The sequence below is a fragment of the Diuraphis noxia genome, unplaced genomic scaffold (assembly GCF_037042655.1).
Source record: "Diuraphis noxia isolate RWA-SAM2 unplaced genomic scaffold, SU_Dnox_SAM2 contig0006, whole genome shotgun sequence".
In the NCBI taxonomy this organism is placed as follows: domain Eukaryota; kingdom Metazoa; phylum Arthropoda; class Insecta; order Hemiptera; family Aphididae; genus Diuraphis; species Diuraphis noxia.
In genome coordinates, this window is record NW_028301716.1 from 5,946,330 (window position 1) to 6,018,418 (window position 72,089).

At 27.1% G+C, this 72,089-nt stretch overlaps 4 protein-coding genes across 4 annotated transcripts; 2 read left to right on the top strand and 2 right to left on the bottom strand.

Moving 5' to 3' along the window:
- Positions 1–40,113: 40,113 nt before the first annotated feature.
- On the bottom strand, positions 40,114–43,569 carry LOC149054688 (uncharacterized). The gene is made up of 3 exons (XM_089230183.1): positions 43,392–43,569; positions 40,778–40,940; positions 40,114–40,675 (listed from the first exon to the last, which is right to left on the bottom strand). Exons 1-3 carry the CDS (start codon positions 43,564–43,566, stop codon positions 40,114–40,116), a joined length of 900 nt encoding a protein of 299 aa, XP_089086309.1. The 5' UTR covers positions 43,567–43,569.
- A 3,246-nt stretch (positions 43,570–46,815) lies between these two features.
- On the top strand, positions 46,816–48,056 carry LOC149054689 (uncharacterized). Its single transcript, XM_089229953.1, has 4 exons — positions 46,816–46,868; positions 46,954–47,059; positions 47,449–47,674; positions 47,827–48,056. The coding sequence occupies exons 1-4, from the start codon at positions 46,816–46,818 to the stop codon at positions 48,054–48,056; spliced, it is 615 nt and encodes a 204-aa protein (XP_089086079.1).
- A 168-nt stretch (positions 48,057–48,224) lies between these two features.
- On the top strand, positions 48,225–49,741 carry LOC149054690 (uncharacterized). The gene is made up of 4 exons (XM_089229980.1): positions 48,225–48,270; positions 48,371–48,589; positions 49,330–49,377; positions 49,593–49,741. Exons 1-4 carry the CDS (start codon positions 48,225–48,227, stop codon positions 49,739–49,741), a joined length of 462 nt encoding a protein of 153 aa, XP_089086106.1.
- Positions 49,742–65,792: 16,051 nt separating this feature from the next.
- On the bottom strand, positions 65,793–67,661 carry LOC149054691 (uncharacterized). Its single transcript, XM_089230078.1, has one exon. The coding sequence runs from the start codon at positions 67,659–67,661 to the stop codon at positions 65,793–65,795; it is 1,869 nt and encodes a 622-aa protein (XP_089086204.1).
- Between the last annotated feature and the right edge of the window lie 4,428 nt (positions 67,662–72,089).

Sequence of the window (72,089 nt, forward strand, 5' to 3'; positions counted from 1 at the left end):
TGAACTTAACGTTAAAAATATAAAAAGTATGATTAGTTTAATAGAAATGACTTTAGACGATATTTAGCGGAATTATCACCATTTTTTACCAAATTTTTTCCCAAATTTTTTTTCTATTTTTTTTATTCACCCAAATGTATTGTAAATACGTGTTTTAGATGTAAAATAATATGAACTTAACGTTAAAAATATAAAAAGTATGATTAGTTTAATAGAAATGACTGAAGACGATATTTAGCGGATTCATCACCTGTTTTTCAAAATTTTTTTACGACCTTTTATATTCACCCAAATGTATTGTAAAGACGTGTTTTAGATGTAAAATTATGTGAACTTAACGATGAAACTATAAAAAGTATGATTAGTTCAATACAAATGACTTTAAACGATATTTAGCGGAATTATCACTATTTTTTACCAAATTTTTTCCCAAATTTTTTTTCTATTTTTTTTATTCACCCAAATGTATTGTAAATACGTGTTTTAGATGTAAAATAATATGAACTTAACGTTAAAAATATAAAAAGTATGATTAGTTTAATAGAAATGACTTAAGACGATATTTAGCGGATTCATCACCTGTTTTTCAAAATTTTTTTACGACCTTTTATATTCACCCAAATGTATTGTAAAGACGTGTTTTAGATGTAAAATTATGTGAACTTAACGATAAAAATATAAAAAGTATGATTAGTTCAATACAAATGACTTTAGACGATATTTAGCGGAATTATCACCATTTTTTACCAAATTTTTTCCCAAATTTTTTTTCTATTTTTTTTATTCACCCAAATGTATTGTAAATACGTGTTTTAGATGTAAAATAATATGAACTTAACGTTAAAAATATAAAAAGTATGATTAGTTTAATAGAAATGACTTAAGACGATATTTAGCGGATTCATCACCTGTTTTTCAAAATTTTTTTACGACCTTTTATATCCACCCAAATGTATTGTAAAGACGTGTTTTAGATGTAAAATTATGTGAACTTAACGATAAAAATATAAAAAGTATGATTAGTTCAATACAAATGACTTTAAACGATATTTAGCGGAATTATCACTATTTTTTACCAAATTTTTTCCCAAATTTTTTTTCTATTTTTTTTATTCACCCAAATGTATTGTAAATACGTGTTTTAGATGTAAAATAATATGAAATTAACGTTAAAAATATAAAAAGTATGATTAGTTTAATAGAAATGACTTAAGACGATATTTAGCGGATTCATCACCTGTTTTTCAAAATTTTTTTACGACCTTTTATATCCACCCAAATGTATTGTAAAGACGTGTTTTAGATGTAAAATTATGTGAACTTAACGATAAAAATATAAAAAGTATGATTAGTTCAATACAAATGACTTTAAACGATATTTAGCGGAATTATCACTATTTTTTACCAAATTTTTTCCCAAATTTTTTTTCTATTTTTTTTATTCACCCAAATGTATTGTAAATACGTGTTTTAGATGTAAAATAATATGAACTTAACGTTAAAAATATAAAAAGTATGATTAGTTTAATAGAAATGACTTTAGACGATATTTAGCGGAATTATCACCATTTTTTACCAAATTTTTTCCCAAATTTTTTTTCTATTTTTTTTATTCACCCAAATGTATTGTAAATACGTGTTTTAGATGTAAAATAATATGAACTTAACGTTAAAAATATAAAAAGTATGATTAGTTTAATAGAAATGACTGAAGACGATATTTAGCGGATTCATCACCTGTTTTTCAAAATTTTTTTACGACCTTTTATATTCACCCAAATGTATTGTAAAGACGTGTTTTAGATGTAAAATTATGTGAACTTAACGATGAAACTATAAAAAGTATGATTAGTTCAATACAAATGACTTTAAACGATATTTAGCGGAATTATCACTATTTTTTACCAAATTTTTTCCCAAATTTTTTTTCTATTTTTTTTATTCACCCAAATGTATTGTAAATACGTGTTTTAGATGTAAAATAATATGAACTTAACGTTAAAAATATAAAAAGTATGATTAGTTTAATAGAAATGACTTAAGACGATATTTAGCGGATTCATCACCTGTTTTTCAAAATTTTTTTACGACCTTTTATATTCACCCAAATGTATTGTAAAGACGTGTTTTAGATGTAAAATTATGTGAACTTAACGATAAAAATATAAAAAGTATGATTAGTTCAATACAAATGACTTTAGACGATATTTAGCGGAATTATCACCATTTTTTACCAAATTTTTTCCCAAATTTTTTTTCTATTTTTTTTATTCACCCAAATGTATTGTAAATACGTGTTTTAGATGTAAAATAATATGAACTTAACGTTAAAAATATAAAAAGTATGATTAGTTTAATAGAAATGACTTAAGACGATATTTAGCGGATTCATCACCTGTTTTTCAAAATTTTTTTACGACCTTTTATATCCACCCAAATGTATTGTAAAGACGTGTTTTAGATGTAAAATTATGTGAACTTAACGATAAAAATATAAAAAGTATGATTAGTTCAATACAAATGACTTTAAACGATATTTAGCGGAATTATCACTATTTTTTACCAAATTTTTTCCCAAATTTTTTTTCTATTTTTTTTATTCACCCAAATGTATTGTAAATACGTGTTTTAGATGTAAAATAATATGAAATTAACGTTAAAAATATAAAAAGTATGATTAGTTTAATAGAAATGACTTAAGACGATATTTAGCGGATTCATCACCTGTTTTTCAAAATTTTTTTACGACCTTTTATATTCACCCAAATGTATTGTAAAGACGTGTTTTAGATGTAAAATTATGTGAACTTAACGATGAAACTATAAAAAGTATGATTAGTTCAATACAAATGACTTTAAACGATATTTAGCGGAATTATCACTATTTTTTACCAAATTTTTTCCCAAATTTTTTTTCTATTTTTTTTATTCACCCAAATGTATTGTAAATACGTGTTTTAGATGTAAAATAATATGAACTTAACGTTAAAAATATAAAAAGTATGATTAGTTTAATAGAAATGACTTAAGACGATATTTAGCGGATTCATCACCTGTTTTTCAAAATTTTTTTACGACCTTTTATATTCACCCAAATGTATTGTAAAAACGTGTTTTAGATGTAAAATTATGTGAACTTAACGATAAAAATATAAAAAGTATGATTAGTTCAATACAAATGACTTTAGACGATATTTAGCGGAATTATCACCATTTTTTACCAAATTTTTTCCCAAATTTTTTTTCTATTATTTTTATTCACCCAAATGTATTGTAAATACGTGTTTTAGATGTAAAATAATATGAACTTAACGTTAAAAATATAAAAAGTATGATTAGTTTAATAGAAATGACTTAAGACGATATTTAGCGGATTCATCACCTGTTTTTCAAAATTTTTTTACGACCTTTTATATCCACCCAAATGTATTGTAAAGACGTGTTTTAGATGTAAAATTATGTGAACTTAACGATAAAAATATAAAAAGTATGATTAGTTCAATACAAATGACTTTAAACGATATTTATCGGAATTATCACTATTTTTTACCAAATTTTTTCCCAAATTTTTTTTCTATTTTTTTTATTCACCCAAATGTATTGTAAATACGTGTTTTAGATGTAAAATAATATGAACTTAACGTTAAAAATATAAAAAGTATGATTAGTTTAATAGAAATGACTTAAGACGATATTTAGCGGATTCATCACCTGTTTTTCAAAATTTTTTTACGACCTTTTATATTCACCCAAATGTATTGTAAAGACGTGTTTTAGATGTAAAATTATGTGAACTTAACGATAAAAATATAAAAAGTATGATTAGTTCAATACAAATGACTTTAAACGATATTTAGCGGAATTATCACTATTTTTTACCAAATTTTTTCCCAAATTTTTTTTCTATTTTTTTTATTCACCCAAATGTATTGTAAATACGTGTTTTAGATGTAAAATAATATGAACTTAACGTTAAAAATATAAAAAATATGATTAGTTTAATAGAAATGACTTAAGACGATATTTAGCGGATTCATCACCTGTTTTTCAAAATTTTTTTACGACCTTTTATATCCACCCAAATGTATTGTAAAGACGTGTTTTAGATGTAAAATTATGTGAACTTAACGATAAAAATATAAAAAGTATGATTAGTTCAATACAAATGACTTTAAACGATATTTAGCGGAATTATCACTATTTTTTACCAAATTTTTTCACAAATTTTTTTTCTATTTTTTGTATTCATCCAAATGTATTGTAAATACGTGTTTTAGATTTAAATTAATGTTAAGTTAACGATAAAAATATAAAAAGTATGATTAGTTCAATACAAATGACTTTAATCGATATTTAGCGGAATTATCACCATTTTTTCCCAAATTTTTTTTCTATTTTTTGTATTCACCCAAATGTATTGTAAATACGTTTTTTAGATGTAAAATAATGTGAACTTAACGTTAAAAATATAAAAAGTATGATTAGTTTAATAGAAATGACTGAAGACGATATTTAGCGGATTCATCACCTGTTTTTCAAAATTTTTTTACGACCTTTTATATTCACCCAAATGTATTGTAAAGACGTGTTTTAGATGTAAAATTATGTGAACTTAACGATGAAACTATAAAAAGTATGATTAGTTCAATACAAATGACTTTAAACGATATTTAGCGGAATTATCACTATTTTTTACCAAATTTTTTCCCAAATTTTTTTTCTATTTTTTGTATTCATCCAAATGTATTGTAAATACGTGTTTTAGATTTAAAATAATGTTAAGTTAACGATAAAAATATAAAAAGTATGATTAGTTCAATACAAATGACTTTAATCGATATTTAGCGGAATTATCACCATTTTTTCCCAAATTTTTTTTCTATTTTTTGTATTCACCCAAATGTATTGTAAATACGTTTTTTAGATGTAAAATAATGTGAACTTAACGTTAAAAATATAAAAAGTATGATTAGTTTAATAGAAATGACTGAAGACGATATTTAGCGGATTCATCACCTGTTTTTCAAAATTTTTTTACGACCTTTTATATTCACCCAAATGTATTGTAAAGACGTGTTTTAGATGTAAAATTATGTGAACTTAACGATGAAACTATAAAAAGTATGATTAGTTCAATACAAATGACTTTAAACGATATTTAGCGGAATTATCACTATTTTTTACCAAATTTTTTCCCAAATTTTTTTTCTATTTTTTTTATTCACCCAAATGTATTGTAAATACGTGTTTTAGATGTAAAATAATATGAAATTAACGTTAAAAATATAAAAAGTATGATTAGTTTAATAGAAATGACTTAAGACGATATTTAGCGGATTCATCACCTGTTTTTCAAAATTTTTTTACGACCTTTTATATTCACCCAAATGTATTGTAAAGACGTGTTTTAGATGTAAAATTATGTGAACTTAACGATGAAACTATAAAAAGTATGATTAGTTCAATACAAATGACTTTAAACGATATTTAGCGGAATTATCACTATTTTTTACCAAATTTTTTCCCAAATTTTTTTTCTATTTTTTTTATTCACCCAAATGTATTGTAAATACGTGTTTTAGATGTAAAATAATATGAACTTAACGTTAAAAATATAAAAAGTATGATTAGTTTAATAGAAATGACTTAAGACGATATTTAGCGGATTCATCACCTGTTTTTCAAAATTTTTTTACGACCTTTTATATTCACCCAAATGTATTGTAAAAACGTGTTTTAGATGTAAAATTATGTGAACTTAACGATAAAAATATAAAAAGTATGATTAGTTCAATACAAATGACTTTAGACGATATTTAGCGGAATTATCACCATTTTTTACCAAATTTTTTCCCAAATTTTTTTTCTATTATTTTTATTCACCCAAATGTATTGTAAATACGTGTTTTAGATGTAAAATAATATGAACTTAACGTTAAAAATATAAAAAGTATGATTAGTTTAATAGAAATGACTTAAGACGATATTTAGCGGATTCATCACCTGTTTTTCAAAATTTTTTTACGACCTTTTATATCCACCCAAATGTATTGTAAAGACGTGTTTTAGATGTAAAATTATGTGAACTTAACGATAAAAATATAAAAAGTATGATTAGTTCAATACAAATGACTTTAAACGATATTTATCGGAATTATCACTATTTTTTACCAAATTTTTTCCCAAATTTTTTTTCTATTTTTTTTATTCACCCAAATGTATTGTAAATACGTGTTTTAGATGTAAAATAATATGAACTTAACGTTAAAAATATAAAAAGTATGATTAGTTTAATAGAAATGACTTAAGACGATATTTAGCGGATTCATCACCTGTTTTTCAAAATTTTTTTACGACCTTTTATATTCACCCAAATGTATTGTAAAGACGTGTTTTAGATGTAAAATTATGTGAACTTAACGATAAAAATATAAAAAGTATGATTAGTTCAATACAAATGACTTTAAACGATATTTAGCGGAATTATCACTATTTTTTACCAAATTTTTTCCCAAATTTTTTTTCTATTTTTTTTATTCACCCAAATGTATTGTAAATACGTGTTTTAGATGTAAAATAATATGAACTTAACGTTAAAAATATAAAAAGTATGATTAGTTTAATAGAAATGACTTAAGACGATATTTAGCGGATTCATCACCTGTTTTTCAAAATTTTTTTACGACCTTTTATATCCACCCAAATGTATTGTAAAGACGTGTTTTAGATGTAAAATTATGTGAACTTAACGATAAAAATATAAAAAGTATGATTAGTTCAATACAAATGACTTTAAACGATATTTAGCGGAATTATCACTATTTTTTACCAAATTTTTTCACAAATTTTTTTTCTATTTTTTGTATTCATCCAAATGTATTGTAAATACGTGTTTTAGATTTAAATTAATGTTAAGTTAACGATAAAAATATAAAAAGTATGATTAGTTCAATACAAATGACTTTAATCGATATTTAGCGGAATTATCACCATTTTTTCCCAAATTTTTTTTCTATTTTTTGTATTCACCCAAATGTATTGTAAATACGTTTTTTAGATGTAAAATAATGTGAACTTAACGTTAAAAATATAAAAAGTATGATTAGTTTAATAGAAATGACTGAAGACGATATTTAGCGGATTCATCACCTGTTTTTCAAAATTTTTTTACGACCTTTTATATTCACCCAAATGTATTGTAAAGACGTGTTTTAGATGTAAAATTATGTGAACTTAACGATGAAACTATAAAAAGTATGATTAGTTCAATACAAATGACTTTAAACGATATTTAGCGGAATTATCACTATTTTTTACCAAATTTTTTCCCAAATTTTTTTTCTATTTTTTGTATTCATCCAAATGTATTGTAAATACGTGTTTTAGATTTAAAATAATGTTAAGTTAACGATAAAAATATAAAAAGTATGATTAGTTCAATACAAATGACTTTAATCGATATTTAGCGGAATTATCACCATTTTTTCCCAAATTTTTTTTCTATTTTTTGTATTCACCCAAATGTATTGTAAATACGTTTTTTAGATGTAAAATAATGTGAACTTAACGTTAAAAATATAAAAAGTATGATTAGTTTAATAGAAATGACTGAAGACGATATTTAGCGGATTCATCACCTGTTTTTCAAAATTTTTTTACGACCTTTTATATTCACCCAAATGTATTGTAAAGACGTGTTTTAGATGTAAAATTATGTGAACTTAACGATGAAACTATAAAAAGTATGATTAGTTCAATACAAATGACTTTAAACGATATTTAGCGGAATTATCACTATTTTTTACCAAATTTTTTCCCAAATTTTTTTTCTATTTTTTGTATTCATCCAAATGTATTGTAAATACGTGTTTTAGATTTAAAATAATGTTAAGTTAACGATAAAAATATAAAAAGTATGATTAGTTCAATACAAATGACTTTAATCGATATTTAGCGGAATTATCACAATTTTTTACCAAATTTTTTCCCAAATTTTTTTTCTATTTTTTGTATTCACCCAAATGCAGTGGTGTATTGGGGGGTATACGGGGGTATACGGCGTATACCCAATACGCTATTTGTATCCATGGCGTATAGCTTATGACAAATTAATGATACGCGGGTATACGGCCGTACCTACCGTATATCCTATATGGCAATTTTAAATAATTTATAAATTATTGTAAAATACCTACATTTTGACGAGCGCGAATTGTAATATAGCCTATAGGCTATAGGACGTAAGTGGTAAGTCGTAACAAAGATTTTATATTTTTATATTACGAACAATTTAAAAATCAAGGTTATCACTTATCGCATTCATAATCAAAATATTACCCCGCCTACGTGAATGTAAACGTTTTCTGAATACGGTAAACAAGGATCTAACATCATGTTAGTTTATGGGCTCGTTTCCTGATAATATTATACTCACACAGTGACAGACAGTCTATGACAATAATTGACTACAGATTGTCATGCGCCGTGTATGAAGTACCTTATAAGTTATAACTTATAGACTATTTTTTAATTCATGATCCAACAGTTTTACCAAAAGAAATTATGCCAGAGTTTGATAATTTTTATAAAACATTTCCTGTTTCAACAGCGGAATGTGAAAGAGGGTTCAGCTTAATGAACAACATATGTACTAAACTAAGAGCAAGGCTTACCATAAAGAATATTTCCAACTTAATGTTTATTAATATTAATGGTCCTCCATTAGAAAAATGGGACCCCAAAGACTATGTGAAATCGTGGATGGTTAGTCATAGATCTGCAGAAGACACTAGAACCAAATTATGTCGACCAGCTATTGTTGCAAATAGTGAAAACAAATCAAACCTTAGGAAAATACTTTAAACAAATTAAAAAAAAAATAAAAAAGATAAATCGTATTATATTATAAATTGTTAAAAAAATTTATTGTTTTTAATTTAGTATATTGTAACACATAAATAAAAGTTGTAGTTCGAGCGAAGCGAGAAAATTTTTTTTAGTTCCTACCTGGTCGATTTCTTCATTATATATATCTACGTGAATAAGGCGTATACCCATGGTTTATTTTAGCAATACATCACTGCCCAAATGTATTGTAAAGACTTGTTCTAGATGTAAAATAATGTGAACTTAACGATAAAAATATAAAAAGTATGATTAGTTTAATAGAAATGACTTAAGACGATATTTAGCGGATTCATCACCTGTAATTCAAAATTTTTTTACGACCTTTTATGTTCACCCAAATGTATTGTAAAAACTTGTTTTAGATGTAAAATTATGTGAACTTAACGATAAAAATATAAAAAGTATGATTAGGTCAATACAATTGACTTTAAACGATATTTAGCAGAATTATCACCATTTTTTACCAAATTTATTTTCTATTTTTTTTATTCACCCAAATGTATTGTAAAGACGTGTTTTAGATGTAAAATTATGTGAACTTAACGATAAAAATATAAAAAGTATGATTAGGTCAATACAAATGACTTTAAACGATATTTAGCGGAATTATCACCATTTTTTACCAAATTTTTTCTCAAATTTTTTTTCTATTTTTTGTATTCACCCAAATGTATTGTAAATACGTTTTTTAGATGTAAAATAATGTGAACTTAACGTTAAATATATAAAAAGTATGATTAGTTTAATAGAAATGACTTAAGACGATATTTAGCGGATTCATCACCTGTATTTCAAAATTTTTTTACGACCTTTTATATTCACCCAAATGTATTGTAAAGACGTGTTTTAGATGTAAAATTATGTGAACTTAACGATAAAAATATAAAAAGTATGATTAGTTCAATACAAATGACTTTAAACGATATTTAGCGGAATTATCACTATTTTTTACCAAATTTTTTCCCAAATTTTTTTTCTATTTTTTTTATTCACCCAAATGTATTGTAAATACGTGTTTTAGATGTAAAATAATATGAACTTAACGTTAAAAATATAAAAAGTATGATTAGTTTAATAGAAATGACTTAAGACGATATTTAGCGGATTCATCACCTGTTTTTCAAAATTTTTTTACGACCTTTTATATCCACCCAAATGTATTGTAAAGACGTGTTTTAGATGTAAAATTATGTGAACTTAACGATAAAAATATAAAAAGTATGATTAGTTCAATACAAATGACTTTAAACGATATTTAGCGGAATTATCACTATTTTTTACCAAATTTTTTCACAAATTTTTTTTCTATTTTTTGTATTCATCCAAATGTATTGTAAATACGTGTTTTAGATTTAAATTAATGTTAAGTTAACGATAAAAATATAAAAAGTATGATTAGTTCAATACAAATGACTTTAATCGATATTTAGCGGAATTATCACCATTTTTTCCCAAATTTTTTTTCTATTTTTTGTATTCACCCAAATGTATTGTAAATACGTTTTTTAGATGTAAAATAATGTGAACTTAACGTTAAAAATATAAAAAGTATGATTAGTTTAATAGAAATGACTGAAGACGATATTTAGCGGATTCATCACCTGTTTTTCAAAATTTTTTTACGACCTTTTATATTCACCCAAATGTATTGTAAAGACGTGTTTTAGATGTAAAATTATGTGAACTTAACGATGAAACTATAAAAAGTATGATTAGTTCAATACAAATGACTTTAAACGATATTTAGCGGAATTATCACTATTTTTTACCAAATTTTTTCCCAAATTTTTTTTCTATTTTTTGTATTCATCCAAATGTATTGTAAATACGTGTTTTAGATTTAAAATAATGTTAAGTTAACGATAAAAATATAAAAAGTATGATTAGTTCAATACAAATGACTTTAATCGATATTTAGCGGAATTATCACCATTTTTTCCCAAATTTTTTTTCTATTTTTTGTATTCACCCAAATGTATTGTAAATACGTGTTTTAGATTTAAAATAATGTTAAGTTAACGATAAAAATATAAAAAGTATGATTAGTTCAATACAAATGACTTTAATCGATATTTAGCGGAATTATCACAATTTTTTACCAAATTTTTTCCCAAATTTTTTTTCTATTTTTTGTATTCACCCAAATGCAGTGGTGTATTGGGGGGTATACGGGGGTATACGGCGTATACCCAATACGCTATTTGTATCCATGGCGTATAGCTTATGACAAATTAATGATACGCGGGTATACGGCCGTACCTACCGTATATCCTATATGGCAATTTTAAATAATTTATAAATTATTGTAAAATACCTACATTTTGACGAGCGCGAATTGTAATATAGCCTATAGGCTATAGGACGTAAGTGGTAAGTCGTAACAAAGATTTTATATTTTTATATTACGAACAATTTAAAAATCAAGGTTATCACTTATCGCATTCATAATCAAAATATTACCCCGCCTACGTGAATGTAAACGTTTTCTGAATACGGTAAACAAGGATCTAACATCATGTTAGTTTATGGGCTCGTTTCCTGATAATATTATACTCACACAGTGACAGACAGTCTATGACAATAATTGACTACAGATTGTCATGCGCCGTGTATGAAGTACCTTATAAGTTATAACTTATAGACTATTTTTTAATTCATGATCCAACAGTTTTACCAAAAGAAATTATGCCAGAGTTTGATAATTTTTATAAAACATTTCCTGTTTCAACAGCGGAATGTGAAAGAGGGTTCAGCTTAATGAACAACATATGTACTAAACTAAGAGCAAGGCTTACCATAAAGAATATTTCCAACTTAATGTTTATTAATATTAATGGTCCTCCATTAGAAAAATGGGACCCCAAAGACTATGTGAAATCGTGGATGGTTAGTCATAGATCTGCAGAAGACACTAGAACCAAATTATGTCGACCAGCTATTGTTGCAAATAGTGAAAACAAATCAAACCTTAGGAAAATACTTTAAACAAATTAAAAAAAAAATAAAAAAGATAAATCGTATTATATTATAAATTGTTAAAAAAATTTATTGTTTTTAATTTAGTATATTGTAACACATAAATAAAAGTTGTAGTTCGAGCGAAGCGAGAAAATTTTTTTTAGTTCCTACCTGGTCGATTTCTTCATTATATATATCTACGTGAATAAGGCGTATACCCATGGTTTATTTTAGCAATACATCACTGCCCAAATGTATTGTAAAGACTTGTTCTAGATGTAAAATAATGTGAACTTAACGATAAAAATATAAAAAGTATGATTAGTTTAATAGAAATGACTTAAGACGATATTTAGCGGATTCATCACCTGTAATTCAAAATTTTTTTACGACCTTTTATGTTCACCCAAATGTATTGTAAAAACTTGTTTTAGATGTAAAATTATGTGAACTTAACGATAAAAATATAAAAAGTATGATTAGGTCAATACAATTGACTTTAAACGATATTTAGCAGAATTATCACCATTTTTTACCAAATTTATTTTCTATTTTTTTTATTCACCCAAATGTATTGTAAAGACGTGTTTTAGATGTAAAATTATGTGAACTTAACGATAAAAATATAAAAAGTATGATTAGGTCAATACAAATGACTTTAAACGATATTTAGCGGAATTATCACCATTTTTTACCAAATTTTTTCTCAAATTTTTTTTCTATTTTTTGTATTCACCCAAATGTATTGTAAATACGTTTTTTAGATGTAAAATAATGTGAACTTAACGTTAAATATATAAAAAGTATGATTAGTTTAATAGAAATGACTTAAGACGATATTTAGCGGATTCATCACCTGTATTTCAAAATTTTTTTACGACCTTTTATATTCACCCAAATGTATTGTAAAGACGTGTTTTAGATGTAAAATTATGTGAACTTAACGATAAAAATATAAAAAGTATGATTAGTTCAATACAAATGACTTTAAACGATATTTAGCGGAATTATCACTATTTTTTACCAAATTTTTTCCCAAATTTTTTTTCTATTTTTTTTATTCACCCAAATGTATTGTAAATACGTGTTTTAGATGTAAAATAATATGAACTTAACGTTAAAAATATAAAAAGTATGATTAGTTTAATAGAAATGACTTAAGACGATATTTAGCGGATTCATCACCTGTTTTTCAAAATTTTTTTACGACCTTTTATATCCACCCAAATGTATTGTAAAGACGTGTTTTAGATGTAAAATTATGTGAACTTAACGATAAAAATATAAAAAGTATGATTAGTTCAATACAAATGACTTTAAACGATATTTAGCGGAATTATCACTATTTTTTACCAAATTTTTTCACAAATTTTTTTTCTATTTTTTGTATTCATCCAAATGTATTGTAAATACGTGTTTTAGATTTAAATTAATGTTAAGTTAACGATAAAAATATAAAAAGTATGATTAGTTCAATACAAATGACTTTAATCGATATTTAGCGGAATTATCACCATTTTTTCCCAAATTTTTTTTCTATTTTTTGTATTCACCCAAATGTATTGTAAATACGTTTTTTAGATGTAAAATAATGTGAACTTAACGTTAAAAATATAAAAAGTATGATTAGTTTAATAGAAATGACTGAAGACGATATTTAGCGGATTCATCACCTGTTTTTCAAAATTTTTTTACGACCTTTTATATTCACCCAAATGTATTGTAAAGACGTGTTTTAGATGTAAAATTATGTGAACTTAACGATGAAACTATAAAAAGTATGATTAGTTCAATACAAATGACTTTAAACGATATTTAGCGGAATTATCACTATTTTTTACCAAATTTTTTCCCAAATTTTTTTTCTATTTTTTGTATTCATCCAAATGTATTGTAAATACGTGTTTTAGATTTAAAATAATGTTAAGTTAACGATAAAAATATAAAAAGTATGATTAGTTCAATACAAATGACTTTAATCGATATTTAGCGGAATTATCACCATTTTTTCCCAAATTTTTTTTCTATTTTTTGTATTCACCCAAATGTATTGTAAATACGTTTTTTAGATGTAAAATAATGTGAACTTAACGTTAAAAATATAAAAAGTATGATTAGTTTAATAGAAATGACTGAAGACGATATTTAGCGGATTCATCACCTGTTTTTCAAAATTTTTTTACGACCTTTTATATTCACCCAAATGTATTGTAAAGACGTGTTTTAGATGTAAAATTATGTGAACTTAACGATGAAACTATAAAAAGTATGATTAGTTCAATACAAATGACTTTAAACGATATTTAGCGGAATTATCACTATTTTTTACCAAATTTTTTCCCAAATTTTTTTTCTATTTTTTGTATTCATCCAAATGTATTGTAAATACGTGTTTTAGATTTAAAATAATGTTAAGTTAACGATAAAAATATAAAAAGTATGATTAGTTCAATACAAATGACTTTAATCGATATTTAGCGGAATTATCACAATTTTTTACCAAATTTTTTCCCAAATTTTTTTTCTATTTTTTGTATTCACCCAAATGCAGTGGTGTATTGGGGGGTATACGGGGGTATACGGCGTATACCCAATACGCTATTTGTATCCATGGCGTATAGCTTATGACAAATTAATGATACGCGGGTATACGGCCGTACCTACCGTATATCCTATATGGCAATTTTAAATAATTTATAAATTATTGTAAAATACCTACATTTTGACGAGCGCGAATTGTAATATAGCCTATAGGCTATAGGACGTAAGTGGTAAGTCGTAACAAAGATTTTATATTTTTATATTACGAACAATTTAAAAATCAAGGTTATCACTTATCGCATTCATAATCAAAATATTACCCCGCCTACGTGAATGTAAACGTTTTCTGAATACGGTAAACAAGGATCTAACATCATGTTAGTTTATGGGCTCGTTTCCTGATAATATTATACTCACACAGTGACAGACAGTCTATGACAATAATTGACTACAGATTGTCATGCGCCGTGTATGAAGTACCTTATAAGTTATAACTTATAGACTATTTTTTAATTCATGATCCAACAGTTTTACCAAAAGAAATTATGCCAGAGTTTGATAATTTTTATAAAACATTTCCTGTTTCAACAGCGGAATGTGAAAGAGGGTTCAGCTTAATGAACAACATATGTACTAAACTAAGAGCAAGGCTTACCATAAAGAATATTTCCAACTTAATGTTTATTAATATTAATGGTCCTCCATTAGAAAAATGGGACCCCAAAGACTATGTGAAATCGTGGATGGTTAGTCATAGATCTGCAGAAGACACTAGAACCAAATTATGTCGACCAGCTATTGTTGCAAATAGTGAAAACAAATCAAACCTTAGGAAAATACTTTAAACAAATTAAAAAAAAAATAAAAAAGATAAATCGTATTATATTATAAATTGTTAAAAAAATTTATTGTTTTTAATTTAGTATATTGTAACACATAAATAAAAGTTGTAGTTCGAGCGAAGCGAGAAAATTTTTTTTAGTTCCTACCTGGTCGATTTCTTCATTATATATATCTACGTGAATAAGGCGTATACCCATGGTTTATTTTAGCAATACATCACTGCCCAAATGTATTGTAAAGACTTGTTCTAGATGTAAAATAATGTGAACTTAACGATAAAAATATAAAAAGTATGATTAGTTTAATAGAAATGACTTAAGACGATATTTAGCGGATTCATCACCTGTAATTCAAAATTTTTTTACGACCTTTTATGTTCACCCAAATGTATTGTAAAAACTTGTTTTAGATGTAAAATTATGTGAACTTAACGATAAAAATATAAAAAGTATGATTAGGTCAATACAATTGACTTTAAACGATATTTAGCAGAATTATCACCATTTTTTACCAAATTTATTTTCTATTTTTTTTATTCACCCAAATGTATTGTAAAGACGTGTTTTAGATGTAAAATTATGTGAACTTAACGATAAAAATATAAAAAGTATGATTAGGTCAATACAAATGACTTTAAACGATATTTAGCGGAATTATCACCATTTTTTACCAAATTTTTTCTCAAATTTTTTTTCTATTTTTTGTATTCACCCAAATGTATTGTAAATACGTTTTTTAGATGTAAAATAATGTGAACTTAACGTTAAATATATAAAAAGTATGATTAGTTTAATAGAAATGACTTAAGACGATATTTAGCGGATTCATCACCTGTATTTCAAAATTTTTTTACGACCTTTTATATTCACCCAAATGTATTGTAAAGACGTGTTTTAGATGTAAAATTATGTGAACTTAACGATAAAAATATAAAAAGTATGATTAGTTCAATACAAATGACTTTAAACGATATTTAGCGGAATTATCACTATTTTTTACCAAATTTTTTCCCAAATTTTTTTTCTATTTTTTTTATTCACCCAAATGTATTGTAAATACGTGTTTTAGATGTAAAATAATATGAACTTAACGTTAAAAATATAAAAAGTATGATTAGTTTAATAGAAATGACTTAAGACGATATTTAGCGGATTCATCACCTGTTTTTCAAAATTTTTTTACGACCTTTTATATCCACCCAAATGTATTGTAAAGACGTGTTTTAGATGTAAAATTATGTGAACTTAACGATAAAAATATAAAAAGTATGATTAGTTCAATACAAATGACTTTAAACGATATTTAGCGGAATTATCACTATTTTTTACCAAATTTTTTCACAAATTTTTTTTCTATTTTTTGTATTCATCCAAATGTATTGTAAATACGTGTTTTAGATTTAAATTAATGTTAAGTTAACGATAAAAATATAAAAAGTATGATTAGTTCAATACAAATGACTTTAATCGATATTTAGCGGAATTATCACCATTTTTTCCCAAATTTTTTTTCTATTTTTTGTATTCACCCAAATGTATTGTAAATACGTTTTTTAGATGTAAAATAATGTGAACTTAACGTTAAAAATATAAAAAGTATGATTAGTTTAATAGAAATGACTGAAGACGATATTTAGCGGATTCATCACCTGTTTTTCAAAATTTTTTTACGACCTTTTATATTCACCCAAATGTATTGTAAAGACGTGTTTTAGATGTAAAATTATGTGAACTTAACGATGAAACTATAAAAAGTATGATTAGTTCAATACAAATGACTTTAAACGATATTTAGCGGAATTATCACTATTTTTTACCAAATTTTTTCCCAAATTTTTTTTCTATTTTTTGTATTCATCCAAATGTATTGTAAATACGTGTTTTAGATTTAAAATAATGTTAAGTTAACGATAAAAATATAAAAAGTATGATTAGTTCAATACAAATGACTTTAATCGATATTTAGCGGAATTATCACCATTTTTTCCCAAATTTTTTTTCTATTTTTTGTATTCACCCAAATGTATTGTAAATACGTTTTTTAGATGTAAAATAATGTGAACTTAACGTTAAAAATATAAAAAGTATGATTAGTTTAATAGAAATGACTGAAGACGATATTTAGCGGATTCATCACCTGTTTTTCAAAATTTTTTTACGACCTTTTATATTCACCCAAATGTATTGTAAAGACGTGTTTTAGATGTAAAATTATGTGAACTTAACGATGAAACTATAAAAAGTATGATTAGTTCAATACAAATGACTTTAAACGATATTTAGCGGAATTATCACTATTTTTTACCAAATTTTTTCCCAAATTTTTTTTCTATTTTTTGTATTCATCCAAATGTATTGTAAATACGTGTTTTAGATTTAAAATAATGTTAAGTTAACGATAAAAATATAAAAAGTATGATTAGTTCAATACAAATGACTTTAATCGATATTTAGCGGAATTATCACAATTTTTTACCAAATTTTTTCCCAAATTTTTTTTCTATTTTTTGTATTCACCCAAATGCAGTGGTGTATTGGGGGGTATACGGGGGTATACGGCGTATACCCAATACGCTATTTGTATCCATGGCGTATAGCTTATGACAAATTAATGATACGCGGGTATACGGCCGTACCTACCGTATATCCTATATGGCAATTTTAAATAATTTATAAATTATTGTAAAATACCTACATTTTGACGAGCGCGAATTGTAATATAGCCTATAGGCTATAGGACGTAAGTGGTAAGTCGTAACAAAGATTTTATATTTTTATATTACGAACAATTTAAAAATCAAGGTTATCACTTATCGCATTCATAATCAAAATATTACCCCGCCTACGTGAATGTAAACGTTTTCTGAATACGGTAAACAAGGATCTAACATCATGTTAGTTTATGGGCTCGTTTCCTGATAATATTATACTCACACAGTGACAGACAGTCTATGACAATAATTGACTACAGATTGTCATGCGCCGTGTATGAAGTACCTTATAAGTTATAACTTATAGACTATTTTTTAATTCATGATCCAACAGTTTTACCAAAAGAAATTATGCCAGAGTTTGATAATTTTTATAAAACATTTCCTGTTTCAACAGCGGAATGTGAAAGAGGGTTCAGCTTAATGAACAACATATGTACTAAACTAAGAGCAAGGCTTACCATAAAGAATATTTCCAACTTAATGTTTATTAATATTAATGGTCCTCCATTAGAAAAATGGGACCCCAAAGACTATGTGAAATCGTGGATGGTTAGTCATAGATCTGCAGAAGACACTAGAACCAAATTATGTCGACCAGCTATTGTTGCAAATAGTGAAAACAAATCAAACCTTAGGAAAATACTTTAAACAAATTAAAAAAAAAATAAAAAAGATAAATCGTATTATATTATAAATTGTTAAAAAAATTTATTGTTTTTAATTTAGTATATTGTAACACATAAATAAAAGTTGTAGTTCGAGCGAAGCGAGAAAATTTTTTTTAGTTCCTACCTGGTCGATTTCTTCATTATATATATCTACGTGAATAAGGCGTATACCCATGGTTTATTTTAGCAATACATCACTGCCCAAATGTATTGTAAAGACTTGTTCTAGATGTAAAATAATGTGAACTTAACGATAAAAATATAAAAAGTATGATTAGTTTAATAGAAATGACTTAAGACGATATTTAGCGGATTCATCACCTGTAATTCAAAATTTTTTTACGACCTTTTATGTTCACCCAAATGTATTGTAAAAACTTGTTTTAGATGTAAAATTATGTGAACTTAACGATAAAAATATAAAAAGTATGATTAGGTCAATACAATTGACTTTAAACGATATTTAGCAGAATTATCACCATTTTTTACCAAATTTATTTTCTATTTTTTTTATTCACCCAAATGTATTGTAAAGACGTGTTTTAGATGTAAAATTATGTGAACTTAACGATAAAAATATAAAAAGTATGATTAGGTCAATACAAATGACTTTAAACGATATTTAGCGGAATTATCACCATTTTTTACCAAATTTTTTCTCAAATTTTTTTTCTATTTTTTGTATTCACCCAAATGTATTGTAAATACGTTTTTTAGATGTAAAATAATGTGAACTTAACGTTAAATATATAAAAAGTATGATTAGTTTAATAGAAATGACTTAAGACGATATTTAGCGGATTCATCACCTGTATTTCAAAATTTTTTTACGACCTTTTATATTCACCCAAATGTATTGTAAAGACGTGTTTTAGATGTAAAATTATGTGAACTTAACGATAAAAATATAAAAAGTATGATTAGTTCAATACAAATGACTTTAAACGATATTTAGCGGAATTATCACTATTTTTTACCAAATTTTTTCCCAAATTTTTTTTCTATTTTTTTTATTCACCCAAATGTATTGTAAATACGTGTTTTAGATGTAAAATAATATGAACTTAACGTTAAAAATATAAAAAGTATGATTAGTTTAATAGAAATGACTTAAGACGATATTTAGCGGATTCATCACCTGTTTTTCAAAATTTTTTTACGACCTTTTATATCCACCCAAATGTATTGTAAAGACGTGTTTTAGATGTAAAATTATGTGAACTTAACGATAAAAATATAAAAAGTATGATTAGTTCAATACAAATGACTTTAAACGATATTTAGCGGAATTATCACTATTTTTTACCAAATTTTTTCACAAATTTTTTTTCTATTTTTTGTATTCATCCAAATGTATTGTAAATACGTGTTTTAGATTTAAATTAATGTTAAGTTAACGATAAAAATATAAAAAGTATGATTAGTTCAATACAAATGACTTTAATCGATATTTAGCGGAATTATCACCATTTTTTCCCAAATTTTTTTTCTATTTTTTGTATTCACCCAAATGTATTGTAAATACGTTTTTTAGATGTAAAATAATGTGAACTTAACGTTAAAAATATAAAAAGTATGATTAGTTTAATAGAAATGACTGAAGACGATATTTAGCGGATTCATCACCTGTTTTTCAAAATTTTTTTACGACCTTTTATATTCACCCAAATGTATTGTAAAGACGTGTTTTAGATGTAAAATTATGTGAACTTAACGATGAAACTATAAAAAGTATGATTAGTTCAATACAAATGACTTTAAACGATATTTAGCGGAATTATCACTATTTTTTACCAAATTTTTTCCCAAATTTTTTTTCTATTTTTTGTATTCATCCAAATGTATTGTAAATACGTGTTTTAGATTTAAAATAATGTTAAGTTAACGATAAAAATATAAAAAGTATGATTAGTTCAATACAAATGACTTTAATCGATATTTAGCGGAATTATCACCATTTTTTCCCAAATTTTTTTTCTATTTTTTGTATTCACCCAAATGTATTGTAAATACGTTTTTTAGATGTAAAATAATGTGAACTTAACGTTAAAAATATAAAAAGTATGATTAGTTTAATAGAAATGACTGAAGACGATATTTAGCGGATTCATCACCTGTTTTTCAAAATTTTTTTACGACCTTTTATATTCACCCAAATGTATTGTAAAGACGTGTTTTAGATGTAAAATTATGTGAACTTAACGATGAAACTATAAAAAGTATGATTAGTTCAATACAAATGACTTTAAACGATATTTAGCGGAATTATCACTATTTTTTACCAAATTTTTTCCCAAATTTTTTTTCTATTTTTTGTATTCATCCAAATGTATTGTAAATACGTGTTTTAGATTTAAAATAATGTTAAGTTAACGATAAAAATATAAAAAGTATGATTAGTTCAATACAAATGACTTTAATCGATATTTAGCGGAATTATCACAATTTTTTACCAAATTTTTTCCCAAATTTTTTTTCTATTTTTTGTATTCACCCAAATGCAGTGGTGTATTGGGGGGTATACGGGGGTATACGGCGTATACCCAATACGCTATTTGTATCCATGGCGTATAGCTTATGACAAATTAATGATACGCGGGTATACGGCCGTACCTACCGTATATCCTATATGGCAATTTTAAATAATTTATAAATTATTGTAAAATACCTACATTTTGACGAGCGCGAATTGTAATATAGCCTATAGGCTATAGGACGTAAGTGGTAAGTCGTAACAAAGATTTTATATTTTTATATTACGAACAATTTAAAAATCAAGGTTATCACTTATCGCATTCATAATCAAAATATTACCCCGCCTACGTGAATGTAAACGTTTTCTGAATACGGTAAACAAGGATCTAACATCATGTTAGTTTATGGGCTCGTTTCCTGATAATATTATACTCACACAGTGACAGACAGTCTATGACAATAATTGACTACAGATTGTCATGCGCCGTGTATGAAGTACCTTATAAGTTATAACTTATAGACTATTTTTTAATTCATGATCCAACAGTTTTACCAAAAGAAATTATGCCAGAGTTTGATAATTTTTATAAAACATTTCCTGTTTCAACAGCGGAATGTGAAAGAGGGTTCAGCTTAATGAACAACATATGTACTAAACTAAGAGCAAGGCTTACCATAAAGAATATTTCCAACTTAATGTTTATTAATATTAATGGTCCTCCATTAGAAAAATGGGACCCCAAAGACTATGTGAAATCGTGGATGGTTAGTCATAGATCTGCAGAAGACACTAGAACCAAATTATGTCGACCAGCTATTGTTGCAAATAGTGAAAACAAATCAAACCTTAGGAAAATACTTTAAACAAATTAAAAAAAAAATAAAAAAGATAAATCGTATTATATTATAAATTGTTAAAAAAATTTATTGTTTTTAATTTAGTATATTGTAACACATAAATAAAAGTTGTAGTTCGAGCGAAGCGAGAAAATTTTTTTTAGTTCCTACCTGGTCGATTTCTTCATTATATATATCTACGTGAATAAGGCGTATACCCATGGTTTATTTTAGCAATACATCACTGCCCAAATGTATTGTAAAGACTTGTTCTAGATGTAAAATAATGTGAACTTAACGATAAAAATATAAAAAGTATGATTAGTTTAATAGAAATGACTTAAGACGATATTTAGCGGATTCATCACCTGTAATTCAAAATTTTTTTACGACCTTTTATGTTCACCCAAATGTATTGTAAAAACTTGTTTTAGATGTAAAATTATGTGAACTTAACGATAAAAATATAAAAAGTATGATTAGGTCAATACAATTGACTTTAAACGATATTTAGCAGAATTATCACCATTTTTTACCAAATTTATTTTCTATTTTTTTTATTCACCCAAATGTATTGTAAAGACGTGTTTTAGATGTAAAATTATGTGAACTTAACGATAAAAATATAAAAAGTATGATTAGGTCAATACAAATGACTTTAAACGATATTTAGCGGAATTATCACCATTTTTTACCAAATTTTTTCTCAAATTTTTTTTCTATTTTTTGTATTCACCCAAATGTATTGTAAATACGTTTTTTAGATGTAAAATAATGTGAACTTAACGTTAAATATATAAAAAGTATGATTAGTTTAATAGAAATGACTTAAGACGATATTTAGCGGATTCATCACCTGTATTTCAAAATTTTTTTACGACCTTTTATATTCACCCAAATGTATTGTAAAGACGTGTTTTAGATGTAAAATTATGTGAACTTAACGATAAAAATATAAAAAGTATGATTAGTTCAATACAAATGACTTTAAACGATATTTAGCGGAATTATCACCATTTTTTACCAAATTTTTTCCCAAATTTTTTTTCTATTTTTTGTATTCATCCAGATGTATTGTAAATACGTGTTTTAGATTTAAAATAATGTGAACTTAACGTTAAAAATATAAAAAGTATGATTAATTCAATACAAATGACTTTAAACGATATTTAGCGGAATTATCACCATTTTTTACCAAATTTTTTCCCAAATTTTTTTGCTATTTTTTGTATTCATCCAGATGTATTGTAAATACGTGTTTTAGATGTAAAATAATGTGAACTTAACGATAAAAATATAAAAAGTATGATTAGTTTAATAGAAATGACTTAAAACGATATTTTGCGGATTCATCACCTGTAATTCAAAATTTTTTTACGACCTTTTATGTTCACCCAAACGTATTGTAAAGACTTGTTTTAGATGTAAAATTATGTGAACTTAACGATAAAAATATAAAAAGTATGATTAGTTCAATACAAATGACTTTAAACGATATTTAGCGGAATTATCACCATTTTTTACCAAATTTTTTTTCTATTTTTTGTATTCATCCAGATGTATTGTAAAAACGTGTTTTAGATTTAAAATAATGTGAACTTAACGTTAAAAATATAAAAAGTATGATTAGTTCAATACAAATGACATTAAACGATATTTAGCGGAATTATCACCATTTTTTACCAAATTTTTTTCAAATTTATTTTCTATTTTTTGTATTCATCCAAATGTATTGTAAATACGTGTTTTAGATTTAAAATAATGTGAACTTAACGTTAAAAATATAAAAAGTATGATTAGTTCAATACAAATGTTTTAATCGATATTTAGCGGAATTATCACCATTTTTTACCAAATTTTTTCCCAAATTTTTTTGCTATTTTTTGTATTCATCCAAATGTATTGAAAATACGTGTTTTAGATGTAAAATAATGTGAACTTAACGATAAAAATTTAAAAATTATGATTAGTTTAATAGAAATGACTTAAGACGAAATTTAGCGGATTCATCACCTGTTTTTCAAAATTTATTTTCTATTTTTTGTATTCATCCAAATGTATTGTAAATACGTGTTTTAGATGTAAAATAATGTGAAGTTAACGATAAAAATATAAAAAGTATGATTAGTTCAATACAAATGACTTTAATCGATATTTAGCGGAATTATCACCATTTTTTACCAAATTTTTTCCCAAATTTTTTTGCTATTTTTTGTATTCATCCAGATGTATTGTAAATACGTGTTTTAGATGTAAAATAATGTGAACTTAACGATAAAAATATAAAAAGTATGATTAGTTTAATAGAAATGACTTAAAACGATATTTTGCGGATTCATCACCTGTAATTCAAAATTTTTTTACGACCTTTTATGTTCACCCAAACGTATTGTAAAGACTTGTTTTAGATGTAAAATTATGTGAACTTAACGATAAAAATATAAAAAGTATGATTAGTCCAATACAAATGACTTTAAACGATATTTAGCGGAATTATCACCATTTTTTACCAAATTTTTTCCCAAATTTTTTTTCTATTTTTTGTATTCATCCAGATGTATTGTAAATACGTGTTTTAGATTTAAAATAATGTGAACTTAACGTTAAAAATATAAAAAGTATGATTAGTTCAATACAAATGACTTTAAACGATATTTAGCGGAATTATCACCATTTTTTACCAAATTTTTTTCAAATTTATTTTCTATTTTTTGTATTCATCCAAATGTATTGTAAATACGTGTTTTAGATTTAAAATAATGTGAACTTAACGTTAAAAATATAAAAAGTATGATTAGTTCAATACAAATGTTTTAATCGATATTTAGCGGAATTATCACCATTTTTTACCAAATTTTTTCCCAAATTTTTTTGCTATTTTTTGTATTCATCCAAATGTATTGTAAATACGTGTTTTAGATGTAAAATAATGTGAACTTAACGATAAAAATTTAAAAATTATGATTAGTTTAATAGAAATGACTTAAGACGAAATTTAGCGGATTCATCACCTGTTTTTCAAAATTTTTTTACGACCTTTTATGTTCACCCAAATGTATTGTAAAGACTTGTTTTAGATGTAAAATTATGTGAAATTAACGATAAAAATATAAAAAGTATGATTAGTTCAATACAATTGACTTTAAACGATATTTAGCGGAATTATCACCATTTTTTACCAAATTTTTTCCCAAATTTATTTTCCATTTTTTGTATTCATCCAAATGTATTGTAAATACGTGTTTTAGATGTAAAATAATGTGAAGTTAACGATAAAAATATAAAAAGTATGATTAGTTCAATACAAATGACTTTAATCGATATTTAGCGGAATTATCACCATTTTTTACCAAATTTTTCCCCAAATTTTTTTTCTATTTTTTGTATTCACCCAAATGTATTGTAAATACGTTTTTTAGATGTAAAATAATGTGAACTTAACGTTAAATATATAAAAAGTATGATTAGTTTAATAGAAATGACTTAAGACGATATTTAGCGGATTCATCACCTGTATTTCAAAATTTTTTTACGACCTTTTATATTCACCCAAATGTATTGTAAAGACGTGTTTTAGATGTAAAATTATGTGAACTTAACGATAAAAATATAAAAACTATGATTAGTTCAATACAAATGACTTTAAACGATATTTAGCGTAATTATCACCATTTTTTACCAAATTTTTTCCCAAATTTTTTTTCTATTTTTTGTATTCATCCAGATGTATTGTAAATACGTGTTTTAGATTTAAAATAATGTGAACTTAACGTTAAAAATATAAAAAGTATGATTAGTTCAATACAAATGACTTTAAACGATATTTAGCGGAATTATCACCATTTTTTACCAAATTTTTTTCAAATTTATTTTCTATTTTTTGTATTCATCCAAATGTATTGTAAATACGTGTTTTAGATTTAAAATAATGTGAACTTAACGTTAAAAATATAAAAAGTTTGATTAGTTCAATACAAATGTTTTAATCGATATTTAGCGGAATTATCACCATTTTTTACCAAATTTTTTCCCAAATTTTTTTGCTATTTTTTGTATTCATCCAAATGTATTGTAAATACGTGTTTTAGATGTAAAATAATGTGAACTTAACGATAAAAATTTAAAAATTATGATTAGTTTAATAGAAATGACTTAAGACGAAATTTAGCGGATTCATCACCTGTTTTTCAAAATTTTTTATCACCTTTTATGTTCACCCAAATGTATTGTAAAGACTTGTTTTAGATGTAAAATTATGTGAAATTAACGATAAAAATATAAAAAGTATGATTAGTTCAATACAATTGACTTTAAACGATATTTAGCGGAATTATCACCATTTTTTACCAAATTTTTTCCCAAATTTATTTTCTATTTTTTGTATTCATCCAAATGTATTGTAAATACGTGTTTTAGATGTAAAATAATGTGAAGTTAACGATAAAAATATAAAAAGTATGATTAGTTCAATACAAATGACTTTAATCGATATTTAGCGGAATTATCACCATTTTTTACCAAATTTTTTCTCAAATTTTTTTTCTATTTTTCGTATTCACCCAAATGTATTGTAAAGACGTGTTTTAGATGTAAAATTATGTGAACTTAACGATAAAAATATAAAAAGTATGATTAGTTCAATACAAATGACATTAAACGATATTTAGCGGAATTATCACCATTTTTTACCAAATTTTTTCCCAAATTTTTTTTCTATTTTTTGTATTCTCCCAAATGTACTGTAAATACGTGTTTTAGATGTAAAATAATGTGAACTTAACGATAAAAATATAAAAAGTATGATTAGTTCAATACAAATGACTTTAATCGATATTTAGCGGAATTATCACCATTTTTTACCAAATTTTTCCCCAAATTTTTTTTCTATTTTTTGTATTCACCCAAATGTATTGTAAATACGTTTTTTAGATGTAAAATAATGTGAACTTAACCTTAAATATATAAAAAGTATAATTAGTTTAATAGAAATGACTTAAGACGATATTTAGCGGATTCATCACCTGTATTTCAAAATTTTTTTACGACCTTTTATATTCACCCAAATGTATTGTAAAGACGTGTTTTAGATGTAAAATAATGTGAACTTAACGATAAAAATATAAAAAGTATGATTAGTTTAATAGAAATGACTTAAAACGATATTTTGCGGATTCATCACCTGTAATTCAAAATTTTTTTACGACCTTTTATGTTCACCCAAACGTATTGTAAAGACTTGTTTTAGATGTAAAATTATGTGAAATTAACGATAAAAATATAAAAAGTATGATTAGTTCAATACAATTGACTTTTAACGATATTTAGCGGAATTATCACCATTTTTTACCAAATTTTTTTTCTATTTTTTGTATTCACCCAAATGTATTATAAATACGTTTTTTAGATGTAAAATAATGTGAACTTAACGTTAAATATATAAAAAGTATGATTAGTTCAATACAAATGACTTTAAACGATATTTAGCGGAATTATCACCATTTTTTACCAAATTTTTTCCCAAATTTTTTTTCTATTTTTTGTATTCATCCAGATGTATTGTAAATACGTGTCTTAGATTTAAAGTAATGTGAACTTAACGTTAAAAATATAAAAAGTATGATTAGTTCAATACAAATGACTTTAAACGATATTTAGCGGAATTATCACCATTCTTTACCAAATTTTTTTCCAAATTTTTTTTCTATTTTTGTATTCATCCAAATGTATTGTAAATACGTGTTTTAGATTTAAAATAATGTGAACTTAACGTTAAAAATATAAAAAGTATGATTAGTTCAATACAAATGACATTAAACGATATTTAGCGGAATTATCACCATTTTTTACCAAATTTTTTCCCAAATTTTTTTTCCATTTTTTGTATTCTCCCAAATGTATTGTAAATACGTGTTTTAGATGTAAAATAATGTGAACTTAACGATAAAAATATAAAAAGTATGATTAGTTTAATAGAAATGACTTAAAACGATATTTTGCGGATTCATCACCTGTAATTCAAAATTTTTTTACGACCTTTTATGTTCACCCAAACGTATTGTAAAGACTTGTTTTAGATGTAAAATTATGTGAACTTAACGATAATAATATAAAAAGTATGATTAGTTCAATACAATTGACTTTAAACGATATTTAGCGGAATTATCACCATTTTTTACCAAATTTTTTCCCAAATTTTTTTTCTATTTTTTGTATTCTCCCAAATGTATTGTAAATACGTGTTTTAGATGTAAAATAATGTGAACTTAACGATAAAAATATAAAAAGTATGATTAGTTTAATAGAAATGACTTAAAACGATATTTAGCGGATTCATCACCTGTAATTCAAAATTTTTTTACGACCTTTTATATTCACCCAAATGTATTGTAAAGACGTGTTTTAGATGTAAAATTATGTGAACTTAACGATAAAAATATAAAAATTATGATTAGTTTAATAGAAATGACTTAAAACGATATTTTGCGGATTCATCACCTGTAATTCAAAATTTTTTTACGACCTTTTATGTTCACCCAAACGTATTGTAAAGACTTGTTTTAGATGTAAAATTATGTGAACTTAACGATAAAAATATAAAAAGTATGATTAGTTCAATACAAATGACTTTAAACGATATTTAGCGGAATTATCACCATTTTTTACCAAATTTTTTTTCTATTTTTTGTATTCATCCAGAGGTATTGTAAATACGTGTTTTAGATTTAAAATAATGTGAACTTAACGTTAAAAATATAAAAAGTATGATTAGTTCAATACAAATGACATTAAACGATATTTAGCGGAATTATCACCATTTTTTACCAAATTTTTTTCAAATTTATTTTCTATTTTTTGTATTCATCCAAATGTATTGTAAATACGTGTTTTAGATTTAAAATAATGTGAACTTAACGTTAAAAATATAAAAAGTATGATTAGTTCAATACAAATGTTTTAATCGATATTTAGCGGAATTATCACCATTTTTTACCAAATTTTTCCCCAAATTTTTTTTCTATTTTTTGTATTCACCCAAATGTATTGTAAATACGTTTTTTAGATGTAAAATAATGTGAACTTAACGTTAAATATATAAAAAGTATGATTAGTTTAATAGAAATGACTTAAGACGATATTTAGCGGATTCATCACCTGTATTTCAAAATTTTTTTACGACCTTTTATATTCACCCAAATGTATTGTAAAGACGTGTTTTAGATGTAAAATTATGTGAACTTAACGATAAAAATATAAAAACTATGATTAGTTCAATACAAATGACTTTAAACGATATTTAGCGGAATTATCACCATTTTTTACCAAATTTTTTCCCAAATTTTTTTTCTATTTTTTGTATTCATCCAGATGTATTGTAAATACGTGTTTTAGATTTAAAATAATGTGAACTTAACGTTAAAAATATAAAAAGTATGATTAGTTCAATACAAATGACTTTAAACGATATTTAGCGGAATTATCACCATTTTTTACCAAATTTTTTTCAAATTTATTTTCTATTTTTTGTATTCATCCAAATGTATTGTAAATACGTGTTTTAGATTTAAAATAATGTGAACTTAACGTTAAAAATATAAAAAGTTTGATTAGTTCAATACAAATGTTTTAATCGATATTTAGCGGAATTATCACCATTTTTTACCAAATTTTTTCCCAAATTTTTTTGCTATTTTTTGTATTCATCCAAATGTATTGTAAATACGTGTTTTAGATGTAAAATAATGTGAACTTAACGATAAAAATTTAAAAATTATGATTAGTTTAATAGAAATGACTTAAGACGAAATTTAGCGGATTCATCACCTGTTTTTCAAAATTTTTTATCACCTTTTATGTTCACCCAAATGTATTGTAAAGACTTGTTTTAGATGTAAAATTATGTGAAATTAACGATAAAAATATAAAAAGTATGATTAGTTCAATACAATTGACTTTAAACGATATTTAGCGGAATTATCACCATTTTTTACCAAATTTTTTCCCAAATTTATTTTCTATTTTTTGTATTCATCCAAATGTATTGTAAAGACGTGTTTTAGATGTAAAATTATGTGAACTTAACGATAAAAATATAAAAAGTATGATTAGTTCAATACAAATGACATTAAACGATATTTAGCGGAATTATCACCATTTTTTACCAAATTTTTTCCCAAATTTTTTTTCTATTTTTTGTATTCTCCCAAATGTATTGTAAATACGTGTTTTAGATGTAAAATAATGTGAACTTAACGATAAAAATATAAAAAGTATGATTAGTTCAATACAAATGACTTTAATCGATATTTAGCGGAATTATCACCATTTTTTACCAAATTTTTCCCCAAATTTTTTTTCTATTTTTTGTATTCACCCAAATGTATTGTAAATACGTTTTTTAGATGTAAAATAATGTGAACTTAACCTTAAATATATAAAAAGTATGATTAGTTTAATAGAAATGACTTAAGACGATATTTAGCGGATTCATCACCTGTATTTCAAAATTTTTTTACGACCTTTTATATTCACCCAAATGTATTGTAAAGACGTGTTTTAGATGTAAAATAATGTGAACTTAACGATAAAAATATAAAAAGTATGATTAGTTTAATAGAAATGACTTAAAACGATATTTTGCGGATTCATCACCTGTAATTCAAAATTTTTTTACGACCTTTTATGTTCACCCAAACGTATTGTAAAGACTTGTTTTAGATGTAAAATTATGTGAAATTAACGATAAAAATATAAAAAGTATGATTAGTTCAATACAATTGACTTTAAACGATATTTAGCGGAATTATCACCATTTTTTACCAAATTTTTTTTCTATTTTTTGTATTCACCCAAATGTATTATAAATACGTTTTTTAGATGTAAAATAATGTGAACTTAACGTTAAATATATAAAAAGTATGATTAGTTCAATACAAATGACTTTAAACGATATTTAGCGGAATTATCACCATTTTTTACCAAATTTTTTCCCAAATTTTTTTTCTATTTTTTGTATTCATCCAGATGTATTGTAAATACGTGTTTTAGATTTAAAGTAATGTGAACTTAACGTTAAAAATATAAAAAGTATGATTAGTTCAATACAAATGACTTTAAACGATATTTAGCGGAATTATCACCATTCTTTACCAAATTTTTTTCCAAATTTTTTTTCTATTTTTGTATTCATCCAAATGTATTGTAAATACGTGTTTTAGATTTAAAATAATGTGAACTTAACGTTAAAAATATAAAAAGTATGATTAGTTCAATACAAATGACATTAAACGATATTTAGCGGAATTATCACCATTTTTTACCAAATTTTTTCCCAAATTTTTTTTCCATTTTTTGTATTCTCCCAAATGTATTGTAAATACGTGTTTTAGATGTAAAATAATGTGAACTTAACGATAAAAATATAAAAAGTATGATTAGTTTAATAGAAATGACTTAAAACGATATTTTGCGGATTCATCACCTGTAATTCAAAATTTTTTTACGACCTTTTATGTTCACCCAAACGTATTGTAAAGACTTGTTTTAGATGTAAAATTATGTGAACTTAACGATAATAATATAAAAAGTATGATTAGTTCAATACAATTGACTTTAAACGATATTTAGCGGAATTATCACCATTTTTTACCAAATTTTTTCCCAAATTTTTTTTCTATTTTTTGTATTCTCCCAAATGTATTGTAAATACGTGTTTTAGATGTAAAATAATGTGAACTTAACGATAAAAATATAAAAAGTATGATTAGTTTAATAGAAATGACTTAAAACGATATTTAGCGGATTCATCACCTGTAATTCAAAATTTTTTTACGACCTTTTATATTCACCCAAATGTATTGTAAAGACGTGTTTTAGATGTAAAATTATGTGAACTTAACGATAAAAATATAAAAATTATGATTAGTTTAATAGAAATGACTTAAAACGATATTTTGCGGATTCATCACCTGTAATTCAAAATTTTTTTACGACCTTTTATGTTCACCCAAACGTATTGTAAAGACTTGTTTTAGATGTAAAATTATGTGAACTTAACGATAAAAATATAAAAAGTATGATTAGTTCAATACAAATGACTTTAAACGATATTTAGCGGAATTATCACCATTTTTTACCAAATTTTTTTTCTATTTTTTGTATTCATCCAGATGTATTGTAAATACGTGTTTTAGATTTAAAATAATGTGAACTTAACGTTAAAAATATAAAAAGTATGATTAGTTCAATACAAATGACATTAAACGATATTTAGCGGAATTATCACCATTTTTTACCAAATTTTTTTCAAATTTATTTTCTATTTTTTGTATTCATCCAAATGTATTGTAAATACGTGTTTTAGATTTAAAATAATGTGAACTTAACGTTAAAAATATAAAAAGTATGATTAGTTCAATACAAATGTTTTAATCGATATTTAGCGGAATTATCACCATTTTTTACCAAATTTTTTCCCAAATTTTTTTGCTATTTTTTGTATTCATCCAAATGTATTGAAAATACGTGTTTTAGATGTAAAATAATGTGAACTTAACGATAAAAATTTAAAAATTATGATTAGTTTAATAGAAATGACTTAAGACGAAATTTAGCGGATTCATCACCTGTTTTTCAAAATTTATTTTCTATTTTTTGTATTCATCCAAATGTATTGTAAATACGTGTTTTAGATGTAAAATAATGTGAAGTTAACGATAAAAATATAAAAAGTATGATTAGTTCAATACAAATGACTTTAATCGATATTTAGCGGAATTATCACCATTTTTTACCAAATTTTTTCCCAAATTTTTTTGCTATTTTTTGTATTCATCCAGATGTATTGTAAATACGTGTTTTAGATGTAAAATAATGTGAACTTAACGATAAAAATATAAAAAGTATGATTAGTTTAATAGAAATGACTTAAAACGATATTTTGCGGATTCATCACCTGTAATTCAAAATTTTTTTACGACCTTTTATGTTCACCCAAACGTATTGTAAAGACTTGTTTTAGATGTAAAATTATGTGAACTTAACGATAAAAATATAAAAAGTATGATTAGTCCAATACAAATGACTTTAAACGATATTTAGCGGAATTATCACCATTTTTTACCAAATTTTTTCCCAAATTTTTTTTCTATTTTTTGTATTCATCCAGATGTATTGTAAATACGTGTTTTAGATTTAAAATAATGTGAACTTAACGTTAAAAATATAAAAAGTATGATTAGTTCAATACAAATGACTTTAACCGATATTTAGCGGAATTATCACCATTTTTTACCAAATTTTTTTCAAATTTATTTTCTATTTTTTGTATTCATCCAAATGTATTGTAAATACGTGTTTTAGATTTAAAATAATGTGAACTTAACGTTAAAAATATAAAAAGTATGATTAGTTCAATACAAATGTTTTAATCGATATTTAGCGGAATTATCACCATTTTTTACCAAATTTTTTCCCAAATTTTTTTGCTATTTTTTGTATTCATCCAAATGTATTGTAAATACGTGTTTTAGATGTAAAATAATGTGAACTTAACGATAAAAATTTAAAAATTATGATTAGTTTAATAGAAATGACTTAAGACGAAATTTAGCGGATTCATCACCTGTTTTTCAAAATTTTTTTACGACCTTTTATGTTCACCCAAATGTATTGTAAAGACTTGTTTTAGATGTAAAATTATGTGAAATTAACGATAAAAATATAAAAAGTATGATTAGTTCAATACAATTGACTTTAAACGATATTTAGCGGAATTATCACCATTTTTTACCAAATTTTTTCCCAAATTTATTTTCCATTTTTTGTATTCATCCAAATGTATTGTAAATACGTGTTTTAGATGTAAAATAATGTGAAGTTAACGATAAAAATATAAAAAGTATGATTAGTTCAATACAAATGACTTTAATCGATATTTAGCGGAATTATCACCATTTTTTACCAAATTTTTCCCCAAATTTTTTTTCTATTTTTTGTATTCACCCAAATGTATTGTAAATACGTTTTTTAGATGTAAAATAATGTGAACTTAACGTTAAATATATAAAAAGTATGATTAGTTTAATAGAAATGACTTAAGACGATATTTAGCGGATTCATCACCTGTATTTCAAAATTTTTTTACGACCTTTTATATTCACCCAAATGTATTGTAAAGACGTGTTTTAGATGTAAAATTATGTGAACTTAACGATAAAAATATAAAAACTATGATTACTTCAATACAAATGACTTTAAACGATATTTAGCGGAATTATCACCATTTTTTACCAAATTTTTTCCCAAATTTTTTTTCTATTTTTTGTATTCATCCAGATGTATTGTAAATACGTGTTTTAGATTTAAAATAATGTGAACTTAACGTTAAAAATATAAAAAGTATGATTAGTTCAATACAAATGACTTTAAACGATATTTAGCGGAATTATCACCATTTTTTACCAAATTTTTTTCAAATTTATTTTCTATTTTTTGTATTCATCCAAATGTATTGTAAATACGTGTTTTAGATTTAAAATAATGTGAACTTAACGATAAAAATTTAAAAATTATGATTAGTTTAATAGAAATGACTTAAGACGAAATTTAGCGGATTCATCACCTGTTTTTCAAAATTTTTTATCACCTTTTATGTTCACCCAAATGTATTGTAAAGACTTGTTTTAGATGTAAAATTATGTGAAATTAACGATAAAAATATAAAAAGTATGATTAGTTCAATACAATTGACTTTAAACGATATTTAGCGGAATTATCACCATTTTTTACCAAATTTTTTCCCAAATTTATTTTCTATTTTTTGTATTCATCCAAATGTATTGTAAATACGTGTTTTAGATGTAAAATAATGTGAAGTTAACGATAAAAATATAAAAAGTATGATTAGTTCAATACAAATGACTTTAATCGATATTTAGCGGAATTATCACCATTTTTTACCAAATTTTTTCTCAAATTTTTTTTCTATTTTTCGTATTCACCCAAATGTATTGTAAAGACGTGTTTTAGATGTAAAATTATGTGAACTTAACGATAAAAATATAAAAAGTATGATTAGTTCAATACAAATGACATTAAACGATATTTAGCGGAATTATCACCATTTTTTACCAAATTTTTTCCCAAATTTTTTTTCTATTTTTTGTATTCTCCCAAATGTATTGTAAATACGTGTTTTAGATGTAAAATAATGTGAACTTAACGATAAAAATATAAAAAGTATGATTAGTTCAATACAAATGACTTTAATCGATATTTAGCGGAATTATCACCATTTTTTACCAAATTTTTCCCCAAATTTTTTTTCTATTTTTTGTATTCACCCAAATGTATTGTAAATACGTTTTTTAGATGTAAAATAATGTGAACTTAACCTTAAATATATAAAAAGTATGATTAGTTTAATAGAAATGACTTAAGACGATATTTAGCGGATTCATCACCTGTATTTCAAAATTTTTTTACGACCTTTTATATTCACCCAAATGTATTGTAAAGACGTGTTTTAGATGTAAAATAATGTGAACTTAACGATAAAAATATAAAAAGTATGATTAGTTTAATAGAAATGACTTAAAACGATATTTTGCGGATTCATCACCTGTAATTCAAAATTTTTTTACGACCTTTTATGTTCACCCAAACGTATTGTAAAGACTTGTTTTAGATGTAAAATTATGTGAAATTAACGATAAAAATATAAAAAGTATGATTAGTTCAATACAATTGACTTTAAACGATATTTAGCGGAATTATCACCATTTTTTACCAAATTTTTTCCCAAATTTTTTTTCTATTTTTTGTATTCATCCAGATGTATTGTAAATACGTGTTTTAGATTTAAAGTAATGTGAACTTAACGTTAAAAATATAAAAAGTATGATTAGTTCAATACAAATGACTTTAAACGATATTTAGCGGAATTATCACCATTTTTTACCAAATTTTTTTCCAAATTTTTTTTCTATTTTTGTATTCATCCAAATGTATTGTAAATACGTGTTTTAGATTTAAAATAATGTGAACTTAACGTTAAAAATATAAAAAGTATGATTAGTTCAATACAAATGACATTAAACGATATTTAGCGGAATTATCTCCATTTTTTACCAAATTTTTTCCCAAATTTTTTTTCCATTTTTTGTATTCTCCCAAATGTATTGTAAATACGTGTTTTAGATGTAAAATAATGTGAACTTAACGATAAAAATATAAAAAGTATGATTAGTTTAATAGAAATGACTTAAAACGATATTTTGCGGATTCATCACCTGTAATTCAAAATTTTTTTACGACCTTTTATGTTCACCCAAACGTATTGTAAAGACTTGTTTTAGATGTAAAATTATGTGAACTTAACGATAATAATATAAAAAGTATGATTAGTTCAATACAATTGACTTTAAACGATATTTAGCGGAATTATCACCATTTTTTACCAAATTTTTTCCCAAATTTATTTTCTATTTTTTGTATTCATCCAAATGTATTGTAAATACGTGTTTTAGATGTAAAATTATGTGAACTTAACGTTAAAAATATAAAAAGTATGATTAGTTTAATAGAAATGACTTAAGACGATATTTAGCGGATTCATCACCTGTATTTCAAAATTTTTTTACGACCTTTTATATTCACCCAAATGTATTGTAAAGACGTGTTTTAGATGTAAAATTATGTGAACTTAACGATAAAAATATAAAAAGTATGATTAGTTCAATACAAATGACTTTAAACGATATTTAGCGGAATTATCACCATTTTTTACCAAATTTTTTCCCAAATTTTTTTTTTTTTTTTGTATTCACCCAAATGTATTGTAAAGACGTGTTTTAGATGTAAAATTATGTGAACTTAACGATAAAAATATAAAAAGTATGATTAGTTCAATACAAATGACATTAAACGATATTTAGCGGAATTATCACCATTTTTTACCAAATTTTTTCCCGAATTTTTTTTCTATTTTTTGTATTCTCCCAAATGTATTGTAAATACGTGTTTTAGATGTAAAATAATGTGAACTTAACGATAAAAATATCAAAAGTATGATTAGTTTAATAGAAATGACTTAAGACGATATTTAGCGGATTCATCACCTGTATTTCAAAATTTTTTTACGACCTTTTATATTCACCCAAATGTATTGTAAAGACGTGTTTTAGATGTAAAATTATGTGAACTTAACGATAAAAATATAAAAAGTATGATTAGTTCAATACAAATGACTTTAAACGATATTTAGCTGAATTATCACCATTTTTTACCAAATTTTTTCCCAAATTTTTTTTCTATTTTTTGTATTCATCCAGATGTATTGTAAATACGTGTTTTAGATTTAAAATAATGTGAACTTAACGTTAAAAATATAAAAAGTATGATTAGTTCAATACAAATGACTTTAAACGATATTTAGCGGAATTATCACCATTTTTTACCAAATTTTTTCTCAAATTTTTTTTCTATTTTTTGTATTCACCCAAAACTCCACCCCACCACCTAATGTACAGCAGAGCGACATCCACTTACCCGCTTTTTTTGTTTGGTAGGTATACTCGTACTTATTTAGCAGGTCACAATATTATGACCACTTTTAATTGACATTATAATGAGATTCAAGTGTCTCAGTCACTAGACCAGATTAGTCCTACTGCTTAGACACTGCACTGCTCAAATTTAATTATATCGTAAACCGTAATAAATTATCAAACAAAATTTATAACAAATACTGTACACTGTTTTTTAGATATTCATTTAAAATACAGACAAATTCACACACATTTCTTTAATGTTGTTGGATCCAAAAATTGTAAACTTTCTTGGTAATTAAGTACTTTATTACTTTCCTACCTAATTTGAAATTTATATTTATCTAAAATTAAATAATTAAGAGAAATATATATAATTGAATTAATTTTCCATTTTATGGCTGGTATTGGTGTTTTTTAAAAAAAACTATTACGATCAGTGGCGTAGCCGAGGGGGGGGGCCATGGGTGTATGGCCCCTCCCTTGGAATTTTTATTGGTGATGTTTTAATCACGGTTATATCCTGTATATATATAGGTAATAAAATAATATAGTATTTATAAAAGTGATATTTATTATTTATTTTGTACTTTAAATTTTTATCAACGTTACCAAAATTATTGATAATGTTTTTGCCAATTCTTGTCTAAATTAATATACCACGGTTGTAGTAATACACTGATATCACACTACCACGGAATACCATCTACGTCTGTAATATTATCAAAATTATTGTGGAGGTAGCCGCGTTATGAATGTTATGATTGCGGTTGCCTCCAACTATGCACATTATCGTAGTATTATTATTAAGTCACTAAAATGATAACTAAAGACGCCGAATTCTGATAAATATTTATATTATATTTAAATAGCCCCCCCCCCCTTGATTGAGCTCCAGCTACGCTACTGATTACGATCATAAATAATTTGGACAATTCATTTGCATTTAAATAACTATATATTACCTACATTTTGTTCTGATAAAACATAGATCAACCTCATATAAATATTTTAGGCTTGGATCACACTATGCGTTTTGTCGGTTGCCGATTAATACAGTCCCGATCAACCGCAATCAGGAAGACCGGATCATATTATGCGTTTTATCGGTAACCGAATTCGGTGTAATGAGATTAAAAAGCACGCGAATCCTTTTTGTTTCGAAAAATGTTTATTATGAACTAAAATTCTATACTCGTTATTAATTTCGACGAATAGTATGTACAAGAATGATATTTTAAACGGAACAGTAATCACTAATGGGTCACCAGCATTCAGCAGTCAGCACACACAGCACCAGTGTGTTTCACGCAACTAGGCAGTGCAGCTTATAATATTTTTATAGATACTTAAATCGTACATACTTATATCGTATATCAGGTTAACAAAAATTTTTCATACATTTATTAAAATATAGTTCGCTTTTTATAACAGAAAGGTATTTATAAACGAATAAATAAGGTAAGTTTTAATTATTTTAGTAGGTACTGACTCTTATACATATATTTAAATATTATATTTATACAATTGAATTATTTAGTAGGTATAATGAGTAATCTCTCGAAAATACTTTGTATAGCTGAAGCTATGGGTGAGCTTGACTCACAAACAGTACCAAAGCGAAGAAAATATTGGGTCCATCCTTTAAGTACTGATAGTCAAGATGACAAAAGTTTTGATTTATTTTTGATAATATAAAAAAAATATCCAGAAAATTTTTTTAATTATTATCGAATGTCCATATCGTCTTTCGAGGAATTAGTGGAAAAAGTTCGCTATCGACTATCAAAAAAAAATACAACATTTCGAAATTCAATAACAGTCGAAAAAAGATTAACGGTTACATTAAGGTAAATAAATTTTTAATTGTTAATTTTTTATTACATATTACTAAAGGTTTTACAGTTTTACTAAATTTATCCGTCTTTACTATCATCAGTTTAATATGAAGGCTTTATTAAACAAGTTCAACTAATATAAGATATAAGTTTATGTAAGAAACTAGTTTTTTCTCCAAAATCTGTTTTTTTTTTAATCAAAGTTCTTTATTTTGATTCCTACTTAATTATTGATATTTGTTCTGAGAAAACCTAGAATATTGCGTTGCATTGCGTAGTGTACATTTTTTAAGCCAAATACCATTCATCTTTCCGAAACTTTAAAATACTAAAATGTAGGTACTTAACTCAGTATTGGCCTGGGCGTCTGGTACAGGCTTCCAAGGCCCCGAACTAGTTATTTTTTTTATACGAGGCTTAAATTCAATTAGTAAATTAATAAAAAAAAACAAAAAAAATTTATTCTGTTATTGAAAAATGTCCTTCATGTACACATTAATTATATCATTATAATTTTGAAAAACATTTGTTTAAAGTTTAAGTTATATAAATTAAAACACATATAGATTATAAAAAAAAAATAACGCAGTCAATAAAATACCAATAGTAACTTTCAATGGCGACTTAAAATATTATAATTATAATTAAATTATATTTTGCTACATCTGTACCTATAGTGCATAATGTGTGTTAATAAAAAAAAAAAAAATAATAAGTAAATCCATCCTTGGCAATAAAAAAAAATATTTACTTATAATCGTAATATGTATTCAAAAAAGAAATAAAATTTAATTCATTTGTGATTTATCAGATAAATCTTGATGAATATAAGTAGGTTGTGTTTGGTTGGAATTTATTGTATATTCTGGATACAATAAATGTTGATGTGGAACAGGTTGTGGAATATAGTTCAAAAGTGACGTAGGGTTCATTACTGGTAAATTTGCAGTTGACGTTTGATAACTATTATTAGGAATATCAATGGAATGCTGACCTAGTAGGTTTTGTGTGAACTGGTGTGGTTTATTTTGTTTTTTTTTTATCACATCTCTTAAATACTGAAGTGTGTGAACTTGAAAGTCCAACTTTTCTTCATCATTCAATTTTTTTACATAAGGAAGAAAAGTTAGGACGAGATTTTTATCAGGATTCTTATCTTCGTCTAAATGCTGTAAAAGACTCTGTTGAAAAGGATTTAATGTTGTTTTTTTTTTGTTAATAGAAGAAGCTTTAGAAAATGACACATTAACTGGATTTTCAGTTTCGTTGTCAATATCTTCATGGTCATTTAATTCTTCGTGATCATTGTGATTATTATCATTTTCTTCAGTTTCAAAATTACCAGTTGTTCTAAATAAAATATAAATATGTGTTCATACAAAAATTCAAACATTCTACCAGGATGGTAAAGTAGGTTTATTCTTATATTAGTATTTAATTATATTGACTTACTTCCTTTTTTTTACTGCTACGTTTAAAAAAGACATAGATTCGGCATAAGCATAAGGCTTTTTTTTGTTTGCTCCGGATCCACTTTTTACATTTTTTTCTTCTGATACATGTTTCATATATGCATCCCTAATATGTCTCCACTTTTTGTCTTTAACTTCTTTTACTGTGCAATTAAATACATATAATCAGGGCACAAATAATAATTATTTAACTACAAAAATAATTCCGTCAGTATATTACTAAGTATATTTTATGGAATTATATTGTAAAAAATACAAGTTCAAACGCTTATAAAAAAAATAATAGTCCGATTCTGAACGGAGCGACAAATGTGTTGGTTTTACAATTATGAGTGCTTTTTTTTTATTTAAAATTTATTTTTATTTGTCTGTCATCACCTTTTAGGACAGTAATTATGCTAGGATTTTCTTTCGAATCGATTTTGGTCTTTGGTGTAACAGTAACTCTAAAACAATAATTATCAAATGATCGTAAATACGTGACACTTTGACTAAATGTTTATAATGACATTTTTTTTTTTGTGTCTGTGTTCAGCATAACTAGTCGAAATAATGCTTCAATTTCAAACTTTGTGGGTGGTTTCTGATGTAAAAGTGAATATCCTTGGTGCATTATAGAGGTGAAAAGTAAACATTTTCCAACAGTTTTCAAAAAAATTAAGAAAAACAAAAAAAAAATGACGGAAAAACGGGAGTTTTTACGCAAAACCAGTTTTCGACCAAATCGATTTTTTTATATGGTTGTAATTCAAAAACTAATCACTGTAAACACTTGAAATTTTTACTAAATGTTTATGGTAGTGTCATCTATATACAGTTTAATTTTTGACTTTTTTTGAGTTATGTATAGACCACTGAAATTTTCGATTTTTATGAGCAATTTTTTTTGAAGGGTCGGTAAAAAAATTTTGGACGACCAAAACAACTTGAAAATTTAATACAAGGTACCTTATTAGTTGTTCTTATTGTAGCTAAAAAAAATTAAAAATCGTTAGACACTTTTTTTTATAAGTGTTTATACTTTACATTTTTACGAAATCTGTCAAGCAAATTTAAACTTACAATACTTTACTTCGTGGTAGTCGAAATTCTAAAATATAAAAATGTTAAAGAAATAACCGTGTTTCATGTAAAAGTTAATTTATCATCTCAGGTTCATGGGGGGGTCTGACCTCCAACCCCCCCCATGGATACGCCACTGCCTATCATTGCATTCAAATTTAATCCCATCCATTACAGTAACCTACTGTACAGCAGAGCGACATCTACGACTTACCCGCTTTTTTTAAATATCTATATTTTATTTTAATAAATTAATTTGATAATTTGCTTATTATTATTCCGCATACCTACCATATTATAAATTATAATGATTGTGTAAAAAATTATAATTAGGTATGCTATATAAAAATAAAATAATAAATACATTTAAAACCCACCTAATAACTTTTTTTCAGAATAAAATAAATGAGATATGTAACAGTAGGTTAAGAAAACAGTATTATATTATATATTATTATAATCGGTATAATTATTTGATTTTAACAGATTTCTAGCCACGGGTATAAATTTTGCAGCGTTACACTTTGATTTTCGCATTGGAAAAAATACAATTAATGGTATAGTTAAAGAAACGTGTAAAGTTCTTTGGTCAGAATTAAAAGAAACTGAAATGCCACAACCAACTAAAGAAACATGGCTGAAAATCTCTGAAGTATTTTATGAAAAAACCAATTTTCCAAATTGTTTGGGTGCTATAGATGGCAAGCACATAAGATGTAAAAATCCGAATAATGGGGGTTCACTCTATTATAACTATAAAAAATATTTTTCTATAGTGTTGATGGCAGTAGTGGATGCCAATTTTAATTTTATTGCTATTGATGTTGGATCCTATGGTCGGGAAGCTGATTCAAGTGTATTTCGAGAAAGTGCATTTGGTACAAAATTATACTCAAACTTACTCCAAATTCCCGAACCTAGTATATTGCCTTCAACTGAAAATAATATCCAACCGTATGTTTTTGTTGCGGATGAAGCATTTGGTCTTCATACAAATATATTAAGACCGTTTCCCGGTCGAGGTCTCAACGAAACTCGACGAATATTTAATTACAGACTTTCTAGGGCAAGAAGAACTGTTGAATGCGCATTCGGGGTGCTTGCAAATAAGTGGCGAGTATTACATACGCCAATTTTAGTGGAACCTCAATTTTGTGACGATATTGTTAAGGCGTGTTGTGTTCTTCATAACTTTGTCAGGAAAAGAGATGGGTGTAATTACGAAGAGGCTAATGAAAACTACGTAAATTTACATTTGAACGATATGGATCACCAAAGTAGAAACGTCAGTTCTCGAGGAATAGAAATTAGAGATAACTATGCTAACTATTTCATAAACGAAGGGGCAGTACCATTTCAGTACAGAGAATTTTAATAAGTTATTATATTTTTAAATTAAGTTTTATATAATTTGATCTTATATTATTTATAACTATTTAATTAGTAAAAGTATTTTATAACATGATATTATAATAAACTATATTATTATTATTATATGATATATAAATAATTTATAAGTTGAAAATACCTACCTTTAGATTCTTTTTCAGCTTCAGAAAAATTTTGCCATTCTTCTCCGTACAAAGATTCGGTTACTTTACGCCAACATGCTTTTTTTAAGTCTTTATTACTATATTCATTTGAAGTCATATTCCAAATACATGGGTAGTTTTGAACTTCCAAAATTAATTTTTCCGTATCAAACATAATTAATTATAAGACGAAAAAGTTAATTTTTACTTCAACTAAAATAATTTTTTTTCTAAATAGCTTTTCAAAAAACAATAAAATTATAAATGTTTTTTTTTTTAAAACAGTGACCGACGTTCCGCACAATGTGATCGGTTATATTGAAATGTATGTGCTATGATTTACATCCCGATCGGTATCGGGAAACGACAACCGCAACATGTTGCGGTCGCGTCCTGACGGTTGCCGAGAATCGGTCTAATTTGGTCGCGATATTGCGTTTTCCGTTTAATCATATTTTATTTTGGGTAATTGCGGTTTAATTACTGATCGGTCACCGATTCTCGGTAACCGACAAAACGCATAGTGTGATCCAAGCCTAACTATAGATCTCGTCAACTCCAGATAATGATCCATATCCATATCCATATAGTCAATTTATGTGTCACATAAAACATAGTAAACTATATTAATCTTTTAGACATAATCAATACTTCAATATATTATTTTATAAACTAATAAAAATGTATAATATTATCTGAATCACATTAAATCTTTTTTTCTTATACATTTATAAAAAAATGGCTTCTATTTTATAATAAAAATTCGATGTGACTATTTTGCAGAGTAAAATATTTAAATACGTATATACCTATTGTGTAATACAATAATAAATAAAGTATATCTATAGTATACCCTTTATGGTATAAGCCACAATGTATAGTTATATGGATTTAAGGTATTAAATTTAATATTTAGACAAGAGATCATTCAGTGATGGCGTCGAAGTTTTTAAAATGTGGTCGTGCAATTTTAAAACTTCGCGGCCTCAATATCCATTGGCGTAAAAAAGTATTCAAATTTGGGGTAGGCAGTGTGAAATATACATTTATTCATAATAAAAGTTTTATGATGTTAATATAAAGCGGCCTACCGGCCACATTTTTAAAAAAAGAGGTCGGGCCATGGCCCGACTTCAACATAGACTTCGGCGCCACTGAGATCATTAAAAAACAAGACAATTTTTCACTCCGCCAAAAAAAATATTCCGAAGTTGTAGATTGGAAACCAATATTATACAATAATAATATACTAAATATTAATTTATAATTTTCAATTGCGTTGGTATTCGAAAACATAGTTTAACTTTTTTACAGTCACCGTAAAAATATTGTCACCCCCTAGCTAAGTCCTAACATAAGCCAGAGTGGGCTATTGCCCTTTCAAACCACCCCTTAAATACTTGTATACTGTAGTCTGTATTAGTAATTAAGTAGGTATATAGGTATTCGTATTATTTATAATATATTGATAATTAACACAATATAGAATAAATATTAATAATATTATTATTTATTACTTCTTGATTATATTGTGACTTAAATATTTAATATTCTTGAAATTACACATTTAACAGTCATAATTATTGGTAGGTACTAAAGTATCGACATGAACAGTTCTTAACAAAAATGTGTTTAATGAAGAATACAAATTACTAACTATGAACTATGAAGTACCTAGAATACTAATACTAATAATATTATTATATACTTTATTTTAGAGTACCTAACTGCAAATTGATATTTTATTATTATTTCTTTGGATTCAAGATTTTGTGAATTTCTTGTATTTTAAGTAACTATTCCAATAAAAAAAAACCATTAGTGTAGTCTGAAAACTATAATATTACCTAGAAGTAGATAATGATGATAAACTTTCTGCTTGGTATTTTAAAGTTTATTTAGGGGTTACAAGAGACACAGATAGGTATAGAGTTCATTAATCCAATTTGTCTTGATCTACCAACATCAGTGCTTATTTTTACTTTGCAAATTTTTAATTTTTTCAACAACATGGTGATCGAAAAAATTGCAATTAAAAGGGTCGTTGGCTTAAATGGACGTGGATTCTCATTGAGAGACAATAATGGAAATTCTTATTGGAAGCACCAAACTCGCAGAGACGGTTTCACAGTTCGATGTTCTCAATGGCGTTCAAAGTAATTTTTGAATAATTAATATCATATTATACATATAGGTACTTAGTTCTTTAAAATAAACCCATTTTTGTTATTAAATTAATTTTTAGACACATAAACAATGATTTTTAATATATTATTAAGTGATCATATCGAATCAAATTATAAAAATTATAATAACCAGGAATAATGTTTTTCAAAATGTTTTATGAAATTAAATAATCTATAATCAATCAAATTGTCTAATGTCTAAATTTTAGACCCTAAGCAATTCATTAATATTAATTACATTAACATTAACATTAATATTACAATTAATTAACTTCTAAAATTTTATTTTATTTTTATAATTTGCTGTTAAATAGTATAATTGTAAAATTGTCTCTAAGCTTAAACTAGGTACCTACCTAGCTACTAAATGAAAAAATTAAAACTGATTTAGAATTTTATATTTTAAATGCAGGGCATAATACGATTGTGATAAAAAACTTATAAAAAATACATATACCTACCTAAAATACACAACAATTAATTTATAATATTTTTATATATGTAGTTATATATTATTTTAACATTTTAAATTAGCATATTTCTGTTTAAGAAAAAAATAATTAAACCCAGTTTGGGAGTAAGACAAATAAAGTATTATTATAATTATTATTCAAGTTTAAACCAAATCTAATTATAATTAATTGGTTCATGTGTTTGGTCTTTTATAATAGATTTTCCTTTGACAATTTAAAATGATTGAATAAATATATGCAATTAATGTTATATAATATTCATTAAGTATCATATTATTTATAAAAATAATAATAATAATAATGTTTATTCAAATATAAACATTTATAAACTATAAACGTAATACATACCTATGTAGGCGACAGGCGTATACATTTTAAATATCCAAACATTAAAATTGTTATAGGTGCCCTGCCCGAGGTAAAGTTTTGAATGGTGAACCAAATACAGTTCTATTGAATGTTGGACATCAGCATAATAGTGAACGAGAAGTATTGGCCGAATTTAGAAGAACTTTACACCAACGAGCAAAAAATGAAATATTACCACTACGTACTATATATGATGAGGTTTGTGCATTTCCAAATTACAGGCATGCAAATTTATCTCCATTTAAGGCACACCGGCGACAAATGGCACGGACTAGGAGTGCTAACAGACCACCTAATCCTAGATCGATGACTGAATTTCAACAGCAACTAGAAAACGTTCAATATGCAGAGTTATTAAAAATCCAGGGACAATGTTTTTTCCACGGGCGAACTGGTATGACAGAAGAAGAAGGTATTATTTTGGTTTTTGTAACACCTCAAGTTAGAAAGTGAGTTTCATAAGAATCAATAAATGTTAAACAAACTAGATTTGTGAGGTATTAATATAATTACCTAATATCATGTTTATTTCAGCATTTTTAGGACAAGCCAACATTTTTATATTGATGGTACATTTGATGCTGCACCAAGCTTTGGTGGACAATGTCAGCAACTATTTGTTAATATTAGTTATGATGTTGTGAGTATTTTATTGAAAAGTAATCTTTATAATTTAATAAGTAAAATTACAAATGTCTGAATTAGAATTAAATGTCTAGATAATAAATAAATGGATAACCATTTGTTCTTGTATCTTATTATGTGGTCATTAAGTGGGTATATTTATAATTTATATTGCACAATAAACATTGGAAAATTAAACTTTAACAAACTAATGGTAAACTGGCCCATTAAGACGGAATTTTTTTTTCATATAATTTTCTATTCAATTGTTTTATACGAAATACTGGTTTGAAATTTTCTGACAACTCAACTCTTTTCTTTCATTATTATTTAAAAGCTTAAGTAACATTTAAATGAAATTTATTGTTTAGTATTTCAAAACTTATTAATTTTATATTTGTTTAGGGGTTTCCATTGGTTTACGCTCTAATGTCCAGAAAAACAGAGCAGGCATACAATGCTCTTTTTATGTATGTCAAAACAATTGAGCCTACTTGGAAACCACAAACCATCATGATGGATTTTGAACGTGCAACAATCAATGCAATCAGGTCACAATTTCCAAGGACAAGAATCATCGGATGCTGGTTTCATTCCTCGCAGTGTTTGTGGCGAAAAATCCAGGAATTAGGTAAGATTTATTGCTATGTAGATACTTAAAAGTTAAAACAGGTCAAAAATACTAATTAAATACCTAATAATTGTGTTCTTATAATAAATAAATAATTTTTATTTATTATTCAAACTATTAATTGCTAAATATTATAACTACCTATACTTTAGGGTTAACCCGGTTGTATAAAAACAATAGAAAGGTGCATGATTTTTTTCGTATGGCAATGGCAATAATTGCACTATTACCACACGAAAATACACGGGAAGGATTTAGGGAACTGGAAATTTTTTTCCGTAGCAATATTTGTAATGTTGTTGAACCAGATGAAAGTTTGAAATTTTTCCAATTCCTACAGTATTTTGACAAGACTTGGTTAATAGGTAATTTGATTATATAAACAAATAGTATTTATTATAATTTAATTTTTTCACTTATACTGAGGGTATGAGCAACTGTATGAAGATCTAAATTAACTAATTTTATAGGATTATTTGCTGAATTACTGTCAGTAACAGATTTGAACCGACGCACTAACAATGTATTGGAAATAAGTCATAGGAATCTTATGTCCAATATAAATATTTCAAACCCAAACCCATGGCTATTTATAGGTAAAGTATGGACAAGGTTGATTTTAATAATCAATTGTCAGTTATAATTTTTTCAGTTAAGGCCTTATATTTCCTACTTAAACAAATGATTTTATTTCAGAAATGCTTATTAGATACACGGGTGGTGTAATCAACGATTACCATTTAGCTATTGACGGTATAGAAATAAGGCAACCAAGACCACGTGCATGGATAGCGCAAGACAAAAAAATACAGACTGGGCTAACCAAGTTGAGGACCAATAGATTTTCAGTGACCGAATTTTTGGTTTACTGTAAACACAGTACCCCAAATTTTGGAATAAACCGTCCTAATGAAGGCGAGTTGATTAATTGGTTAAAATTTTTTTTTCAATCTAATTTTGAATAGATCACATTATTAGTTGTACCAAAAAAATTTATGTTTTGTTTACAAATCTATCACTTCTATGACATTCATGTAGGCTTAACATTTGTTTACTTATGTAGGTATTCATATATTTTAAAATCTTCTTAGATTCAAACTGAATTAAATGGAATATATTTTTTATACCTTGATTCAGTCTTTCATATTATTTAATTTAAAATTTAAGATAATTGTATTGGTCATTTTAATGGTTGATATTGATTATAGGAGAAATTAATTGATTAACAATTGTGTCATAGAATAGGATCTTTGATGTCAAAACCAAATGAACAATACCAAAATTGAATTCTTCCCATTTCCTATTCAGTCTTATCCAACTGCATAATCTTTACATTCAATTCTTTTTCATTGTTCTTATTCATTTCCAACACTTTTTCATAAAATATATTACTAGCTATTTTGTGAACTTCTTGACAAAAAATTAATGAAATTAAGTATTATGTTTATAATAATAAAATAATATTAAAAATATTATATGTACAGTAAAACAATTTTTTTTTTTATAGAGCAACAAGTTGATGGTGAGGAACCACATGATATTATAGAGCATATAGGTAATCATGATTTAATTTAAAATTTAAGAGATGATTTTATTATCATTGTATCTTAAATATTTATAAGTATACAATTTATTTCACAATTATTATTTTACAGAGCAACAAGTTGATGGTGACGAAACGAATGATATTATAGAGCATATTGGTAATCATGATTTAATTTAAAATTTAAGAGATAATTTTATTATCATTGTATCTTAAATATTTATAAGTATACAATTTATTTCACAATATTATTATTTTATAGAGCAACAAGTTTATGGTGGCGAACCGAATGATATTATAGAGCATATTGGTAATCATGTCTTCTTTTTTGTCTGTTTTTGTGTAAGCAAAATATGAATTATTTATTTATTGTAGAGCCAGCAGAGCGTCTAATTTATGGTTATGAATCGCCTCCTCAATTTTTTCAGCAAGTACTTCAAAACCATAATCTCCCTTTGTTGTCACCCTTACCACTATACGAGCCACAATATTTTGGACAAGGTAAGACACTGAACTTAGTATAATACTTTAAAATATATGATTAATATATATTTCACACACATGTAGCTTTTGTTTTAAAAATTTAATACCTATTCACAAAACATTTATCTACGTAAATTTTTTTGTACGATATTCACTAATTCTGTTATGTATACATTAACTGAAGTTCAATAACATATATTTGGCTATATCCAGTCATTGTTATATTTGTAAATTGTATGATTGTTGGGAAATGATAATTATTATTTAAGTTATTAAGTCTTTAAGATTGCTATTGAAGATAGTAATTATTTTTTTTTTGTATTTTAATGTATGACCTAAGTAAATAATTTATTTTAGAACCTATAGGAATCGAAAATGATGGTGATATGCCGAATGTCCATTTCAGGAGGTCACGAACAAGGTAATAACTAATAAAATATAACCTCTTAAAATATTTACTTATTATTGTGTTAATGTGTAATATACATTTTTAAATATAGGTAGGACTAGTTTTAAAACTAGGTATATACCTACCGAACACTATTTTTAATATTATTTACTCAAAAAGCGTGGTAGACACTATAGTAATTTAAAGAAACACAATCTAAACAATGTTGATTAGAGTAGTTGTAGATCTTCATCTGATTTCACAATATTTCTATAGTATCTATTTATTTAATTTCAATTATTTTAGATTTAGAGTAGAGCGATACATATATTAATTTAACTATGTATATACTATGTATACAATACACAATTTAAAGAAAAAAAAATTTTCAACTATAATATATTTTTGATAGGAATCTAAATGGTACTCTTGGAGGACAAAGTTTTAATACTTTTCTCAATAATTGGGAAAAACAAAAAGAACAAAAAATTATGGAAAACAAGTTTTAAATTAGATGGATTTATTTTTTTTTATTTTCATTTAACTATTGATAAAAATGTATTTACTCAGTTTGAAAATTTTAAACGTTCATGTATATTATTATATTTGTTTAATTGAATGATAATTGGGAATTGGTAAACATTATAAGTTAATAATTCTTTTAGATTGCTATTGAAAATAATTATTATTGTTTTTTTTATGCATGACCTAAATAAAGTTTTTATTTTAGAACCAGTAAGGATAGAAAATGATGACAATATGCCAAATGTTCACTTCAGAAGACCTAATGAAGAAAGTTAGTCTTTTAAAATATTTATTTATCAATATGAAAATGTGTGATGTACATTCCTCTAAGTATGGGACCGGTTTTAAAATTTATACTTACCTACAGAACAATAGATATTTTCACTCAAAAAGCATGGCAGACAATAGTCTTTTAAAGAACCAAAATCTAAACATTATTAATTAAGGGCAGTAGATTGTCTTCTGATTTCACAATATTTATTAAATATTTCTATACTATATCTTTATTTTAAATTCTGAGTGGAGCTAGAGAATATTTAAATAAAACAAATTATATGCTAACTATTATTAACATTTTCACACACACACATAAATCAAGAATCTGAACATGCACATAATAATACTATACTTAATGATCATATTGATATTCTCACTTATCTAACTTTTACTTTACAGTTGAAAATATGAGAGCAATTATTGTCTGTGTCGCTTGTTTGAACGAGGAATCAAATGTGGTATTACGACCATGTAACCACACATGTTTATGTGGTGCATGCTATGAAGGGTTAACTAGATTGGTTGGCCCACTATGGCGAGAACCTATAACAGAAATAGTTGTAATCTTAAGCTAAATAGCTAAATTTCTAATGCATTTTGTTTTATTTTATTTAAATAAATAATACTTTTGTTACATTAAAACATTTTTGTTCTTTAAATGATGGACATTTTAGACTTTAATAGTGCATTAATATTAGTTAATGACCTTGATTATAAGAAATAGGTACTATATTTTAACATTTTTATGTTTTTGGGATGAGTACACATATTGACATATTTTGATATGTATTTTATACCTATCTGCTAAATAACATGCAACTCTTAATTACAAGGTAGTGGTATTGAGTGTCACTTGGGCAAAACATTGATATATTAATCATTCTCCACAATGTACATCAAGTTAAATAATACGTAGAGTATGCCTACGCTCACAGACACACCAATATTTATAAATTAAGAGATTAGGGATAATTATTTAGAAATCAGAAATTCATTACACTGACTATACAGTCAGTTGTGATGATAAAAATTATTATTCATTTTCTTCAGAAAATTCAATACCTACTTTAAATAAATGCAATAAGCTTGTACCTATCTATGTTTTGTTAAATAATTAATTTCATTAAACACTGGTAGTATATAGTATTATTTTAAGTTTAAAAGTACTTACATATTATAATAATTCAAAATTAACTATTGTATTCTCGAAAGTGTATATAACTGGGTATTTATAATAATTTCTAGTCGTGGTGTATATTATATATTATTATTTACACTATATTAAATATACATAAATAAATTATAGTTTTAAGACATCAGTGTAGTAGTAATATATTAACATAAGCACAACATTATTAACATTAATTTTAGTAATTTAATAATTTAAAATTTATATTATAATTTTTTGATAAGCGTCAAATCCTATTATCAGGACTTTTAGATCAAGGCTCGATAATTTGATCCCGAGACAACTAGATCCATGTTGTTACCATATGTATGGTTGGGATCTCGATGACCCGGGTCCTATTTGTTCATACACCCAACGGAAGCACTTTTAGTATTATTCACTGTTGACATTTTATAAATTAACACCAATATTCAGATGCCGATAGCTCTCCTCCAATTATTATCACATAAATGTAAATGAACCGTCAAAATTTATTAAAAATTAAACCATGCACGAATCATATTTCAAAAATATAGGTTCCCATTTGAATTTTAAAAGTAGACCCTCAAACCTCCCCTCCTAATTAATAAAAAAAAATATTTAATATCAAATTAATTTAGATTATATGATTCAAAACAGTTTTCACATAGGTCATTTTCCCCTAATTTAAATATATCATGCTGAAATCTGCTTTTTAAAAAAAATGACTGAACATGGTGAAGTTTTTCGGATTTTCCATATTTTTTTTTTTTTTTTACATTTTTATACATATAAACCTAATCTACATATGTATACATTATCAAATTTAATTGGTTTTGTAATTTCTAATCTCTATAACTTTAATTAACTTTCTTATATTGTCAATTATGACCATTAACAATTTATTTTAATTGGCTGCTTTTCAAAACTTTCTAGAACCATATTTCTTTTTAACCATGTGTAGACTATTTGTATATTATAAGTATTTGCTTGCGAGTATTTCTACCCCGCCAGAGGCAAATTATACTTTTTATTTATACAAATAGTGTTGGTTTTACGTATTATAAATATGATTATGATTTATTGTTATTATTTTTTTTATAATTTAGTAATATTCCCATTTAATAGCAATAATCGACAATATAAGTATTTCTGATGATATAAAAATATAGTACTCAAAAATGAACATAAAAAAAAAATTATAATTTAATACAATAACCTTAATCTATAAATAATTTGAATATTGTTGGTTCTTTTAGGTTGATTAACCCAGCTAAATTGGTGTTTGACATCTGCTATATCTGAAACTCGACTTTTATGTTAACATTATTAAGAGAAAAAAAAATTAATATATATATATATATATATAAATGTATAAGTATTACATAATTTAGTTAATTATAAACCGGTACCAAGTTGCACTGATTTTTACTATAATTTTTCGTCTATCAATTATCACGTAATTTATTTAAGTTTCGACAATTTCTTCAACTGTTATATTGTTATCTTTTTGTATTTTATGATTATCCACGTGATATAATACATTGACTTTATCCTTGGTTTTGCTATTAGTTTTTTTACCCCTATTTTTTACGTATCTAATTATTTTATATGTTATTACCACTATTGTTATTATTATTAATGCTGTAATTCCGGTAGAGTGAATATTTGTTATTTTTTCTTTAGCATTATCTCTTAAAAGATTTTCTATTTCTCTATTTAAAACTGAAAGTGATTTAGCATGAAGTTTTGAGTCATTGAATTTTCTGGGTATTTCAATCGTATCTACGTTATCGTGTGGTACATTTTGTTTCATGATTATCTTATTTAAGTTTTTGGTAAAGTTAGGTAGATGGAAAGGAGGTAAGTAGTCTTTTGAAAAATGACTTTGGTTTTTATATTTTGAAATTATGAGAGTGTTTTTTGTAAATGCTCTGCAATTAGTTTTTAGGGACAATAGGCCTGTTTGATTAATAATCGTGTTTTCCGTTTCTTCTCCACAACTAATAACTATTTCCATCGGTTCGGGAGTGGCATATAACCATTGGTTATTATTTTTTAAATGGTACCAAATATCGTGGACCATGTTGATCGTCTTAACCTCACAGTTGGATGGTATAATGTTACCCTTTTTAAACATTTGGAATTCACAATTCGGCTTAATTGCGTTAGATAACGGGATGCTTACACTGCAAATCGTATTCATTTTAATATATTTACACTCGTCCACCTGATCTTGAGAAAAAAATGTTAGTATTGTTTATTATTTTCTACGACTAAATATTCTTCAGGGGATTGTATAAAAATAAACCTATTCTTATTGATGTTTACCGGTAAGCTAATAATACGATATAAATTAAAATTTAGATTTTCTATTAGTGGTACATTTATTGAATAAATAATTAAATTATTCTGATAAAATATATTTAAATCTATAATTTTCATATAATCAAAGTAATTTTTAATGTTTATTTCAATTGGCATGTTTAAATTTGAAGGTAAATTTATTTTTACGTCTTTAAATTGATCTAATAACTCAGTTGGTTTTAATATCTGTGGATTTATCTGCCCTCTGTGGGCTGTTATTACTGTGTTTAATAAAATTGAAGTTTCTTTTGAAAATTGATTGATGAGCTCATTGTATATTGAGTTATATAACATAATATATTCCTTTATATTTACTACCTTTAATTCTTCCTTTTGACTATTTACTTCGAAATTTATTTTATTTATATAGCCATTCAAATTATTTTTGATTTTAGTAAAATCTGATGAAATTGTTGTCACTGAATCAAGAGTACTTTCAAAAATTTTAATTTGATCTTTCTGTATTAAAACTGTTTTTAATTGTTTTTCTTCCAAAATTCTAATTTTATTTTGGTATTCTTCACCCTCTTCCTCAGTCAAAACTCCAAATAGGGCTCGTTGTAATTTTCCAATCTCCCCGAAAAATGAGCTTCGTTTTGTTCTATAGTCCTTAGGGTTTACATTATATATTTTATCGATATTTAAATATTGTTGTTGAACATCTCTTTCCTCATTAATTTTGTCTAGTAGTACTGCGTTAATTTTTTTAAAAATTCATACATATATCATTAATGTCTGTTGATTTATTTTCAAATTTTTGGCAAATTAGTTTAAATCTATTAAAATATATATTTATGAACTCATAACTACTTTCGTAATTCGAAATATTATAAAACGTCAAAAAATTCCATTGAGAAATAGCTATGTGTAGTGGGGATATATTCTCGAATAAATACCTGGGTTGGTAGTGAATTGTTTATTCTCAAAAAAATTTTGATCTCCCTTAGTTAACTCAAATACCATAAATGTAATTATTATTAATTTCGTGTTAATTGCTTTAACTTTTTCTGGTCGGTAAATCATGCTTAACCGTAACAAAGAATAGATAGGTAAGTAACTAAATAAAACCCTGAATAAATAGAGAAATATACTAGTATTTATGTTAAGCTATTTTACTCACCCAGTTATCGAAGTATGATTATTCTATGTTGCTTGTATGGGTGTGTAGTTTGAAGACTTTGTTGTATGACCGTTTCTATACTATTCATTATTAAGACTGATTCTTGTCTACACTATTAAAATGCTTCAGTAATCGGTAGTATGTTTTTTTTTGCTGTGTTTTTTTTTGTTTATTTTTTTGTAAATATTGAGCCTACGTTTGTTAATTATTATTATTATTCTCATTCATTTACATATAACAGTTCATATTACTATATTAGTCATATTATTAAATATTAATTTGATATTTTATAGTCCTAAATCGTGACCTCTTTAGCATTATGATGTATTGTGAATTCTTGGATATTACATTTCAGTTGGCAAACAACAAAAAAAAAAAAATTATTAATATATCAAGTGCGATCTCCTTATATTCTAAACAATTCTGTGGTTATATATTATATATCTAATATTAATTAATATATACCCAAAATATATATTTATACTAATATGCAATATATCAAACTTAAAATATATATAATGCGTTTAACTGTTTTTCTTACCTATGTTATTTCTTTATTTTCTCGACTTTTAAATTTTTTTAGTTGACTAACGTGTTTATAGTCATGAACTAACTGTCCATTCTTGGTTATTTCCACTATATATGTAACCTCTGATATTTGTCGTATAATTTTGAATGGCCCCCCGTATCTATATGCAAATTTCGATCCTTTATTTTCTATCTTAACTAAGACTTTTTCCCCTATTACAAATTTTATTTGTTTTTATGTGAATCATAATGTTTTTTATTTTTTAGAAACTTTTCCTCCAGTAATTTTGGTAACTCGTCTCTTATGTTATTTAATTTTTCTAATTCGTTTAAAATTTCTGGTGCTGTATCTGTGCTAATAAGATTATAATCGAAAATTGATTTTGGGTGATAACCGTGCAATAGATAAAATGGAGACTGATTTGTTGTTTCATTGACCGATGTGTTGTATCCGAAGAGTACATATTTTAAATATTGATTCCAGTGATTTGTTTTTTCCTGTACAAAATGACTTATCATATCGATTAAAGTACCATTAAATTTTTCGGTTTGTCCCTGACTCTGGGGGCGGTAAGCTATGGAATTAGTATTTTGTATATTTAGTGCTTTTAACAGGTCTTTTACCAATTTATTTGTAAAGTGAAGCCCTCTATCTGAATGCACTTCCCCTATCGCCCCGAATTGTAGTATTACATCTATGAGAAAAGCTACCGTTGATTTTGAGTCGGCATGTTTATATGCCTTCGCTATGGCATATTTCGTAGTTGCGCAGGTGCCTACTAGAATGTAATAATATCCATTACTCGGCGGATTGATTGGCCCTATATAGTCAATAATGAACCTCTCGAAGGGCCTTCCTGTCATTTTTGGTGATGTTAACATATGACCGTATGTAGCTCTTTTATCAGCCTTTCGTTTTTGGCAACTTAAACATGAAGTTACAAATATGCGGATATCTTTATACATGGTTGGCCAGAAATAACGTTCTATGATTTTTTTGTATGTTTTGTCTACTCCAAGATGGGACGCGAGTGGATGTTCGTGAAAGTTACATAAAATTTCGTTTTTACGACAATTGGGTAACGCTATTAACTGTACTGTGTTCCCTTTGGACGTATGATTGTACATAAGAATATTTTCTTGATTTAAAAAGTAATTTTTCGATTTTCTTATCCATACTTGGTCCGATATATCCGGGTTGTCTAATGCTTGTATTATTTTGTTAAGTATTGGGTCATTACGTTGTTCTATCGGTAAATTAATAACTGTAACGTGGCAAATGGTTAGGTCATTATCCTTTTGCAGTTCTTTTTCATACGTGGGTGGATCGAATACCGGGTTTCTTGACATCGCGTCACACACTTGATTTAAAAGTCCTTTTCGATATTTTATTATGAAGTCAAAATCAATTATTTTACTTTTTAGTCGTTGAATTCGCACTGATAGAGTTTTAATGCTGTTTAGATATCTAAGTGAGGCGTGGTCTGTCCAAATTTCTACTTCGACACCATATACATATGTGCGGAATGTTTCTAACGTAAATACTATTGCTAGCATTTCTAGTTCTATTGCACTATATTTTTCTTCTGTTGTGGTTAACCGCCGGGATACGAAATAAACAGGGTGTAGTTGCTTATCTTCTTCTGTTTTTTGCAATAAAGTTCCTGCTATACCGATTTTGCTTGCATCTGTCCATATTATTATAGGTAACCCCGGGTTAAAGTGTTTTAGAAGGGGTGGACTGGTTAGTTTGTTTTTTAGATTTTCAAATGCATTTTGATGTAATATGGACCATTTAATGGGTGATTTTTTGGTGGGATAATGTCCCCGAGTTAGATCAGTTATCGGTGAAATTAATTCTGCAAATCGAGGGATAAATTTTCTAAAAAAATTGCACAAACCCAAGAAACTTCTTGTTTGTTTTATTGTTTTGGGGGTCGGAAAATTTTTTATTGCAGCTAGACCATCAGGATTTGGTTTAACTCCGTCCTGATTTACTATTTGCCCGAGTATCTTAAGTTCAAAATATCCGAATTTACACTTTGTAGCTTTTAATTTAAATCCTGTTTCTCTTATTCGCTGTAATAATTTCTCTAGTACTATTAATAGGTCATCAAATGTTACATAAACAAATTTCAAATATTAAGTTAACTTAAGCATTTACAACGTACAATTAGTTCTATCAACACGGCAAATAAAGTATTGAAATAATCTAACGATATAGGGATCATTGAAAAGATTACAGCATGTGGAATGATGAAGCCATTTAGCAGAACTCAACATGTATTTATGTATGTATTTAAGAATTTGACACCAAGGGGCAAAAAAAAATAATAAAATACGCCTCATTAATCATTATAAAAATACAATTAGCTGCCCTCTCAGCTGCCTGGGGCAACAGTACCCTGTATCTCCCCCCTAAATACGGCCTTAGTTATGTATATCCAGACAATTAACTGTGTAAGAAAACGTCTTATAATATAAAACGTGAATCCCTATATATATCGCTCTAAGCAACCCATGGAAGAATTACGTTTTTCTTCCATGGGTTTCTTAAGACCGGCCAATCGCGTTACTTCCTCGCGGCGGCGGCCGAGCTATCACGATTTTTCAGTTATCGTATCACTCATCAGTCACAGATATCGTGTTTTAGATTTTTCGAAACGTTTTACGCTTATTTTTTCCACTTTTTACTCGATTTTTCTGCTTTTACGCCCTTTTCCGTCGCCTTTTTTTTACGTTTAATTTAAGCGCGTTTCTTTTAAAATCGAAAACGCGGCCGCCTTTCGTTTTTATCGTTTTTTTTTTTCGTCTTTAAGACCGCCGACTGCTCTTTTTTCGCGTAGTATACTCATTTTCGAACCCGTAGACGTGCGGTACCTACCTATTGTACTGATAATAATAAATATTATACTGTTTTTGTTTGATTCAATAAATATTGTTTTAAATACGTTTAATTCTGTCTTTTGCCTGTTCGAAATCCTTATTTTAAGCTCATGTCGACGGTGTTTGAGTGTTCCTACTTTTTATAAATTATTACAAAAACGGCTACTCGGTTAGTAGCCAAATATTTAACACAGCACATAAAAGGTGCGACTACATGTGATATAATAATATGTAATATTTATTTACACTTTTGTTCGTCGACGGCTCAAAGAACGTAAACATATGATGCTACGGATAAGGATAATTGCTGTCGATAGGTGTAATGAGTAGTCTACGACGGTGGTTAATCGACAACCGTAGTATCTGTGTATATGTAATCTCTTTAGGGTTTTTATGTTTAAATTGATTAAATAACTACTCGGTTATACCATATTTAGAATATTTTGGTGGTAATGTTAATAATTTAGTAAAAGTGAGTATGTACTGCTACGGATGCATTATTAAATATCATTACTTATAGGCAATGTAGTTTTTATTCATTTGTGGTAATTAAATAGTTACTAAATTACACCAGTAGTAATAATATGGACAGTTTTATTTATTAACGGCTGTATGAATGTCATTCATGGGACGGATAAAACATTAAATATTATTGTTGATAAATAATTTAGGTTCTATGAGTAGTCTATACATTTGTGATAATCAAATACCTACCCAAATTTACCAGAAAAAGCATATTTTGGTAATTATATTAACGCTTTGGTTCATCGCCGGCTCTATTATTGTCAGTGTGTTATTAAATATTACTGTTTATAGGTAAGTTAGCTACTGTGAAAAGCCTATTGTTTTTAAATATTTGATAGATTTAAATAACACTTTAGTTCATTGACGGTGTTAGTTATGAAAGTCTATATGTACTGAAATGGATACGGTATTAAATTATGCTATTGTTGGGCAAGGTAGATTCTATAAGTAGGTAATCTATATTGGTTAGGTTAGTTATTTAACCAAGCCCACAAATGTACACCAATGTAATATAATAGTATAGTCACAAAACAGTTCGTTGACAACATTAAATGTTATTTGTATTAAATAGTATAATACACAGGTACATACATATAATGTTAAACTTCCTTAATTTGACAAATTGTGTAAAAATCGTTAGAATTAGAATAAATTAATAAGCAAATTTAGTTAAACCAACTTCAATAGTTTGATTTTAATAAAATTACTCAAACATAGACTATCAAAATAAATTATTAAATATGTGATAGATCTAAATAACACTTTAGTTCATTGACGGTGTTAGTTATGAAAGTCTATATGTACTGAAATGCATACAGTATTAAATTATGCTAATGATGGGCAAGGTAGATTCTATAAGTAGGTAATCTATATTGGTTAGGTTAATTATTTAACCAAGCCTACAAATGTACATTAATGTAATATAATAGTATAGTCACAAAACAGTTTGTTGACAATATGAAATGTTATTTTTATTAAATAGTATACATACATGCATATTATGTTAAACTCCCTTATTTTGATAAATTGTGTAGAAATCATTAGAATTAGAATAAATTAATAAGCAAATTTAGTTAAACGGACTTCAATAGTTTGATTTTAATAAAATTATTCAAACATAGACTATCAAAATAAATAAAAAATAATATATTGATATTACACTACATTTAGAAGTAACGACTAATTGTAAATTATTTAACATTTACCTAGAACTTAATTATTTAGCCGTGTATATGTATTTTTAAAATATACACAATGATTTTGTATATATTACAATATGTTTTGATTTTATTTTATACCTAACAAAAAAGAAATTGCTGTGTATTCACATGACTTCTTGAATCTTGATTAATTTTGTTAGTTACAATATGCAATAAAATAATGGTAGGTTAACTAAATGTTATGACTAAACAGTGAATAGAAACATAACTTAGTACAATATGAACAGAATCATAGATGGATATACTATACCGAAATAGTATAAACACATCGATTAAAAACAAACATACCTACTATATTATAAGGTTAACTGACACATAATTCACACGTTTAAACGTTTTTAGTATTAATCGCCGCTAAATAAAAACGGTTTAAATGCTAAAGTTTTTCCGCAATCCAGTAACTCGGTAGGATGTCCCAGTAGGTTAGGCGTTAGGCACTAGATGTTAGGGTAAAGGGTTCGATCCCGGCGGCGGAGAATAATAAATTTGATAAATTTCCATCCGACTGCGTAAGGAATAAAGAACATATTAATGACAACAAAATAACGATTAATAATAATTGATTGATTTTTTTTTGAATTTTTTTTAAGCTACCGATGTCCTAATGTTTTTTTCGTTTTTTTACATAATTTTCCAATGTTCTAATGATCATAATTTGTCACTCGAATTACTGTTGCATATTATACCTACAATAAATACTTAAATACTAGGTAGTCCGTGTTTTTAGTCTGTTATATAAGTTATATTTAATAACTACGCGTGATCTATTTATTGATATCAATGATATCGATAAAAGTGTTTTTGAAAATACTGTGGTCTCTGGATATCGCTTAGTACCGTTAATCACTTCGCATCTTATATCTACGCGTACATCGTATTATTTATTAATTAATTAATAATAATAAAATTGTTAGTTGTAGGACTAGCTAAGTTATTGCGGTGGCTCATTTAAATAACATAGCCACCTGAGATCTTTTGCATTTTTTTCGAATTTTATTTAATTATTTTTTGTTATATTATTACTTAGTTCTTTTTTTAGTGAAGGTTGCTCCACCATCACTGAAAACCAATTAGAGCTATATGCCTAAATGTATTTGGATTTGGACAACGACGATAAATGATAATTGATTGGTACCTAACCATTTACGATCCGTCTTCCATAATAAACCGTTTTCAAGAAAAAAAAAACCATTTAATTAAGCTATGTGTGTGTATACTGTAGAGTATACAAAATAGTATATAGTAGTATATAATATAAAATAAGCCATTGGTTACACTAAATAAATTCCAATTCCTTAAAACATACAATATGTTGTCTTCAGTATTATTCAATAACCTATAGGCTACACAACTACCAGCAGTAATTTGTTCGAACTTATGATGACGTATATAATTTTAATATAAGTTAGGTTCGATTATATAGGTATATAAAAAAAATTTACTATATTGGAACACCTTGAAGAAAAACACATATATAAAAGGAATATCTTTTATATTACTCATTTCATCAATGCAAATGTAACAGAAACACAATAAAATAGATCATCATTGTATTAATACTTATTACTAATTTGTGACTAAACCATAGGTACTCTGTTAATCATGAGAATTTCTACACGGCATGCACACCATTTTATTTGTGATATTCATTAATTTCTTAATTCACTTAATACTTTATTATTATTCATCGTGAATTTCTATTGCGAATTGCGTGTTATTTATAAAATTGACTGTCTATATGATCAAATGCTATTGGTTTATCAGATTAAATACGTTTATATGCGTTTTGTTATTCATATATTTTTCGTGAACAAAATAGATATATATCTACTACCAAAGTAGCGCAGTTTTATTTATTGCCGTGGAACAGAGGGTCTGCAATCCACCGCAGGTGGATTGCCTACCTGATAAGCTGCTGCACATATGTTAATCGATATTCACTTGGGGAGATTAACTTGCTAGACACCAAAACATGGATTTCAAATTGAAGATTTTTTACATACGAAAAAGCATCGGACATGCGACGAGAGGCCGTATAATTCAATGGCTGGTATATAATATATATATATATGTGTGTGTGTGTATGGTTTACGTTACTTCTCTGTGTATGATAAAATTTGCTTAGGGTTTATCATGGCGAATATAATCATGTGTGCTCTAAAATGTTTATAATAATATATTATGCGTGTACAGAATAGGTTTATACTACCAAAGTAGCCGAATTTCATGTATTGCCGCGGAACAGAGGGTCTGCAATCCACCTGCGGTGGATTGCCTACCTGACAAGCTGCTGCATATATGTTAATCGATATTCACTTGAGGAGATTAACTTGCTAGACACTGAAACATTGATTTCAAATTGACGATTTTTTACATACGAAAAAGCATCGGACATGCGACGGGAGGCCGTATTATTCAATGGCCGATTTGCATAGGCCATAGGTGATGTGAGAATATATCTAGACACTCAAACTCGAAATTCAAACATTCCCGCCTTCGTAACGAGTTCGCCAAGCATTATCAGAAATCCTTATCACCTCCTCAAATTTTTGTTTTTAAACAGGAACAATTTTTATATGTAAAACTACGACGACATTGTCGTCACTAGCCTCCACCGCCCACTTCAGCGAGTCTCACCTATCCCCCGAGTTTCAGGACAGCGAGTTTCCGACAGCAGCTAGTATAAATATAAATTGATATGGTACCTAGGGAGTTATGAGTAGCTAGGTAACTTTAAAATTGTAACACTGCAGCTTATTGTAGGTGTGTGTGTGTGTTTTACCTAATTAATATTAATACAATCATAGGCAACATAATCAATAACAGCAGTAGTCAGTTGAACAAAACTGGTATAAGATGAGTTATGAAATTTTAATATTCGTTAATCTACTTGAATGTGCTGAGGTGAGATTTATGAAAGAAAGTCCATTATAAGTTACTGTGAAATGGATAAGTGTTCTGTTCATTTGTTAAAGGCACATTTAAAATAAATGTGAGTTATAACTTATAAATAACTGTAACCTTGCTTATTGTGTGTGTGTGAACTATGCAAAAGAAACATACAGTTCCATACAGTTATACCTTAACAACATATTATTGTACATATTATTCAATTGTAATTTATATGAGCAGTAGAACAAAACAGAAGAACGTTTAATTGGTGTGTTCATACATACATATTCATAATCTTTATAATAATTTTTATTTATAAGTGTTTAATATGCCTATGAGTTTTGTAGAAACAAAATTTGTTGTTGACTCTACAACATTAAGTGTAGGCACCCATTACAGAATTTGGAATGATTGAATCCCTAGTACACGTCTCACAAATAAAGAATTCAGTAGAAAGCCATAATCAATAACAGCAGTAGAACAAATTATAATATTATATGATAAGTCTGAGGTGAGATTTATGTTATGCAGAATATTTATATCAGATACTTGCATAGTATCGTGTGAGTATACAGTATACATACTGTGAAATGTATAAGTGTTTTGATCATTTGTTATAGGTAAAATAAAAGTGAGATAACTAATAAATAACTTTGTGTGTGTGAACTATGCAATAGAAACATAGTTCCACACAGTCCTACCTAAACAACATAAATACGGTCAACATTTTCAATTGTATTTTAAAATACAGAAGAACGGTGTTTATTTATGTTGATTAGGCTGAAACAATAAGTGTTAATATGCCTGTGTGTTTCGCAGTTACAAACGTGTTGTCGACTCTACAACAGTAAGTGTAGGCACCGATAACTATCGACTGCATGATCTACATTTATGTTTTAAACAAAGTTAGTTGGATAGATTGTTTTGACTAAAACATTATTGCAGCAGCATGTTAGTGTAAAACTTACAAATACAGAATTTAAAAGTGTCAATTTGGAATAATTGTTAAGCAGTAAAAATGAAATGAAATTGACATAATTTATTGTTTGTGTGACTTGCATTTGAATAACGAAATACATTTGAAACCACTGCCTAGATGATAATCTTGAATAATAATTTATTAAACTTTATGCAACCGAGTTACCGCGGTAATAAGTCATAATTCTATAAACATAGTCAACCGATTTAATGATATACTTATATGGTATTATACATAAGACGTGTGTCACCCCGTGATGTAGCAAATGCAAAAATTTAGCCGACGGTACAATAATTATCATTTATGTTTCCATTTCGTCGCGAGACAGAAAGTCGCTATTTTGTCGGCTTAGTGTAAACCCGGCATAATAATGTACGGTAATGTCGTACACGCAATATATTGTTAGAAGACGTAGGTACGATATGGATGGATTTGAAACAGACTCGCGGCCAATTAAATTTTTTTTTTTAAAACGTTTCCAATGAAAAATTCGAAAAAAAAAAATGCAAAAAAACACCGACCGTGCCGATTATCATTGCCGCCGCCAAGTCGACGATCACGGTATCGATCTACACACTTACGGTTACTATACATAACGCCTAACGGGACCTACCTACTATTTGAGTTGTTAATCTCTGTGGAAACTACTACTGTTAAGCTGTTTTTTGATATAATTAATAATGAATCATATTCCATTTAACCCATTGAATACATATGTGAATTCTATAAATCATATATTCTTACCTCTCGTGTATATTGTTATGATTTTACACAACAAAATAAAATAACGTACGCAAAATAATTAAATAAAAATTATATTTTATTATTTACTACGGCTAATAACAATGTATCGGTTCAGACGTAATTATAAGACTGACTGGCCTCCCGTATAGTGTATTGTACGACGACGCTCCGTGTCACAATCAAAATCCTGTGTCAGCGGATTCCACGGTCTAGCCGTCGCACAACACACTATTCCTGATGGTCTTACAAAATATCATGTAGAATAATATTCATTATATTATTCATATTTATAATAATCAGATTCAGGGGTTCGTAACACCCCCCAGACTAAATGAAACACGGGGGTCCTATGACCACCGAGTTTCACCCAATCCTAAGTGTCTGCGAGGATCCGAAATGTTCTGAGGAGGTCAGTGCATTACAGTAAGAGAAAAAAAATAAAATAAAAGTTACAAATTGTACAAATTTAAATAAAATTACTGAATACAATTAATTTTATACTTGAATTTCAACCTGACTACTACTTGATTTACTATCTGGTATTTCAGGGTTGTATGTTTTAATACGATTAATTCTTAGTTTATAAATTATTATGCTAATTGTAATGGCGAAAAATATAGAAAATACATAAATAATTATTACATAAAATTCAATTCTTAATATTAATAGAGGTTCTGAGGAAACGTGTGGAAGCTTACTAATATCAGATGCTATGTTTGCTAAATGGTTAAGATCTTTAATTGGGATGTTGCTCGTAACGTTCTGGGGCAAAACATTCTTAACAGATTCTTCCAATTTTTTCATTAAGTTATTTTTATTATCTGGTATAATATCATACTGGGTATTCTTAATTGATCGATTAGTTGTGAAAAGTATAGAATTTCCTATGTGGATTTTACATAAGGGAGATAAAGTCAGCCTTCCTACCCCTGAAATCTCAATTTTAGATGTTTGTGGTGAATTCTGGCAAGTTATAGTTCCTATCTCGGTTTGACTATAATATATCCAGGAGTTGGTTTGAGATAATTTATGCCAAATTGGTGAATGTAGGGATAAAAACTTGACTTTGCAATTATTCGAGCTTGATTGGTGATTTGTGATTAGTGAGATAGCACATAACCCGGATGTTGCACTATGGTGGATTTGTTGAATGTCCTTACAGATCTTGTAGGGTGTTGCTTGTATACATTTTTCCCATTGTTCTAATCTTAGCGTTAGGAAATGTTCATTGTCTCTGCTAAATCCTATATAGTCTAATTCTGGATCGATTAGTATTATTGTATTCCCATTGTATTGTATTGGTAATGGTATCGGTTGATACATAGTATACTCATCGCTGGAAATTAAAGGAATTTCCATAACATATATTAAATAATTATTTTTGTGAATTATGGTGATTTCGGATAATTTGTAAAATTCGATTAGAGTTTCAGTGTTAACTTCCAATGGAAGAGCATTTCCGATAGGTATTTCCATTTTTATTTCTAGCAATTCTCTGTATAGCTTTTGTGGTGTGAACATACTAGTGTGTAATTTTCCGTCTACTGCTGCATTTAATACGGCTACGAGGTTCTGAGTTTCATATGCATACTTGTTCAATATTACTTCAAATGTAAAAACTTGTTCTAATATTCTGGTTTTAAATTCTAGTTTATTAATGTTTTGAATACTACTATTTGTTTGTTGTTGTAAGAAATGAAGGTTTTCCTCCAGCTTTTGTTGTTGTTTTTCAATTTTCTGTGTAGTATGATTTGCTTCTGTTTGTGCTATTCTTATCTTCTCTGGTATCAAGTTTAGGCTGTTAGCTTTGGTTCTGTTTAACTCTATTATTTTGCTTATTATGAATTCAATATCGATTTTTGAGCACATGCCATGTAGAACGTTGGCCACACGCCTAAAGGCAGATCCCAATCCTCGGCGAATCCTAGTGTCTTCTGTCTGTTTATAACCAATGGCTAACATCAAACTACGATGATTTGTGTCAATTTCATTTAAATAGGGTAATGTTGCTCGAGAAAACTGTTGTAGGAATAGTTCACAAGTGTTAGATATTTCCACGCTTCCAAAATTTTCTGTCATTTCCTTACAAATATCCGTAGTTGCTTCGTAGTATTTCATTATCATGGCGTATTTCGAAATGAATGTATCGAGATCGAGGTAAGTTACCAAATTCCAACTGAGATGTGATAATCTAATATCTCCATGTGACTCATAGTACAGTCCTTGATTGTTTCCAAAAGATGTTACATTAAACATTGGTGTGAATGCTCTGTTAAAATCACTCATTTCGAGATTCTTGATTGAAGATTGTATAGGTTGTAGGGTGATCATGCTAATTCTGAAACATAGTTTAATTCCTTTCATGAAACTTTTTAAACAAATTTTTGTGCAGAGTTACTAGTGTGTTCCCTTTTTGTATTGTTAGATTTGAAGAGTCTGGGTGAGATTCTATAACAATATAGGGTCCTAGCCATTTCGGTGCTAGTTTCCCTTTGCTTTGCTTTTCTTGCATCATTACTTTGTCACCAGGGTTTATGTTTAGAGATTTTAACGTTAGCTAATTGATGAGCTTCCTGCATATTTTTCTTTAATTCATGACAATAATCATTATAATTATACTGGGGTTCCGGAGTCCGAGTAAATGAGTTTGGAACTGTGAGTTTGTTTCCATAGACTAGTTCGTAGGGTTGAAATTTCGTAGCAGAATGTTCTGTTGAGTTATGGCAAAACATAGCAAATGGAACATGTGCGTCCCAATTCTGAGGATCTTTATTTGCAAAACTACGCAAGTACTCGCCTAAGGTTCTGTGACTCCTTTCCAATGATCCATTGCTCTGCGGGTGATAAGGGCTTGTCGAAGTCTGTTTGATCTTTAGCTGATTACATACTTCCTTAAAGACTTTACTTAGAAACTCAGTTCCGCAATCTGTGACGAGAGTCTGTGGAAGTCCATGCAGACATACGAATTGAGTAACGAAGTGATGTGCCACAGTATTGGCTTCGTGATTGTACATGGGGACTGCCCATGCGAATTTTGATAAGTCATCCTGTAATGTTGGGATAAATGTGTTTCCGCTAGCCGACTTAGGTAATGGACCAACAATGTCCATGAATATTTTTTCAAAAGGACGAGATGCAGTGGTCGTGACCACCATAGGCTCTTTGATTGTTCGGTTAGTTGTCTTGCTAAGTTGACAAACTGTACATGATAAGACGTAGTTTTTTATCATCCGTCTCATACCTTTCCATTGATATTGTTGAGATATTCGTCGATAAGTACGAGTAATTCCTTGGTGTCCACCCATAGGATTTTCGTGGAATTCTTTCAGTATTTGTAGCTGTTCTTCTTGTGTCGGCTGCTCTTTTACCATCACTTTTATAGTGGTAGTAGAATTCCGGAATATATAGCATAACATGGAGCGAATGGTTTCCCATTTCAATCCTTGCGGACCGCACTCTAAACGCGGCATTGCCAGATGTGGAATTTGTCGTTCCGTGCAGATTTTCTTAAGATTTATGAGACTTTGGAACACGTTTTGGTATGTAGACTTTTGCCAATAGTGTTCTCTTGTGATTAGATAAAATATTGATGTATTTTCTGTGTCTAATGAGGCAATTTCCGTGACGGATTTGTTTAGATTACGCAGTGAGGGGATGTTCCCGAATTTTCTTCGCACAGCTAACGCTAGTCCTTGTGTCATTTTAAAATCTGCCGATACATCTATTACTAGAGATGCATTCAGCTTTTCGTCAAAAATATTCCCTTGGATTTCGAGAACATTTGGTGTAGATTTTTTTTTACTTGAGTCAGCTGTTAAGAAACTATTGTACTCATCTGTTCCTTGTGACTTTGAAGGCTCTGAATGCTCTGGAAGTTGTGATTGAGTTTCTGAGGATGAATTAGGAATTTCTGAAGGTATTACTTGGTTTTCGATGTTTTGAATAGAGTCAGTGGTGTTAGTGTTTTGTTGTGCTCTAGTGACAACTCTGTGAATTCTACTAAGAGCGTCGGCATTAGTATTACTTGCTCCCGGCTTGTATTGAATCGTATATTGATATTCTTCTAATTTCAGTCGCCAACGAGTAAGCCTGGAACCAGGGTCCTTTAGATTGAAGAGCCATACTAGTGCGCGATGATCCGTTATGACATTAAATTTTTGTCCAAAGAGATATGGTCGAAATACCTTTATACCCCATACTATACTGGAAAGTTCCTTTTCTGTCGTGTTATAATTAATTTCTGCCTTGTTTAGGGTTCTCGAAGCGTATGCTATTGGTAAATCCTTACCTATTGGACCTTGGGAAAGAACACAGCCTATAGCATAGTTACTGGCGTCACACGTAAGGTTAAAAGGTTTTGTGAAATCTGGGTACTGAAGTATCGGAGATTGGGTTAAACAATTTTTTAATGTTTCAAATGATTGTTGGCACAAGTCACTCCACCTAAACGGAACATCCTTCTTGAGTAATGTTGTTAAAGGTTTTGCGATTTGGCCGTAGTTTTGGATGAATCTTCGGTAGTATCCGGATAACCCAAGAAAAGATTTGATTTCTTTGACGTTTTTTGGTACTGGAAATTTCTGAACACATTCCACTTTTTGAGGGTCTGGTTTTACACCTTCGTCTGTGATTCGATGCCCTAGGTACGTTACTTCCTTTCTGAGGAATTCGCATTTTATGGGTTGAAGTGTTAAATTGTATTGTCTGAGCCTATTAAAAATATCAGTGAGTTTCTGTGTATGGTCGGAGAGATCTTTAGCATATACTATAATGTCGTCAAGGTACACAAAGGCTTTTAATCCATTTAGTCCTAGAAGTACCTGGTTCATTAGTCGTTGAAAAGTTCCGGGGGCACCTTTCAGTCCAAACGGCATGCGTGAGAACTCGTAGTGACCCTTGTCTGTCGAAAAAGCTGTCTTTCCACGATCCGTAGGGTTCATCGGGACCTGATGGTAACCCTGGGCTAAATCTAGGGTTGTATAATACTTTGATTTCCCCAACTGATCCAAAATGTCCGTAATGTTTGGTAGTGGGAAGGCATCTCCCACTGTTACTTGATTTAATTTTCTGAAATCTACGCAGACTCGGTACTTGACTTTTCCATTGATGTCTGGTTTCTTTGATACCACTAGTAGAGGGGCATTCCAAGGTGAATCACTGTGAGTGATTATTCCGTCCCATTCTAGTGCTTCCATCTGGTCAGTTATCTCCTGCCGATGTCGTTGTGGCAAACGATACGGTTTCTCATTTATTGGTTGCACTGCTTCTGAGGTTCTGATTTCGTGTGCAATCGCCGTAGTTGCCTTAATTTTGTCACCATCTAAAAAGAATATATCTGAGTAGTCGTTGCAGAGTGACAACAAAGAAGATTTCTCTTCTTCATTAAGATGGTCTGTTCGAAGAGCTTCGTGTAAAAGGACTATTCTGTTACGTTTTATCGGAGTTTCTGATTGTTCTTGAATTTGTGTTGTATGCACGTAAGCTTCGTTGAATTCTTCATGAATTAATTGTTCTAGATTAGGGATTCGAATTTGAATAGAATTCTCTGTTGGATTTATTAGTGATAAAAAAACGGCTTTGTTTTTTACTGTGGTGATGCAATTTCCACATGTAATGGACTCTGCTAATTTTTGATTATCAACCAGGATTTGAATATCGTCTGCTGTGCCTGGTGCCGGAACTGCTACAATAATTTCTGTACGTGGTTGTAGTGTAATGCTGGAATGATCCGTGAGTGTTAACTCGTTTGTCTGATAATTTACAATTGCTCCTTGTCCGACTATGAAAGGTTTTCCTAATATTCCTTCGTGTGGCACTGGAAATGAAGGATGTACAACGTGGAATTCAACAGTTCGTTTGTCACCTCCAACTTGAATGTCAAGATTTGTAGATCCTAACGTATGAATACAATGTTCTGTGATCCCTTTTAGTTGGTAAATGGTATTATCGTACACCATTACGTCACCTTTAAGAGCTGAAAGTTTAATTAAGTTTAGATCACTGCCCGAATCGAGCAGAAATCGGATAGATTCTGTATTGGTCTGGAGACTTTGACAGGTAATGTGATTGTCGTTGTCGAGTTTCTGTTTAATGGAAGTCATTAAGACGAATTTTGGAAAGAGACTGCGGCTGTTTTTATACTGCTTGCCGGACGTCCGCCGTTGATGTCCGACTGCGATTGGTTTCCCTGATTTTTCGATACGTTTTCTGAAGTTTCTATTCCCTTTTTAGAATTAACGTATTTTAATTTCCGACACACTTCCTTAGTGTGACCGGGTTTCTTGCAGTATCTACAGGTGATAGTGTTAACTGTAACCCTTGGTGGTTGATTTGTTGAGTTTCCGCTGTTTGATGTACTTGGCTGTGATCGGCAATCCCGTGCCCAATGCCCCATTTTTCCACAATGGAAACATGGTGTAATTGGTTTTTTGTTCGGGGTTTTACCGTGGTGTTGCTTGTTAGGTACTTCATAAAATCGTTTGGATTCTTCGAGAGATTTTCTCACTCTCTCCTCTTCACGTGCTGCCTGTATGGCTTTGTCCAGGGTAGGAGGGTTTCTTGCCTTTATGAAATCTTTAAGATTTCCAAGTCCCTCGATGAATACTTGGATGGTTTGCGCTTTTAAACTATTCTCCAAAGCTGTAGCTGCTTCTAAAGTTTTTCCACTGGTTTCTTGCTCCAGAATGAGTGTCTGTAATGATTCAATGCGTGAAGAGTACGAAGCTACATCTTCATTTGGCCTTTGTTTGCTTGAGTACAGCTCTAGGTATAAATGTGTAGTAGTGCGTTTAG

Coding starts and splice junctions, on each gene's coding strand:
- LOC149054690 (XM_089229980.1), top strand. CDS start 48,225: ATGTCCAATATAAATATTTCAAACCCAAACCCATGGCTATTTATAG. Junction 48,590..49,329: donor AATAAACCGTCCTAATGAAG/GCGAGTTGATTA, acceptor ATTATTTTACAG/AGCAACAAGTTGATGGTGAC. Junction 49,378..49,592: donor TGATATTATAGAGCATATTG/GTAATCATGATT, acceptor TATTTATTGTAG/AGCCAGCAGAGCGTCTAATT.
- LOC149054689 (XM_089229953.1), top strand. CDS start 46,816: ATGACAGAAGAAGAAGGTATTATTTTGGTTTTTGTAACACCTCAAGTT. Junction 46,869..46,953: donor GTAACACCTCAAGTTAGAAA/GTGAGTTTCATA, acceptor TGTTTATTTCAG/CATTTTTAGGACAAGCCAAC. Junction 47,675..47,826: donor GCGAAAAATCCAGGAATTAG/GTAAGATTTATT, acceptor CCTATACTTTAG/GGTTAACCCGGTTGTATAAA.
- LOC149054691 (XM_089230078.1), bottom strand. CDS start 67,661: ATGAAAGGAATTAAACTATGTTTCAGAATTAGCATGATCACCCTACAA.
- LOC149054688 (XM_089230183.1), bottom strand. CDS start 43,566: ATGTTTGATACGGAAAAATTAATTTTGGAAGTTCAAAACTACCCATGT. Junction 40,941..43,391: donor AGCTGAAAAAGAATCTAAAG/GTAGGTATTTTC, acceptor TTAATTGCACAG/TAAAAGAAGTTAAAGACAAA. Junction 40,676..40,777: donor GTAGCAGTAAAAAAAAGGAA/GTAAGTCAATAT, acceptor TATTTTATTTAG/AACAACTGGTAATTTTGAAA.